The sequence below is a fragment of the Halichoeres trimaculatus genome, unplaced genomic scaffold (genome assembly GCF_033239565.1).
Source record: "Halichoeres trimaculatus isolate MK-OKI-2021-1 unplaced genomic scaffold, fHalTri1.1 fHalTri1_scaffold_7, whole genome shotgun sequence".
Classification (NCBI taxonomy): domain Eukaryota; kingdom Metazoa; phylum Chordata; class Actinopteri; order Labriformes; family Labridae; genus Halichoeres; species Halichoeres trimaculatus.
In genome coordinates, this window is record NW_027437185.1 from 949 (window position 1) to 73,037 (window position 72,089).

Sequence of the window (72,089 nt, forward strand, 5' to 3'; positions counted from 1 at the left end):
GCCTTTTAGCCAGAATGGCGGGTTTTGATAGAGACGGAGACTGGACCCGAGTGAGCTACCGCCGCGGCAGACAGCAGAGAAAGCCTCCGCAGCCGAGGTACGATCAGCCTGCCTCCTATCCGGGTAGAGATCGCCAGCCCACAAGACGCTCCTACGCTTCAGTGAGCAGAGGTGGGTTTAATCGGCAGGCTCAGCAGCCTCGGCAGCCCCGGCAGCAGTCCTGGAACCGCTCGGCTGACCGCTACAGGCCCCAGCAGCCGGTTAGCCGCCCGCAGCAGCCGCACGCCTCCAGCGGCTACAGGGACGACCGCTCAACGCGCCGCTGGTACAGCACCGGATCCGACGCCGAGCAGCGCTACAACCGGCGCCGCCCCCCCCGCGACGACTACGGGACTTACAGAGCCCCGGCTCCACTCCTTCCTGCCCGGCGCCCCCCTCCTCTGGATCACGGATCCCGCCGGGTGCGCCGCGACGGAGACGCGGCGCAGCGGGACCTTTACGCACGCGGCGGCTGGAAAGCTGCGCGCCCTCACCGAGTTCAACGCCCGGCTCCTCAGAATAGGATCGAGTCGCTGGACCCAGACTTCACAGACAAGGTCCGGGTCATCTTTAAAGTAATTAAAGCCATGCATCACCTCAAAAATGCCTCTGGGGAGGAGCCGCCTCCGACGATCAGAAAAACCACGCAGCACCTGGTGGATCTGATTAAACCAGCCTCTCCAAATCAGACCACAGAACTGCTGCTGGAGGGGAACGCCCGCAACTGGGAACACAACGCCATCATGATCCTGCGCCAACACTACGAAGACAACATAGACAGAGACCTGCAGGGGATGGCGGCTTTCCCCAGCCGGGCCTGGCAGGGCCCCTTCCAGATCGCGACACTCTGGGCCAAGAGAAACCTGGGCCGCAGGCTCAGGCAGGACACTTTAGATGAGGCTGAGGCACTCCTTAAAGCCAACTTGGACCCAGACCAGGCTCCGATCCCTGAGCCACAGGAGCAGAGAAGCCTCATCACCCCTCCTGTGACATCCTCCACACCTCCACCTGCTCCCCTCTCCACCTGCCCTCCTGCCAGCGTCACTACTGTCCGGGCTCAGGTACATGTCGGAGCGGCCCCGCCCACCCCGGCCCCGCTCATCTTACTCTCTCCATCCCCCAGACCCCTCAGGTCATCTGTGGCCACGATGACCGACCAGCGGGGGGGAGACTGGTCTCCCTTTGCAGACCCGGACCAACAGGACTCTCCCCCTCCTTCTCCTCCTCCCCCTGAGCCTCTCATCCCCCTCCCCTCTACCACCCCTCTCTCTTCTCTCCCTCTGGCTCCCATCTTTCTCCCTCGCCCTCCTCCACCAGCCACCTTTTCTTTCTCATCCTCCTCCCCTTTTGGAGCCTTACCTCAGAGGACCGCAGCACCCAGCCTCAAGAAGCAGAGCAAGACGGGACGCAAGAGGGTGTGCCTCGGGAGGGAGGGGTACAGCATCAGTCCCCCCACGGAAGTTCATCCACCTCCCTCTTCTTCTTCTTCTTCTCCTCCTCCTCCTCCTTCACGCCCTCTCCCCAACCCAGCAGTGTTCCAGGAGAACTCTCAATCCCTACAGCTCATCACTGAGGCAGAGACTGAGAGCATCCGAACCAGCGGAGGTCCAGGAACGGAGCCTCCCCTGCTCAGGCTCACCCCTTTCCCCAGGAAATCCACACCAGACACACCCCACACACAGACACAGACACCCCAGACGCCCCAGACGCCCCAGACACCCACACGCAGACCCACCAAACACATAAACACACTCAGAAAGCTCAAAGACTGGAGCCTGTGCATCAGAGAAAGAACCCTCATCATCGGTGACTCTAATGTTTCCAGAATCGCCCCCTTTCAGATCCAACACCTTCAAGTGGACAGTTACCCGGGGGCTAAGATCCACCACGCCGAGTCCCTCCTGAGGAATGCCACACACACGGTGGAGCCCGAGACTGTCATCCTCTCCTTTGGACTTAATAACAGACAGCAGCAGACCACCGCCACCACTGTAAAACAGCTGCTGAAGACTGTAAGAGTGGCCCAGGACAGATTCCCCGAGGCCATGGTCTTGGTCCCTGTCCTCAACTTTTCCCGTCACCTGCCAAAGGCCGAGCAGCAGGTCATTAAGGCCCTCAACCAGTTCATCTTGGAGCAGCTGGACTTCATCCCTGAACTCCCCAGCAGGTATTTTGGTACTGAAAGGGACAACATACACTGGTCCCACCGCACAGCCTGTAAAATGCTAGATCACTGGTTGAATCACATTGAAAAAACAAAAAACTGAGGAGCCCCGTAAGCCTGTTCTTTCAGGAGGGGTTCAAAAATGTCATGGTTCTAGCAAAGAAAACTAAACTCACAACTGGTCAATTAGCTCTGCTAAACAGAGGTCTTAACTTTATCCCAACTAGAGGCAGCAATAAAAACATCAGACCCCAGGCCAGACTCGACCTCCAAAAATATCACAGAACATTAAAGTTATGGGCTTACTATGAAGACAGGGGAGACTCCCCTGACACAAAAACGCCTTTTACCTCCAAATCCAGCTGGACTCCTCCAGAGCCCAGCCTGCCTCCCCACATAGGGGATTTAATCAAACTGGATCTCAGTTACTTTGATAACTCTTTTGAAGTCCTCAGAGTTCAGACTAATCTCACGCCTGAGGAGAATCTGGCCCTAAAAGAATTAAACGAAAACAAACAAATCATAATCAAACCTGCAGACAAGGGGAGTGTTGTTGTTGTGATGGACCTGGATCAGTATTTATGGGAGGGAAACAGACAACTTAATGATAAAAAATATTACTCCAAATTAAACAAACCCATCTATCCAGAAACGTTCACTCAGGTCACCCGAATCTTCCAAAAAATCTATGAGAAAAAATTAATTAATGCAAAACAACGAAATTACCTGATAGGTGACTCTGAACCCAGGCCGAGGAGGTTCTATTTGCTCCCCAAGATCCACAAAGACCCCGCTTCTTGGAGCAAGCCCTTTCAAATCCCTCCAGGGCGCCCCATAGTGTCCGATTGCAGCAGTGAGACCTACAGATCTGCTGAATTTATTGACCACTTCCTGAATCCTCTGGCCCAGAAGCACCAAAGTTATATCAAAGACACCTATGACTTCATTCAGAAGATCAAAGATCTCCACATCCCTGCAGGCTCCCTGCTGTTCACTATAGACGTGGACAGCTTGTATACAAATATAGAAACCAAAGAAGGGATTCAGGCCGTGAGGGAGGCCTTTTACAAATTTAAAGAAAAAAAGAGACCTGACAAGGAGTTACTAGAACTCTTGGAGATCAATCTGACCCGAAACGATTTTGAATTTAACGGGAATTACTTCCTGCAGATTAAAGGTACTGCCATGGGTAAAAAGTTCGCCCCTGCTTATGCAGATATTTTCATGGCTTCCTGGGAGACAGCGGCCCTCAAAAAGTGCAGCAAAAAACCCCTGCACTATTACAGATACCTAGATGATATCTGGGGCATTTGGGCCTACTCCCAAGAGGATTTCATTGTTTTCTTCAACATTTTGAATAATCACAATCCCTCTATAAAATTAAAATATACCATTGACCCTGATTCTGTGAACTTTCTGGATACCACAACCTTTAAAGGACCTAAATTCACCTCAAACAATCAATTAGACATCAAAGTGTACTTCAAAGACACAGACACACATGCATTATTGCACAAAAGCAGCCATCACCCCAGACACACTTTTGCTGGTTTAATTAAATCACAACTATTACGTTTCCACAAAATATGTACACAAACAGAGGACTTCAAGCAGGCCACTGGGGTGTTGTTTTCCGCTTTGTCCACCAGAGGGTACTCCAGGACCTTTCTCAGAAACTGCTTTAAATCCTTCCAGCAGAGCAGGCCCATGACAACCTCCACCGCTCTCCCATTTGTCACCACCTTCTCCCCATCCACGGTGAAGCTGGTCAAAAACATCAAAAACAATTTGGAACTAATTATGAGCACACAGCAATCACAGGGGACGATCAGAATTATTGCTGCCTTTAGGAAAAACAAAAACCTGAGGGATTACCTGGTGAGGGCGGCGATTAAGACAGACTCCCACCCTAAAGATAAACACAGGACAAACAGACATGATTTTTTCAAACAAAATAAATGGGTTTATGACTCTCATCATAGAAGTGTTTACCCTACAGCTGCATATGGTACTGTTTCCTCCAGGAATTGTGTCTATTTGATCACCTGCAGAATGTGTGGTTTGAGGTATGTTGGAGAGACACGTCTCCCACTACACACACGCTTTGTAGCACACAAACACAACATCTTGAGACACAAGAACACTGACCGTCACGTGGTCCGACACTTCATAGCCCATGGGTGGGAGTCTGTCCAGGCCTCTGTCCTGCAGTGCAACCCGCACTGGTCCACAGCCCAGAGGAGGAGGGCTGAAAGAGGCTGGATCAGTCAGCTGAATACTTTTTACCCCACAGGGCTTAATGAGAGGGTTTACTTCCGCCCCTAGCCTGAACCTAACCCTTAACCCCCTGAGTGTATAATCCCTCTCTGTTTTTCACTCCTAATTTTGCCCCCCCCTCTCTTTTTCTCCCCCCACTCCACCCCCCTCCCCCTACCCTAATCCTAACCCTAACCCTAACCCTAATCCTAACCCTAACCCTAACCCTAACCCTAACCCTAATCCTAACCCTAACCCTAACCCTAACCCTAACCCTCACCCTAATCCTAACCCTAACCCTAACCCTCACCCTAACCCTAACCCTAACCCTTACCCTAACCCTAACCCTAACCCTTACCCTAACCCTAACCCTAACCCTTCACCCCTAACCCTAACCCTTAACCCCTAACCCCTAACCCTAACCCTAATTTTCAGAACCCGCCCCAACCCCAACCTGGACCCGTGGTGACCTGGATGGCGTGTGCATGATCACGCCATCCTTCGGATGGCGTGATCCAAAATTTTCCCTCCCCTAACCCTAACCTAACCTAACCCTAACCCTAACCCTAACCTAACCCTAACCCTAACCTAACCCTAACCCTAACCCTAACCCTAACCCTAACCCTAACCCTAATCCTAACCCTAACCCTAACCCTAACCCTAACCCTAACCCTAACCCTAACCCTTCACCCCTAACCCTAACCCTTAACCCCTAACCCCTAACCCTAACCCTAATTTTCAGAACCCGCCCCAACCCCAACCTGGACCCGTGGTGACCTGGATGGCGTGTGCATGATCACGCCATCCTTCGGATGGCGTGATCCAAAATTTTCCCTCCCCTAACCCTAACCTAACCTAACCCTAACCCTAACCCTAACCTAACCCTAACCCTAACCTAACCCTAACCCTAACCCTAACCCTACCCTAACCCTAACCCTAACCCTAACCCCTAACCCTAACCCTAACCTAACCCTAACCCTAACCCTAACCCTAACCCCTAACCCTAACCCTAACCCTAACCCTAACCCCTAACCCTAACCCTAACCCTAACCCTAACCCTTACCCTAACCCATTTTTATGAAAACATAACCCTAACTCCTCCCTACACCCTAAACTGAATCATTTGAACTTGAGGCCTAAACCGAACCAGTCACACCAAGTTTATAACCTAACCCTAAAATAACCCATTTTTATGAGTATACAACCATTACCTGGTCCCAGACCCTAAAATTAACCATTTGAACTCGAGGCCTAAACCGAACAGGTCGCACCAAGTTCATAATCAATGCCGGAAAAACCTTAACCCAAAACTAACCCCTAAGCTTAACCAAATTTGGGATCTTTATGAAAATTGAACCGTAACCCAGCCCTTGACCCTAAACTGAACCATTTGAACTTGAGGCCTAAACCGAACCAGTCACACCTAGTTTATAATCTAACCCTAAAATAACCTTTTTTTATGAATATACAACCATTACCTAGTCCCAGACCCCAAACTTAACCATTTTATCTTGAGGCCCAAACCATACCCTAAACTCAACCATTTGAACTTGAAGCCTTTTGCACTTAAAAATATGAACCCAAAACATGAAAACCATATCACACCATCTGCCCCCCCCCCCCCCACCCCCCCCCACCCCACCCCCAACACCAACACCACATACATGTACACACAAAGACACACACATCTCTCGACACACGCTCCTTCATCTCCCTCCCTCTCACCTCTAACTGTTTCATTTCCAAAGAGGGTCAAGGTTATTGACAAGGAACCATGGATAGACAATACGCGCCCGTGCAAGCCCTTGACATTCCCATTCAACCGGCCAGTCGATTGATGAACCGGGGGGTGTCACTGTAAATTTCCCCTAACCTAACCCCTAACCCTAACCCTAACCTAACCTAACCCTAACCCTAACCCTAACCCTAACCCTTAACCCCTAACCCCAACCCTAATTTTCAGAACCCGCCCCAACCCCAACCTGGACCCGTGATGACCTGGATGGCGTGTGCATGATCACGCCATCCTTCGGATGGCGTGATCCAAAATTTACCCTCCCCTAACCCTCTACTCTAAACCTAACCTGTCTCTTTATTCAAAAGCTGACCTTAACCTAATTTCTAACCTTAACCCTATCTCTCTTTAAGCCTAAACCTAACCTAATTACTAACTCTAACCCTATATCTTTCTCTTCTAAGCCTAATCCTAGCTTTTTTTCTAACCCTATTCATATAATATTATTACATTAAGCCTAATTCACGGACCAAATCCCAAACCCAATTGTGTGTCTTAACTCCGCCCACCCACTATAAAAGCAACTGCGGAGACAAAGTGAAGTCAGAAGAGAGTATTGCAAGGAAGGAAAAGCTAGAGGAACAGATGAGAAGGCCAACAAGGCAGATGAACAAAGAAAAGACAAAGAAGAAGAGAGTAAAGATCAAGGGGGTGCCAAAGACAAAGAGATGAATAAACAAAAGTACACAGAAGAAGAGCAGCTAAAAGAAGCTAGCCTAAATAATAAAACGGCTCAAGATACGCCTGAGGAAGACACAAATAAAGTCGAAACGTTGCAACAAAATCTTGAAGCCAAAGAAAGAAAGCTGAGTAAAGCAAAAGAGAGAACAAAGAGGGAACGCGATAGAAAGAGAAGGTCAGAAAAGGAAAAGTCAAAAGCAAAGCAAAGGAAGAAAGAGGGAAAGACTTCAGAAAGAAAACACTTTGATCCACAGTTGCTGGACAATTTTTACGGCCCATCCAGAGATGGACCAAAACTAAAACAAAAAAGTTATACACACAAACAAATCACCCGTATGGCTGTCGGGCTCAGCCCAGGGGTATGTGCCCGTGCATGTCCGGGTCCTTACGCAGGACCCGGACCCACTTTTCTCACCCTAACCCTAACCCTTACCTAACCCTAACCCTAAAAGAAAGAAGGAAAGCTTAAGAAAGCAAAGCAAACAGATAAGAAAAGTAAAGCAAAAGAAGTTCAGAGCAAAGATCAAAGGGGGTGCCAAAAACTAAGATATAAGAAACAAAGAATAAAGAAAGAAGAGAAGCAGCCAAGAGGAGCTAGCAAAAATAAAAATAGGCTCAAGAATCGCCTGAAGAAGACAAAAGAAAGTCAAAACGTTGCGCAGCGCACAATTCTTGAAGCCACAGAAAGAGAAGCTGAGAAAAGCACAGGATGAAAACAAAGGGAAATTTGAAGAAAAGACAAAGACACGGAAGGGAACGTAAAAGGAAGAACAGAGAAAAGTCCGTACATCTAACACAGTCATGCCCTTTTCATACCCATTCACACACCACTGACGCAGCAGTGTGAGCAACTAGGGGTTAAGTGTCCTGCCCAAGGACACATCGCCATGTGTCGCCCAGAGCTGGGCTTGAACCTGCAACCTTCTGATCATTGACCAAGCGCATTCTCCAACTGCGCCACCGAATTGTCAGAGGTGCAACCACCTTTACACCCTGATTTCAAAGGGAATATGTTGGGAATCAACAGACTCCACCAGCTCTCTGATGGCAGTTGGTAAACAATGGTCACCATGGCAACATCTGGCTTCAGATGGGCCTCAGCCTACAGGCTTACATGGTTAAAAACTCACTCACAGGACACACAGGATTACATTTTAACAGTGTTTAAGATATCCGGCTTGCATTTTCCCTCAGTCGGGTCTTATTTCCATAAATGTTCTTTAAAATTTAATTCATTCCTTTAATTTTTGAATAGACTCAACCATTTCAACTTTAAATTCATTCATCCATTCCATTTATTTGTCCATTCATTTCCTTTCATCCAAGAGTTCATGGCAGGCTAATTCAGCATTCTGCATTAGCAGTTGAGCGCAAGCTTTTCAGGAGTTCTTAAAACAATTTTCAGACATATCTTCAGTCATTCATGTTCAGCATTCTACATTAGCAGCTGAGCAGAAGCTTTTCAAGACTTCATTCAACCATTTTCAGACACATCTTCAGTCATTCATGTTCAGCTTCTGCTTAGCATTTTAGCGCAAGTTATTTAAGACTTCATTCAACCATTTCAAGACAAATCTTCAGTCATTCATGTTCAGTACTCTGCATTAGCATTTCAGTGCAAGCCTTGCATGACTTCATTCAACCATTTTCAGACACATCTTCAGTCCTTCATGTTCAGCTTCTGCTTTAGCAGTTCAGTGCCTCCTTTAAGGACTTTTTTCAACCATTTTCAAAAATTACTTCAGTCATTCATGTTTAGCATTCTGCATCAGCAGTTCAGCGCAAGCTGCTTCAGCATTCTGCATTCACAGCGCAATTTCTTCAGAATTTTCTTTTCTAGTTTACCATGTGTTATTTTTTTTTCTCTACTATTTATTGTGTCTTTTACCTTCCAGCTGTTTCAAATTATTCTTATTAACAATTGTTTCAATTGATTGTGTTTTTATCCATTGTGTTTTTATTGATCTTGATTTTAAGCCTGTACAGTACTTTGGCCAATTGCAGTTGTTCTAAAATGTGCATATAGCACATTTTAATACAAATATTAATTAATATTTGTATATTAATACAAATACAAATAAAGTTTGACTTGACTTGACTTGACTTTGGTTGTTTAATAAACTCATTACTGCAAATTTTCTGGTCTGCTGTGTCTCTCTGTTGTCCTGCATTTGAGTCTCTGTGTCACAGTGTCAGGGAAGAACACTCTCTTTATTGTGCATTGTGCATTCAACATGAGTTTGAACTTACTCCACTACCACTAGATGCCATTGAATTTCGAAGCATGCCAATAGCGGAATGTCCATTGTGCAAAGTAAGTCCTCCTTTGCACAAAGTCTTTGTCTTCCTTCGTGTACAGGAGTGCACGGAGTCTCAGTCTGCAGCAGAAGATAATGTGGTAAATGTAGCTCGAGCTCTGGTATACTTGATTTTGCTCTGTGAATGTGACACTAATTTTATGTTCTAACCGTCCGTCAGTTTTGTTGTAACACATATTTGTGGGGCGTATTATAGACATGTCAAAGTGAGGTTAAGTTGGTTGTATAACTTTCGTATGTCTTACATGTTCATTTAAGTAACATTCACGTATCACATGCTGTATGCATGGGGTGGGCGGGGTTTTGCCTCCCTAATTAATCAATAGTTTCATTTTCATTACATTGACCTTCAGGACAGGGATGATGTGTCGGTGAGTGTGGTTTATAAGCCTTTATGAAGATAGGTGGATTTATTTGAGCTAAATTTGAGTTTTGTGTGTTTGTACATTCCAGGTTTACAACCTAGTTGTCTTTACCAGCCTGCGTTTATGTGCGTGTGAGATAAATAAACGAGGAAAAGAGAAGAAACGAGTTGTGTCCTCCGCCATTCCTGTTTTGAGGCCCTTCCAGAGGGAGTAGATTGAATTATACAACGTATAGTTCGATAATCTGGACAATGGTTCCTGCAGATGGACAGCCCCTCCTCTGCGGCATGACACAGAGACATTAATTGAAGAGTTACAGTACTTAAAGTTAATTACTATATGACCTTTTGAGATACCTGCATTGTTGAGGATGAGGGGCAGTATTTAACCCTCAGGATCCCAAGCAAGAAACGAAAATTGAATTTCTCTGATTTTAAAAAATTCTAGAAAGAAGTTGGGAGTATACACAACACACTTTTAGGTTCCCTCAAGCATAAAGAACACAGAAAAAAGTGATGTGACTCTACCCTTACAGAATCTACAAATCCTGAGACCTAAGAGAAGTTGATTGGAATGTTTAGGCTGTTTTTGCCTCTGTCACATTTTTACTCATGGACTCATTATTCACTGCAATAATAATTTATACACTTCTATGAATTTAGAAGAACCAGGGCTAAAGCCAGATGTAACTCAACAACCTCTCATTAATATAGCGTAACCAGAATGCAAGAAACTGTTCAATAAAGAAAAGCGGACATTGAAGTGTTCTGAATATTTACTTTAAATCAATGAAAACTGTGAATACCTATGTACAGAACACTTCATTCAAGTCTTGGCTCAAAGAAAAAACAAGTTGTTAAGTATCCACAAGCTCTGAACACACAAACTGTTGCTGATTGGTGCAGAGCAGCCCCAGCTGAAACATAACAACAAGCAGATGGAAGGCAGTTCTCAAGAATTATTTAGATGTAAATACAGGACATATATCGAGGGCTTGTACAGAGTGTAGAATTATTTGTTTTTGCACAGAATTGAGCTAGGGCAAATGGTTCATTTTCTGCAGATTTACAAAAAGGGCGTGTGAATAAACACTGCAAACAATGTCGATGGCAGTTTCACAAAATCATCGTTCTTTCCCGGCATTTCCTCAGCATGTTGCTGACATCGTGTGTAATGGTGCGGCCACACCAAACGCAAATTTGCGGTGCGATTACATACAAAGTCAATGCAAAGACGCGTTTAGCCGCCGATTCGCCTCGGGCGGCGCGATTCAGGCGTTTGGAGCGTTCACGCGTTTGGGCGGTAGACGCAAATTCGCTCGAGTTCAAAATATTCCCCCACGACGTCATTGTTTTGACGAAGTTGGGGGGCAACTGCCGCCTGCTCCGGCTCCAACTCCGCCGGAGGATGGAGGAGAAAACAATCTGTGTGGTGTGTCATCATCCAGAGTTATACGATACGACGTGTGTACTCTACAGAGACCGGAAAAACAGGAGCAGGCTTGGTTGAAAGTCTCTGAGGAGACAGGTGTTGAATGTAAGTTCTGAAAACAGTCGTTCCCAGCTGGATCTGCCTGCGCGGGCTATCACTGAGTCCGACTGTGTTTTCCTCAGCGGAGTTTTGAGCCTGATAGTGGGAGGAAAGAGCGGGGCAGGGGCAGAGCCAGGGAAAAGATGGAAGTTCTCTGTGCTCCTCTCTTTCCTCCACCCCTTCATTATCCCCAGGGAGACCTCCGGGAACATGGATCGGGGGGTTCGGGGGTACGGGGGTTCGGGTGGTCGGGGGTTCAGGGGGTCGGGGGTTCGGGGGATTGAGGATGAGATCGCAGTGAACAGCCAAGCAGGGCTGGTGGATTACCAGGGAGAGGCAGCAGGCATTGATTGTGATCTCCAAAGCTTTCACACACTCTCCTGTCATGCTTTGGAAACCACAGCTCATTGTTTTTCAGCTGCTCTTTAGGACTTTCGGTCTTTAAATGAATGAGCTCTCTACTCCGCATGCGCAGTACCGCGCATTCGCGTGTTCGCGCCTCAGCTTGTCAAAAAAGTCCAGCGGCGAGACTCGGGCGTTCACGCGGCGCGTGACAGGCCATTCGCGCGAGTAAATTCGCGTGTTCGCGTTTGGTGTGGCCGCGGCATTATACATCAAGGTACCCTCGGAAACTTGAGTATCTGAGGATAACGCCACTTTTTACAGCTTATGAATAGACAAACGGTTTGTACATGCCAGTCTGCCTGGGATCATCAGGGTTCATGTTTTATTCATCTCCATCAGAAGTTCCAATGCCATATCTGTTTCATCAAATTCACCCCAGAGTTCTTAAAACTTTACGCAAGCACGTGTGGGGAAAGGTAATAGATAATGTTATATAGTGAGATGCAATCACGGCCTACTACCACTAGAGGTTGCTAGTGAGTTGTTTATGCAGGGTTATAGCCAGAAGAAGAGTGTGAGCTGCTATGATAGAAAACCTGTTGTAAGTTCCCCCAAAATTAAAAGTCAAGTCGAATAATAAGTAAATGTGTGTTTCTCTTCATAAATATCTGAAGATATTACATATAATACGTGTGTGGGAGATTGATTATAAGAGACTGAACAAAATTCACATTTTCACTTTCACTGGTTGTGCTATAATTTGTAGACTGACCCCGTCATTGACAGAGAAAGGAGAAGAAGGTGCTGCAATAGCACCAAGACGAAAAACAAAAGTAGAAATATGAACATAGAACTGTTATTTTTGGGAAAACTGTTCATGTAGTGCTATGGGAATTACAGGGCAGTACAATCTTCCTACACCCTCTTATTTCCTGTTTGCTTGTCACAAATTCTCATCCACATTACAACAAAGATCTTCTCTTTCCACACAAAGTCTGAATGATTGAGGACACAGTTGTTCTCCCAGCTTTTGGCTACATCCTTCAACCAACCTGGGTCGTTGTAAGCTTATGATTGAGAGCATGGTCTACAGGTGTGACAGATCTTTATTTTCCTTTACAGGAAATTTGTTGCCACTGTCTGTACAGAGGAAAGTACACAAACATACCTGCGAGTTGATGGTTTATGAGATGAACCTTTGAGCTATTTCAGAAAACTGGTTGATCATTGGTTGATCTAACGCTTCACACATTTCCATTTGTTAGAGAAAGTCAAGATTGACCAGGGAGCAATTTACCAATCCAGACAGATTTAGAAAAAAAAAGTCTTATGGAATTGTGTGGAAAGCTGTTTGAATAATTATGAAAAGTAGTTCAACCCTATTGTATGTAAAGACTTATGTGATGAAGTAATGACTAACTGTCGTGGGGGATGAGACTATTCAACAGAGAACCATGATAATCCATTTTGACCAACATGACATAAGCAGCTCATAATGTAGGAAACAGCAGAGAATTGTACGTAATCATTTTCATGGGTGTCCCAAACCATCTGCAACTTGTGCTCATCAAAACAGCAGTTTCTCATTTCTTTGAACAAGTGACACAATGATGTGAAGATTGAACAAGTAGTTTTGAGAATTTCTATTCTGATCTGACAAATGAACCAAATCAACAGAGGAAAACTGGAACATAGACTAAGTTAAAAAAGACAATCATCTAATTACTTTCTCAATTCTTCTGTGTCTGTTGGAAAAATCTCTCCTAACTTTTGTTGTGGCTGTACTTCTGTTGTGTTGTAGCTTGTACAAATCGTCTGACACCCTAACCCTGTCAAAATAAAAATGCCCATACAAATGTTTAAGTACATCCAAACCTGTTCTTGAAGCCTAAAGACAGCATTTGATTTCATATATCTATTTATGTACCTATTACAACAGAGGATTGGGCCATGCTGAAGGAAAAAAGGACATTTATGAGATGATTCTGATAGATTTTTGAGAACAAAATCATTAAATTATGAGAATGAAGTCATTATCTCAGTCTGTAGCTACAGGCTATCTGAAGATGGAAGTTGTTCGAAAAACGATAGCTCGCTGTGTAGAATGATTTTGATGTGAAGCTATTTAAAATTTCTGTGTCGTATTTTATCGGTGCTGCAATTTGCAGATTTCAATGGAACAAGAGCCGCTCTGAGGACAATGCAAGTTCCTCAGTGCAGAAGGAAATTGTTTTGTAGCTCTCAGCCTGCCTTGCTGTGATGGCAGAGAGGCGTAGATTCTGTAAGAGCAATTATCCACTGATGAGTTATTCACAGATGAATCTGTGAATGTCTTTCTAACTTTACTGAAGTTCTTAACAAAGCTCCAGTTTCTGATGCGATCTTTTCACGGTCTTTAGACTAATAAAAGTTTGATGCTGATGTACCGAAGGAAAAGATGAAGTAATTCCTTATTTGCCACATTTCCTCATTTAAACCTATACTCAAGTATAAATTTACAAGATGCTCCACAGTTCTCATTTTTGCACAGGGTGCCCAAAAGAAGAACTTTATTCTCGTAAATGTATGATTTAACAATGAGATTAATCCCTTAAATTTACTCATTTTTTTAATCTGACCCTGATAATCCTACATAGCTGGACAGATTAATCAAATAATCAAAAAACCAACCAAGCGAGTCCATGGCGCCCTCTTGTGACCGGACCTGTTAGTGCACACAGCACACTTTTCCACCACCAATCTGGAAGGTAAAGAAATTGATGAAACTTGGCCAAATCAGAAAACCAAAAAATGCTACCCCCCCTCCAGAACTGCTGGTGGAAACAGGCGACCATCGCTTTACTTTCCAGAAAGCTAAGGAAAAACACCTCTGACAAGATTTTTTACATTTGTAATTTTTTTATAATACATATTTCAGTAAAATCTACTTCATTACATTGATAGTACAAGAAAAAATAGTATAATATACTTCAGACAGGAGCACACAGTTTAGTTCTGTTTTGTCGACGCAGACGTCCTTCTACTCCCTTTATGCCAACAATAGAAAAAAGACGGAGGGTGAGACAGTGCTATGGAGGGGGAGTCTGCAGACAGCTTGGACTGAGACTGACCCAAACAAAGAGAGAATGTGAAACAACGCCTGGACTCAAACACACGCAGAGTATCAAAAATGATTCCTTACATTTCTGTTTACAACAAAGTCTGTCAGCTTCTTATATTACATCTGATTACAAAAAGGGTTTGTTCATTTACAATCTAAGGCTGCTCACATCCTCTGAGCTCTGACCTGTGTGTGTGTGTGTGTGTGTGTGTGTGTGTGTGTGTGTGTGCGTGTGTGTGTGTGTGTGTGTGTGTGTGTGTGTGAGTGTGAGTGTGTGTGTGTGTGTGTGTGTGTGTGTGTGCGTGTGTGTGTGCGTGTGTGTGTGTGTGTGTGTGTGTGTGTGTGTGAGTGTGAGTGTGTGTGTGTGTGTGTGTGTGTGTGTGTGTGTGTGTGTGCGTGTGTGTGTGTGTGTGTGTGTGTGTGTGTGAGTGTGAGTGTGAGTGTGTGTGTGTGTGTGTGTGTGTGTCTACAACACTCCCTTAAATCCTTTGTGGGGAGGGAGCAGACATCTCCCTGGAGACAGTCTGAGCTGATCAGAGCTCCCTGTGGCTGATGGGGGGTCGGATGTGTCCCGCACTTCCTCAGCAGTGTCCACAGTCACTTCCTGTCCCCCATCGTCATCCTCAGGGCAGAACTCTCAGGACGACGTGGCATCTGGGGATGTTGCCTTTGGGCTTGAAGGGGGAGGAGCTTCAGCTGTGGCCTCTAACTGTGCTACCTCTTGACTGGAGGTCTGGGTCGGGGTTTTGGTTGGGGGTGGGAGTGGCTGGCTGACCTGGACTGAGACTTGTGGTAACGTCTGGGCCACCGCTGCTGGTTTAGCCAGGATGAGCTGTGGTGTAGGCCGACCCGTGGTGAGCTGGACCGTGGGGGCAGCTGCTGGTTTAGTGGCCACCTGTGCTAACGTGGTAGCGACGGGTTTGGCCTGGATGAGCTGTGTGATCTGGCCCGGCGGGTTCCCCTGCATGAGAGTGGCCAACTGGTTGGCTGGGATGGTGATGATGGTGATCTTCTCTCCTGCTTTGGAGCCAGCCGGCAGCATGGTGGGCAGTGCCTGGATGACCAGTTTGGGTGGAGCGACAGCAGAGGCGTTGGCTACTGTAACCGGGGTCCCTGTGGTGGTCGTAAGGAAGGAGGAGGAGTTTAACGTCACCTGACCCAGGGAGTTGGTCATGACCATGGGCATCGCTCTGATTGATCTGAGGGAGACAGAGAAAGTGAGCTGATCAAGCTGGCCTACAGTGGATCAGCTTCAGTCCGTGGCACACCAAATGATCCGATGTGTGGAGCAAGAGCAAGTCCTGGAGCAGTGACTCTTTCACCAAAGGTAAACGTGTAAGTGGGATTTACCTGGTAGCATTGCTGGGGATGACTGTGACGTAGGTTTGCTGGGGCTGGGTGGCAGCAGGGGAGGTGCCCAGGCCTGTGACCCCCTGCTGGTGAACAAGGTGCTGTGCAGACACCACAGCCTCGCTGTCTTCCACCTCCTCTCCGTCCTCTTCGTCCTCTATCACTCGGATGTTCTTGGGCATGTCTTTGAACTGGTAGGCCAGCCGCTGCCCCTCCACTTTAGCCAGGATGCCACGCTGGTAGTAATACCTACACACACACACACACACACACACACACACACACACACACACACACACACACACACACACACTCACACATTAAACTCTGGTTAGTGAACGAAGCCCACAGACTGTGTTCAGGACTTAGCTGTGAGTGTGGAGGCAGGCTGACCTCAGAGCTCGGCCCATGGTCTCGTAGTTCATGTCGGGCTTGTTCTTGTGTTTCCCCCAGAGTTTGGACACGGCCTTGGAGTCAACCAGTTTGAAGATGCCTTTATCCCTCTGCATCCACTTGATGTACCTGGGGCAGGTGTTTTTGTCCTGCAGCAGTTCCAGCAGAAACTCCCACAGGTAGGTGGTGTTACCTGCTGGACAAACATCATGCTCAATCATTTATCAGAATGAATCTGAGTATTTAAAAACACATCATGATTTAAAAGAACAATTTAACATTTGATAAGAAAGTTAAAGATTGGTAATGTATCATTTATAATGTTTAATTTCTATTTCTCTGCTTGTTGCTGACGGCTCTGATGTTTCCTGCTCATAGACAGTTTTGTTTCTGTGAGTTATTTGTTGTGTATAAATTGAGTCCAACTTGTTTGGTTAAACTGTGTTGTTGCTGTTATTTTCAACCTTTGTTCTAATTACCTGCCTTAGGACAATGGATGAACTTTAGTTACTGTGCTAATTCCAGCATATTCACATAGAGATGTACTGGGAGTGTGTGCGTGTGTGTGTGTGTGTGTGTGTGTGTGTGTGTGTGTGTGTGTGTGTGTATGTGTGTGTATGTGTGTGTGTGTGTGTGATTTTCTGCAAACTGAGTAATCGTCTTCCACAATCACAGCCTCCTTCACACATCACACATTAGCTACGCTGTACCTTTACACTGTAACCAAGTGTTACTTAAACAATTCCTCACATAGGTCCAGTAAATTAATTCAAAGCTTCGAGGTTTGTCAACACAGCCTTTACAGTGCACTGCATTCTGAAAACTGTGGACAGGAGTCTAGTTGTAAAGAAACCATTTCACATAACAATAGTAATAATAATAATAATAACAATAATAAAAAATAATAAGGGATGTTTAATACCACTACTTTTCAGACCGATACCAGTACAGTACTCCCTCTTGAGTACTCACTGGTACAGAGTACTGATACAAGTAGTACTTTATTTACATAAAATTTCATTTCACAGTGAGAGATCATTTTGAACAAAGACAGCACAGTCACTCTGGCAAGAAGTCCAAAAGGAAACACAAATATTCTCTCTGGGTTAAAAAATAAAACTAACAAGTGCCAGAGTTTAAGTTATCTTTTTAAATAAACTGAAGTGCAAAATAAAACAGTTTAACTGTTACCTCTCCCTGTAGAAGCCCATAACATAATAAATTTGGCCTTTTTAAAATGTAATAGGCCCATAACGTAATAACTGACCAATAATGTAATAAAAGTCCTGAACCTATAACGTAATAACTTTTGACCAATAACGCCACAACTTAGTACGTTACCGGTCAGTTTTTACGATACGGGCCTGATGCAAAAAAAAAAAAACTTTGAAAATGTAATAACTGGTCTTTAAGAGCTGTTTGCCAAAGACAAGTTGGTGTGTTTTCTTAATGTAGAAAATAATTTAAAATTGATTTTTTTTTAAATGTTTAAATGTAAGAAAAGGGAACAGTAATCCTCATTATTTTTGTGCTTAGGTTAAATATGTTCCGTTCTATTGTTCTATTCATCAGTTCAGGATGTTGAGACTAGAACTCACTTTTGTTATTTATTGTTTAATTTTACCTTGGAGAACAAAAGCCATAACAAATATAGTAGATTTAAGGAAAAACTGTTACAGAGTTCTAATAGATAAAGATTGCATTTTTCATGACAAAAATGAGTACTTTTTTGAGGCACCAACTGATATGCTATACGCTATTATGGTCAGTTATTATGTGTTTTGCCTATAACATTCTCAAAAAGGGCAAATGTATTACACTCTTGGCTGGTAATTGGGTTATCAGCTCAGTTATTACATTTTCAAAGTTGTTTTTTTTTGCATCAGGCCCATAACGTAAAAACCAGCCAGTAACGTACTAAGTTATTGCGTTATTGGTCAAAAGTTATTACATTATAGGTTCAGGACTTTTATTACATTATTGGTCAGTTATAACGTTATTGGCCTATTACATTTTAAAAAGGCCAAATTTATTACGTTATGGGTCATTATTACGTTATACACTCCCTGGTTCATTCATGTTGTCTGAACAGGACCTAACACATATTTGCCTTGGTGTTACACTGCAGCAAGTAGCAGCAACTACTGGCAAGTAGTGATGTGCGGATCGATACTTAAATATGGATACTTCCAATACCAGCTCTCTGTGCTCTAAAAATCGATTCTAAAACCATAATTTCGATACTTTTGATACTTCAGTCATTTGAGGTCCGGTAAATCATTAACAGGAACACAGTGAGTCACCAAACTGTTAAGAACGTATCTGAATGATACGCCGCTCTGTCGGAACTACTTTTCCTTCCGCCAGACTAAGTGTGTAATGCGTCAGTGCAGCTGCACGCTGCTCAGCCTGTCACTCACTTTTACACTGTCACAGGACAGAATGGTAAAGTGCAAAAGAAGTCATGTGTGGAGCTATTTTAGCTGTGTGGAGATATTTTAAGAAAAAACGTCAGGACTTGTGGCAACACAGCGATCCTTATTAAACAATTAGGTTAAATCACAACCAAGAATACGAGGCATTTATAATGAGGGGGACAGAGGAAGAGGAGAGCTCAGCGTCAGCTGCTGCTAGGGTGAGACACACATCTCTAAATCCTTCAGTGCTGCAAGCGGACACCATCTAGGTACAGAGGGAGAAAATGTGGGGCTTTAAGTGTTGCTAAGCACTGTTGCTATTGTTCCAATTAATAGATATGGCTATGACATAAGTAACAAAATAAATACATGCTTCAATAAATAACTGCATGAGTTCATTTAGAGTAATGATACATGAGTCAAGGAGATAATCTCACATGGGCAAAACAGCCTGGATTAATTCAGGTAAGGTTCCCTAAGGAATTGATTATTTGAAGTGGATTACAAACAACAGGTGTCATTAAATTACACAGAACAGTTGCAATAAAACAGTCATGTTAAGTTAAGAAAACTATCTTCTAGAAAACATAAATAAAAGATAACATTTAGTCTATAATATATACCCATTATAAATTTACAACCCATCTAATTTTCTTTAACTGTTGAATAAAAAATTCAAAATGTAGGTATTGACAAACTTGTGAAATCATTGGGGCATTTATTTATTTAATGATTTATTGTACTGGCAAATTCAAGTTAGTGGTATGATTTGAAATGCGTTAATTATTTTTTCTTTAGATTTACCAGACACATTACATGTATTTACACTAAGTATCGGTATTGGATCGGTATCGCCGATACCAGCCTGAATTTTACTCAGTATCGGATCGGAAAGGAAATCAGTGGTATCGCACATCACTACTGGCAAGGACCTACTCAACGTAAGATTGTTTTGCCTTGAGTATCGGCTGCTGGTATCGGCAGCCTTCATGACTAACAATACCTTGAAAAAAGGCTGGTATCGGCCTGATACCAATATCAGTACTCTCCCATCCCTAATAGTAATTATTTATATATCACTTTAAAAGACAGAATTTTACAAAGTGCTTTGACAGTCAGGACATAAAAATAAAATAATAACAATGGAGCTGAAAAAATGGTGAGTAGTTCCAAACTACGGCATAAAGGGAAGAGAAGAAGAGACTGTTGCTTATTTACCAGATGTAACAGACATGCAGGTTTTTAGGGCTGTGTAATCATCTCACTGCATTTCACTGGTTGCCATGACGCACAGCACATATCCCCAGAGTAGCTGAAAAAAGACACTTTTTCCCCCTCACTATTCCATGTTTATATCTATGTATTCAGTCGTCCCAAACTTTTATTAGTCTGTCACTCAGAGTGGAGTCAATCATCTTTACACTTCATTCAGCTCAGTCTCTGGGAAAGTGTAACACTGATCAGTGTCATGCTGTTACTCTCCAGCTGGCTGTTAATCCTCCTGCTGCTGCTACACCAGGAGCCACCGTTTCACTTTCTCATTCTAATATTACCCAAACACAGACATTTGAGTTATTAAAGAAACATTAATCATTGGATTACTTTTTATACTTATTTTAATGCTTTTGAATTGAGCAAAGACATACAGGAAGTGAGTCAAACCCTTCTGGAAAATCCAAACTTAATGATCCATCTTAAAGGACCAAAAAGAACGTCTATGGTCAGCTTGTGCTAAAGAATTCTGCTCTGGGGCTTCGTCTTAGGGATTATTTTCTGGGTTAATCTGCAGAAGATAAATCATTTACAAGTTTAACACAATGCTGAGCTGTTATTTTGGGCTTTTGGGAGGAGGTCCACCAGCATTCTAGGTGGAGGGGCTTTAAGTCTTATGATCTGTGCTTATGTGCTTCAATACTTGCTGAATGAGGTAAATATACACACGCTTTGACTCTACAGTCTTCAAAGAGCAATGCAGCCCTTACAAACCCCAACAAACATTCAAGCTTGTTGTTCAGTTTTTCTGACAAAACTTCCTCTGAAAAATGTGTCGTCATACTATCCTGCTCATTCAGCTGCTCAGCATTTTCAGAAACTGTGTGTGTTCATGTCACAAACCTTTGCCCTCCCTCTGTCTCTTCTTGATCCCCAGGTCAAAGGAACCGTTAGAAGCTGGCTGGTGTGTTTTGGGCTTCCGTCCACCTGAACAAGGCAGACAAAAACATTTCAGTTGAAATTGCTGCCCTTTGAATGTGAAAAACTACAATCATCCAGCAAATGACTGAGCTGAATATCCAGATCGATCAACTCCTCAGAGAAAATGTGGAGACAATGTTAAAAACAAAACGGAAAAAGACTACCGCAGCCCCTCACTGGCACTGCAAGGGGTTTCTGAGGCAGCTCAGGGCTGACCCTCAGGGAGATGTCAGAGCAGAGCTCCACAACAACAGTTTGCATTGGTTGCACTAATGCACCTAACTTTCTTTGTTGTTGGGTGCACCAGCAAGAACTTAAGGTGCACCAGAATGTTTCATTGCGTTGCCTTTGATGCCATTGGGTGAACTTTTTGTGGCTCTCCATAGCTTTCATATAATGTGAATGATTTTGAACAAGAATAAGAAATAGAGAATTACGTGTCTTTATCTGAAACACTTTTTGCGTATCAAAGATAAAGTGCTTAAAGTGCTTTACTGAGCTGAAACTGAAAATTCCATTTTAAAACATTAAGAAAAAAAAAATTTCCAAATCAAAGTGCTTCACTTAATTGAACTAACGTTTAATTCATTTAACTTCATAAGAAGAATTTCTTATTTAAATTTAGTGAAAACTAATTCCTCTTTGTATGCAATGTTATAAACAACATCAGTGTTTCCACTAAGTTTACAGCCTGGTAGGGCTGGGCAGGATGCCTGTTTTTGGTGTAATTTAAAGGTTGATCTTTTTGTCTGAGCTTTAAAACACACTCTAAATACAGTTGAAACTAGAACTTTACATATATATGATAGTAAACTATATATAAAGGCACATAACCTTTTTTGTCTCACCATCTAACATTAAATCAGATTAAACTTTTTCTGATTTTGGTCAATTAGGATTACCAAAATTATTTCTATTAGCTAAATGCCAGAATAATGAGATACTTTTTTAGACATTTTTTTTTACTTTCTTAAGAGTCAGGAGTTTACTTTGTTAGTATTTGGTAGAATTGCCTTTGACCTGTATGACTTGGGTCAAATGCTTTGGATGTGCGTCCATAAGCTGCAGGAATTTTGGCCCATTCCTCCTGACAGAACTGGTGCAACTGAACCAAGTTTGTAGGTCGCCTTGCTCTCACATGCCTTTCAGCTCTGCCCTTAAATTTTCAGTTGGCGTTGGCTTGAGATCAGAGCTTTGTGATGGCCACTCCAAAACGGTGAATTTGTCCCCCTTTAGCCACTTTGTTACCAGTTTGGCAGTAGGCTTAGGGTCACCATTTGTTCTTACTTTGTGAACTAATGTAGAAAAAAGTCTCTTGCGCGTCTCATCAGCCGCGGGTTGTGGGTTCTTGAGGCTTGTTTTCAGAAGTGTAGCTGCTTATTTGGGCTTTGCTGCCTGTATGATCCCTGCCTGGTTCTCTCCCAGCTCTCCACAACGAGGAAATGAACTTGACATGTTTCTTGAGTTTCAGTTTTGTTTCTCTTAACTGCTACTGAAAATTACTAACTACATTAAGTTCAGTTTTAAATACAAGGTTTGCTAAACTTCACCTGATTGTGATTCTCCCTTTTTTGCAAACGTTAAAAATCCAGCCGAAGGTTCTGCTTGAATCATTATTCTGATATCATTTTATGTATCAAAGGGTTGAATTGAACATTTATAAAGCGATTTGGATGAGAAATCAAAGTACCTAAATATACATTGTGTACGGTGATAAAGCCTAAAAATATTGAGATATTGGTTTTTGGCCATATCTGCCCAACTTACAGGCCTACAGGTGTGCCGTCTGTATGGTGGATTCTAGGGTTTGTGGTATCTCTGATGTGTTTGCTTTAGCTTCTTGTGATGTGAAAAATGTGTGCTCATCTCTGCAGGGACAGTTTTTCTGTTTGTGTTTCATTTATTATCTACATTTTTCATTTCACTGCCTCATTCATTTCTTGGTTCTATGGCTGTTTTTTAAAGTGTGTTTTAGTGTACATCTCTTTAAACTGCCATAAGCACAGTTCTGATAAATAAGAGTTTTCCCTAAGCCCTTCTGTGGTCACTGTTTAAATCTGAATGGAGCTGATGATGAGGTTTCCTCAGGCTGGTCCATGAATATAGCTGCTACTGTTAAAACCAGTGTTTCCAAAAACTCCTCTGCTGCACACTCTAGCGTAATGACGGGCTGAAATCCTTGTGTTTGAAATATATCTTTAGTAAACATAAACAATTGCAGAACTTTAACCCTGAGGATCAGGGGTGGTCAGTCTATTTAACAGTCAATACTTACTGTTTAAATTGGGATAGCTTGTTGCTACCCCTGCACATATCACGAGATGGACACCAATTAAATGACTACAAAAATATGCTGTAGGCTGGTAAGATATGCTGAACTGGACAGAAAAAAAATACTACAAGAAAACATCTTCAAAATAAACAGCATCTACAGATCCTCAGGCTGGAGGGAGCCATGTTGGAGTTTTTCAGGACACTGACCTCCTTTCTTCTTCTTGGCAACAGGTTCACACTCAGGAGGGATGGGGAAGGACTCCTCCTCTATGGGTCCACACTCTGTTGACACCTCCACCACTGTCTCCATCATCACATCCTCTGCTGAAATCAAAGAGAACATGATTTGCCTCTCTTCAATAGTTTCACAGCTTACAGCATTGAAAATGCAGTATCTATGATGTTTTTATCACTGGAACCTGCGACACATTCAATTTCAATCAAATCTGAGGAAATCAAAGGAAAAAGTGTCACGCCGTCTGTGAGGGAGCTGAAGCTTGGGTTTTGTTTGGAGCCTCCAACAGGACAATGATCCAAAGCAAACCTAGAAGTCCACAGAGGCTGGGTACTAGAAGGAGACTTTACTGGAGAGAATGGACTAAGGTTCCTGATGAACAAAGCCAGAAGCTCATTCTGACTGTGTGACACAGTTGCTGCAGGTCATTACAGCATAGATGATCTACTGGGGACTGAAGAAGCTTGTGATAAAGATGCTGAATGATTCTGGCACTCCTTAATCCTTATAGGTGGCATTTTGGGGGTGTCAGTTTGAGAAAACACATAAAAACATTAGTCAGTGTTTCCCCTACAATTATATAGGAGGGCAGACATGCTGGCTGTGTCATTCTGGGCCTTGCTTTTTCCAAAGCAACTTGCTGTGTGTGTGTGTGTGTGTGTGTGTGTGTGTGTGTGTGTGTGTGTGTGTGTGTGTGTTTCTCAAAGAATGCTGTGTCTCAAACTCAGCAGGGTGTACTGAGGGTAGGGGTGATAACGAGGAATTATGACATCATTCCTATCGGTCCGATATTACGGCAGCTAGCCCCGATAACGTGTATCTTTGTCAGCGCGGCGGTGCCCCACTGTCACTGTAAGACATGAACAGCCCGCAGTGAGTGATGCGTTCAAGTGGCATCGACATAAAAAAAACAACGCTTCCTGACTAGGAAAATGTAAGAGTTCCCCCTCATGTCGGAAAAGACTCATTAACTTGGTCATGATGTGGTAGTTACAGACTTGAATTGGCATCCACAGTATTTTTTTTCACATGTTACACATAAAAAATACAAATATAAACTCAAAAAGGCCGAAAGGAGGATTAGCAAATGTGGGAACCGTGATTTTCCGTCACCCCCTAAATGCATCACAACACAGCATGTTGACGCTTCAAAACAGAAAACATGGAGTCGACTTTGTGGGACTTCTTTAAAGTTTCTGAAGAAGACAGTTAATCCAGGAAAGTTCCATGAGGAGGAAAAAGGAGCAGCTTCAATACTTTTAACCTAATCAGTCACCTGAAACGTAACCATTGCTTCCACAGGGTTTTGAAAGCATGAGGACACCTGGATGCTAAAGACGCTAATTGCGTAAAGCCAACCACAACGAATCCACCGGGACTTACACACTTCTGAAAAATCCAAGAAATTTGCCAGACATGAGCCACAGGCTAAGGTAATTTAAGAATTGTTAAGAATACAGTGTCAGGTCAGAGCACGTGCTATCTTTCTAAGTAGTAAAGCTCGTAGCTTATCCTCTCCTTCTTTCTCTCTGTAGCTGTGTTTCCATTACATCTTTTCACAAAATAAAAGCGACATTGCTGAAGTTTCTATAAATTACAATTACGCCTTGCCAGTGTTTCCTTTATGACTACAATCACGCACAACTTGAGTAAAGTAAGGTGTAATGTCCAGACACTGCACTGATGATGATGACCATTCATGAACGTTGCTGTTTTTATTCACTAGTCAAACCGTGATCACACTAACTTAAAATAGGCACGAACAAAACACTAATTGAAAATCATCATCTCCTCTCACACTGAAGCTGGATTTCCACCAAGCAGTACGGGTCGGTTCAGTACGGTTTGGGACGGTTTGGGACAGTAAAGTCTCATCCCGTTTGTGTTTCCACAGCAAACTGTACCCTCTCATGGTGGGTGGCGTGTAAGCTGCATGCCGGAAGCCACAGCTGGTAAACAATAGCGCGACGCCGTAGCAGCTTACCCCGCGATTAAATCCAACAAAGAAGAAAACGTGACACAGTAAACAAAGAGCAGGATTGGAAGACATGCAGCATTTCATCCTCTCTGTGATTTTCATGTAACTCTCTGTTACAAAGTGCAATCAAGCTTCGTTTCAGAGAAGTCTGTGAGCCGCCAGGAGAAATGCAGCCGCTGTCAGGGTAAGTGACGATTCTTTTGACCAATCAACCGTCTGCAGTGTGTTGCTCCACCTCCCGAGAGCGGATCGGTTCAGTCTGGCACCCATACGAAAGGGTCCCAAAAAAGTGGGACGGCTCGTCTCGGTTTTTAGGGATCCGTCCCGGGATGAGTCTGTGGAAACGCCGCTAAAAGCGCACCGTACCGAGACGAACCGACCCCGCGGCTTGAGTGAGATCTTACACACACACCTCCGCCCCTCCCTCCTGCTGCTCTCTGACTCTGACCCGCTCACAGCCGTCATAATGCCTACATACCGACAGTCAAAAACACAAACATCTGCACTGAACACAGAACTAACAGCAGAGCTGTTACAGTATGAACACCAGAGTCGTTTGTGACACGTAAGCGGAGGTGAGGGAGGTGCGTTGTTATGAAGTCACATGTTTTTGCGATAATGGTGTTTCCATTGCATATTTTGTGATAAACTTCTCTGAAAATTTTTTGATAAAACAACAGTTTACTACTGAAAATGCTGTGATTATATGTTATTTTTAAAGGCATTATTGAACTGGCTCGAGTGGGCCAGTGGAGCGCACAGTCAGCTGACCCGGAGCCTTTCAGTTTCACTTTGATCCTGCGTTTGTTGTCGTCCGGTCTCTGGGGCTCTTTCTAATTGTCTGTTGTCATCCTCAGTGAGAATGAATGTTGTAATCATCCAGATAAATATCAAACATGTCTGAAAATTATCAGGGCGGCTCCAAGGAGTCTGTGAGACTGCCCCAGACGGGGCTGATTTTAGTCCCCGACCAGATTTCTTCCCTGATTGTGGGGAGGACCGAATCTGGGTTTAATCGGGGCGAGAATCCTGTAGTGTGAGCCAGGCTTTATAGAGACGGGGTCCAGTAGGAGCGCAGGCTGGTCTCACATGTGTTGAAATGTGTGTGACGCGTTGCTATGGTAACGTGCACAGCGGAGTGGTACAATAGTGATTTAACTTGCCGAACTAACTGTCAACTGGCGTGCATTAGACCAATCTAAAGCACGCCAGTTGACATTGGAATTCTCACTGACCATGGTATAATATATGTTAACCAAAAATGAATAACCCTTTCTGGGATCTTGACAGAAAAAAAAACAGAAAATAGATAATAACACTATGAATGAAATATATAACACTATTTTGAAATAAATAAATAAATAACCCTTTTCAGTTTTTTCACAGAAAAAAAGACCATGAAATATTAACTTTCTTGTAGACACCACTCTCTCTTATTAACTTCACTGTGAAAACCAGAAAGCAAGCAGGCTAAGAAACCGAACTATGTGATACAACACCTACCAGCACAATACATTTCACTACCATTATGGTTGTATAACAGGTATTTTTTTTCCAAAGGGAGGGGTTTCAGATAGGGCACAAACTGCCGCAGGGTTGAACAGAAAGTTACGTTCTATCCATGTGTAAGTCTCGATCATGTGGCCAGACTGAAAAAAAAAATCATAATGTGCCTCTGGTATTGTTCAGGGGGCTGGGTAAAGTGTGGAGGCGGGCCGTATCCAGCCCCCGGGCCATAGTTTGGGAACCACTGCTGTACACAGTAACTGCAATTGTAACAGTATTTTGGTTTTGATTATAGAATTCACGTCATGATCTTTGGTTAATATATAAATGTTTGAGAGTGTGTGTTATCGGCATCGGCCTGTAGAAGCTGAAAGTTATCAGTTATCGTTATCGGTTCAAGAAAAAAGTTATCATGTATCCCTAACTGAAGGTGTGTTTACCTGTATTGCGTTCATTGTGCAGACCTCCGGGAGACTCCATGTGCAGGAGCGCTTCAGCTGCCTCAAACGTTTTGTCGAAACACACCATGTCATGTGTTGTCATCTCCACTGAAGAGGAGAGCAGAGTGGAGGTCAGTACACAGTCCGCCAAGAACTGCCACAATACAAAAACATAAGTGCAACTAAAGTTCGACAAAACACACCACTACTTTAACATCTGTTAGCTGTTGCCTTCTGTATTTGGAGGTATGAGGTAGCTGTCTCTATCTCACTACCCCCATCTATGAAATATCTCTTTATCTCTTTAAGTGTGCAGGTATAGCAACTCAAAATCTATTAGCTCATTGACACTGATATGGAGAAAGCAGCCAGCTGGAGTGAGGTGAGTAGTCTACTGTTTCTCTGAAGGTTAGTGCTTGTGAAAACCACTCCTTCATGTGAAACAGAATCCATTCAGGGTGGGACAGTACCCCTCCTAAGTGAGTGCTCACTATGCATTATCTCTTTAATGTAAACCCTTACACTCACACCTCTCACGTCAGATCAAACAGAGAACTCACCTGTCTCAGCCACTTCCGTCACCACCTCCTGCTCCTCAGCAACGTCCTGCATCAGGTATGTCTCATCATCGTAGACGAGGACCTGAGCTGAGTAACACTCCTCCACCTGGGCGCTGGGCACCTCCTCCACGATCACTGCCGGACACCCCTCCTCCTGCAGCACCACACCTTCTTCCTCCTCTACAGCCTCCTCCACCTCCTCTCCTCCTTCCACAACCACTGCCTCAACTTCCTGCTGAACCACCTCTTCCTCATCCTCCTCCTCTTCAGCCGACTGATGCTCACACTGAGTAATTTAAAAACACATCAAGGTAAGATTTCAAACAATGATGCAGCGCAATAAACTGAGGGAAAATCATATTATGACTTTTGATTCTTTATTTTCCTCCTCCCACTGTGCCTCAGTAAACAGAAGGTGTTGGATTTAATCAGACGTCTGTGTTCAATGAATTCCAGCCATGATTTCCTGACTTTCTGTGCTATATCAAATTAAGAATCCCCAGGCTGGTTTCACTTTTTCAGAGGCCGTCTGTTCTAACACTACAGAGTCTGAGAACAGAGGCTCCACGTAGACGTGCACCGATTGATCAATGTCGATTTTCTTAATTTTGGGGAATTGGTGATCGGCCCATCCTTACATATGAAAATGAGCTCATATACCTCTGGGGAAAGTTCAACAGCCAGCCATTGTTGCTTTTTGCTCTGAGACCTAAAACTCAGGACTCTTTATGGGTTATTTCAGTTAAAACATAAAGATTTTATTGTTTCACAGGTATTGTTGGGTGATTTTCAATAAGATAAGATTGGAACATTGAAGGTACATGCTGTCAGTTATGAAAAGTGAAAATCAGTATTGGCAGGTCAGGTTTTTTAAAGAACGTTGATCGGACAGAAAATTGTGATCGGCGCAGCCCTAGATTCACGCTCTTCAGTTATTTACTCTTAATGAGAACATTTAGCCTGCGTTCAAGCCTGTAGCTTGTTTTTTAGTCTTCTTCTGCTCATCTGTCCTTTTTCTGTCTTAGGCTCCAGTGTCCACCATCACTACAAAATTAATCACAGAAATCGTTTTCAGCTAAGAAAAACACAGATCTCTCTTCTCACTACTAAACTTCATCAGCAGGTGTAGTGTTGTCATAGAAACTTAAACATGCCATAAACCAATCCAGTCCTGCTCGCCTCAAGGGTAGCTGGGAAAATAGCATTTAGGGATGGCTTCTATAGGTGCTGATAATCTCATTTTAAGTGTGGATTAGGATCAGGCATATATCTATAAGGGAGACTGTTTTGAGATCACTTTGAAACTCCTCACAGGGACTTTATTGAGTGAGTCCTGCTGAACTATCAAAATCATGCAGTTTTGCAATCAGCAGGTTTGTAAAACAGTTGAAAGTCATGCTCTGTCAGGCGTCTTTTCCAAGGTACAAACAAGAATGACTTAAAAAAAACTGACTGACTGACTGACTGACTGAATGAATGGAGGTTGAATGGATCATTCTTGATGGACTCCACCTGCTTGTGCTATAAGGACAGACTGTTCTGTGAGCACACACCAAAGCCTGAGAATGCTGGGTCGGTTATTACTTGACTCCAAATGAAACACAAACAGATACAACAACACATCCCCTGCTGATCATCCTGACCCCCTCCCTACTGTACAGGTTACTCATTTTCATAGGGTACAGAGATGACTAATGTCATTACCTGAAACCTGGGCTTCAGGCTTGGTAATGTCTTTGTTCTAAGATAGGGGTGTCAAACTCATTTTATTTAAAGGGCCACATACAGTGTACTTTGATCTCAAGAGGGTCAGACCAGCTGCGCGTGGTGGTGTTCCCACTCCACGTCGTGTCTTAGAACGGTCTAACGCACGCTTCCGAGTAGTCTAATCCACTTAAACCTTGGTCCCACAAGCTGTAAACTTCAAAAGAAATAATGAATAATTGCTGTAAACTTGCTAAATGTGCTCAAATATAGGAACTATTCCCAGTTTGAGTCTGCACTGATGCGTAAAACTCTCTTGGAATAGTGTTTAGTTCAGCAGCTGACAAATTCAACTCAGCATCTCTTCCTTTCCACATTAAATGTTCTCTTAAAATTGTAACAGATCATTTTGTAACTTTTTTTGTGTTCTCTTCATCTTTTTTGTTTTCAATCTTGTTGAGCTCTTCTGATGTTGCTTGCTTGTAACGTTGCCTAGCTTGTTCCTTGTTTCCTCTTCTTCCCATTCATCATATGTTTTCTTTGGTCCAAAAATGTTGAAATTGACTTCAAAATTCATATTTCAGCACTCTTGTGTTATCCTCACCCGTTGAAATGTGTGTGATGCGTTTCTATGGCAAAGCGCACAGAGGAGTGATACAATGGTGATTCAACTTGCCGAACTAACTGTCAACTGGCGTGCATTAGACCAATCTAAATCACGCCAGTTGACATGGAATTCTCACTGACCATGGTATAATATTGATTCATCAAGGCTACTGTTGTCAGGGGGCATCGCCGACGTAACAGTGGTAAGAACTGGTAAAAAGGAATTCTGGTAGGTGCTAACGTTAGCTCACAGGCTGGCCTGGGATTCTTCTCTTGTTTATTGTCAGAGCGATACAGCGCCCCCCAAAGCTCTGGCATGTGAACTGATCTCTGGAAACGGCTTTTGTGGATGGCAGACACGGCTTCGTCTTTACAGCACACTTTTTTTGAAAATGGCACGGAAAATAGTTGGATAGGAAAGTTTGACTGACTTCTCTGACTGTTTTGTTGACATCCCCTTCAGCCCAGCTCCATCTAGCGGATGCATAACGCAACCCCATCCACCACTGTAGCTTCTACTCTATGCGCCTTATAATGCGGTGCGCCCTATATATGAAAACAGTTTTCAAATAGGCCAGTCATTGCAGGTGCACCTTATACTCTGAAGTGCCTTGTAGTGCGAAAAATACGGTATGTTGGACTATGTGTGATTCACTTCTCTGGCTTAGGAAAGGGAAGGCTTACCTGCTGGGGCTCCTCCACCACAGTGACATACTCCACTATGTTCCCTCCTCCATCTGACACTACCACAGAGGTCATCACTCATTCCTATCAAAATAAAAGCACAGGGTATCAGAGTGCACAAGACATTAAAATGATGTGTCAATTCTATGAGTGTTGGTGTTCATCTCTCTGTGTCTGTGTGTGAGTTTGTCAGAGAACATATCATGTGAAAGCCCAAAGGCAGAAACTCTCCTCATGACTTGGTTCCAGCAATGGTGAGGCTTTTTTCTCAGTAAAAGAAGATCACCACTGAAACTGTTCCTCAATCTGAAATCTCTTGTGAACTTATGCTTACACAATGAAGCAGTGGTGACACTTATTTTGCACAACTGCAAATTTCTGAAAGTTATAAATCATGATGCATCATTATGACATCTCGGGTCCAACTCAGGGGTCTGTAAGTAACAAAACATCTAGCTTAATTTGTAAAGCACCTTTTGAAACTAAGTTACAAGCTGCTTCACAATAAAACAAAAGACAGTTGAGAACACACAGGTAAAAATGAAAACAATGCATAAAACAATGTAAAAGAAGTAAAAGGTTGATAAAAACAATACAATAAAAGACAGATATAGGAAGAGACTTTAAAGATGATACTGAGTTTGTCTGCCTGAGATCTCCAGCAGGGAGTTCCAAAGCTCAGGGGCCTGAACAGCAAAGGCTTCGCCCCCTTTTGACACCAGTCTGGATTTAGGAACCACTAGTAGGGCCCTGCCGGAGAATCTCAGGCAACAGTCAGGCTCATAAGGAGTAAGGAGGTCATAAATAGGAGTAGGGTTGCACGATGTACGGATACTGAGAAAGTATTAGTATTCCTGTTTTCAAAAAGTCAACAATACCTGTAAGTATCACTACTCCAAGGCAATGAGTGTCGATTACAGTGTGATAAGCAAACAACTTTAACACCGCCTGCATTTGATTCAGCACCTGAGCTGCATAAATACGACCCAGGTTTGGTTGATATATCGATTTTGTTTGCTGCTGTTCAACATTTAAACACCCATAGTTTAAATAAATATCAACCTCAGTAATTCCATATGTATACATTTTTGTCTTTTACTCAGAACATTATCAGTATTATCCCACAGAAGAGCATGCAGGTTATCATTTAACACTAGTATCAGATCAGTATCGGGTTCAGTCGATACCCAAAGCCCAGGTGTCAGTATTGGGACCAGAAAAGCTGGATCGGTGCATCCCTACTGTTGCCCACCTTTTGTGCCATGGCAAGCACTGACTCCACATGTGTACAGTGGACAGTAACAGTAAACTAATAAAACAATTGGAATGTCATAGTAATGTTCTTGTGCGTTTTTTGACACCCAGTAGGGCTGAACGATTTTGGAAAATAATCTCATCTGTGATTTTTTGGACCAATATTGCGATTGCGATTTAGCATGCGATATTTGGGGGAAGGGATGTTTATCTTTTACATTATTCACTAAAAAACGTTCTATAGGATAAGCAACACGACAAAGGATATTGTTAACATGTATACAAGTCTTTCCGCTAGGCTAGGCCAACATGTTATGATGAAATGAGATGAACTGATGCATTAATTGATAAGAATAACATATCTTGATTTAATTATTACAGTCACAGCAGAATATTGACTGATTGATTTAACTTCAAGCCTTGAAGCCATGTAATATAATTATCATTAATTACCTTAAATAAAATCAGAGAAAGAAACAAAGCACTGCAGAACAACAGGTCTGGTATGACCAATAGTATATATAAAAAATAAATATGAATCCACTCTTTTATGAATCTCACACAAAATAAAGTGCAGAAATATGCATAAGACCAAATTTCTGGCTCAACCATTGAAATATGCACCTATTTATAAAATGAAAACAGAAACACTGTGTGAACATATTAGGGCTGAAACAATTCCTCAAATGATTCGAGGTACTGGATTACAAAAATTACTCGAGTAATTTTCTCCGCCTCGAGGAATCGTTTAATTTTTAAAAAAGATCAAAGAGTTGTATTTCAAATAGAGCTGAGGCCATATTTAGAAAGTTTTCCGACCCCTCAAGCTACCTCTTATACAAAATAGCAACTAGCAACAAATCTAGCTTCTTTTCTGGAGTTTGGAGACTAATGGGTCATTCAATGAAACGGGTGCCATTTGGGTCCGCAACATTTGATGAGATGTACAAGGCACAAAAAATGTGTCAAAATATGTTTACAAATTTTGGAGCTACCAAAGCAAGTGCTCTTATTGACATGCTGTATCAGAAAATTCTATTTCTTAAGGGGAGAAATTTTCATTTGAAAAAGAACTGCTCTTTAACTAAACAAAAATGTATTTTATCCGATTACTCGATTAATCGATGGAATTTTCAGTAGAATACTTGAATACTAAAATATTTGATAGCTGCAGCCCTGGAACATATATATCAAATGTATAAAAATCTTACTGATCTCTCATCCATAACAAACCACAAACTTAAGTGCAGAAATATAAATAAAACAAATTTTGGGCTCAACCACTGGAATGTATAAATGCATGGATTGCACTTTTTAAATGCACTCCAAAACTTTTTTTTTAAATTGCAGTCTTTGTGATTTGAAAATTGCATTGTATTACATTGGGATGTCAGTTTAAATTCAATTAATTTTTCAGCCCTAACACCCAGCACCCTGTTTTCTATCTGTTACTTTTCAGGAGTTTGATGAAGATCTTTGACTGAAACATTTACGAAGCAGGGACCCTTTTAGGTTCACCTGAAGATTATTACTGATGTAACTGACACATGTAAAACCTGCTGCTCTTCAAAAGTAACACTCCCATCATTTTAGATTTAGATAGTGGAGAAATATACATTAGTTTTCCTTAGAACACCTCACTCTACCAAAGAAAATCCCTCTTTTTAGTGATATGGCTTAGGGCTGCACGATTATCGCAATCGCAATCGTAATCGCAATGTCAGCACATGCAATTATGTAATCGCAAAAGAGGATATCGCAATCCCAATCGCAATGTCAACACATGCAATTCAGATTTTTCTCCATGATAACCAAGCAAGTCTGTAGACTCATCATGACACAACTTTTTTTATTAAATCGCAAGCACAATCGCAATCGCAATATTGTCCACCTTATCGCAAATCGCACCTTTTCCCCAAATCGTGCAGCACTAATATGGCTGGATCTTGAATTGTGAAAATAGACTGTGGGGAGAGAGATGGGACGACAATGGGGGATTGACCAGAGCGGTGTGCTGCTTGGACAGACATGCTGGAGAAGGTGTTTGACTTTTACATGGGAAAAGCCGAGTCCTAGCTTTCTCTGTAACTCCCTCTATTCCACCAACTGAACCTTTTATTCAGTATTAATCCATCTGCTGATGAGCAGAGCAACAAAACCTGCCTGCACCAAGGTACGCTCTGACAAACAGGGACAGGTCAAGACATTTTAAACTGGGGTGCCCCGACCAGGGCACTGACTTATGCAGGGAGGCATGAATTTTGTGAGCCCGCACTCAAATAAATAGCATTTCTTTTTTCTTATTTGTTTATATCAAAATTACAGGATTAACAAGCAACTAAAAAATAAAACAAGCCTAAAACAAAGCATTTTTTTAAATAATTAAAAAGTAGAATAAAACTGAAAGGTGCAGTAGTGCACTGAAAACAGTACTGTACATGCCTTTTTAGCTGAATTTTTAAAATCAAAATGTATAAAATGGTGCAGCTTTCAATGTGAATTTAAACAGTCTGCCTCCTTTTAAACTATGAAGTGTAGTTTTTAAAACAGAAGAACACCAAACAGTTCAATTCCAGGAGGGAAACAGAGCTTATCTTGTTCAGTTTTTAAAAAAATAAAACAAAGCTGGTTTTGAGAGTGTTCTGTCATTTGCACCCATTGTTTTCTTTAACAGGTAGGGGAAAAAACTGTCAGAAATAGTAAATCAAATTTTGGTGGATAAAATTTGAGATTTTTTAATTAGGACCTATCACCCAGCCCTAATCACAACCAATATCAGATGAAGTGAGTCCCACTGTCTAATCATTTTTTTTTACTTCAATATTTGGTTTGTCAGCAGCAGCACATCCTTCACAGGCAAAGAGTCAGTATATTTCCTGACAACTTAACACTAATACTACTCCATGCTATCTGCAACCCTGTCCAAGGCTGTCCTTTGGATGTAAATACATTTCTCTAGTTTATTTGATGCAGCCTTTAGGAGCCTGTCAATCTTTAGCAGTGTTGCTATTTTATAAAGAAAATGACCCAAATCACCTTATGAGGGCTCTATTCTTGATTTTTAGAACATAATGGTGCCTTTGAAGATATTTCAGTGTTTTAATAATTTGGGGCAACATTTTACATTTAAATTGATTTTTCACAGTAAAATGAGCTGCAACAGCAAGGCAGGCGTCTTAAAACCCTATCTTCTTCTTTACAATTCCAATGACAGAGTATTCAAAAGTCTACAGTGGATTTGCGGTGCTGATGGTTCGTGCTAATGAGAGCGACTGGTAGCGCACATCAGACCAAACTCCTTACAAGCTGCTGTTTACTTTCTGAGCGGGTTAGCAGCTCTCTATTCTCTGTGAGCTGCAGACTCTACTGTTAGCCAACTTCATGCGTCTGCAGCTCATCAGCCAAGACTTTACGAACTTAGACACCAGTGCTTCACCTGGCATTAGGCGCTAATAACAGTAACTTCAGATGAGCGTTGACGTTAAATTGAGTAAATGAAACAAATCCTGAGTTCAGCACTTCATCTCAGATCGCCCTAAATTGACTGAGTATTGGCTGCTAGCACTACCGTTAAGTTGCTGAGCTACAAACATTTAGCAGAAAGCTAACAAACCCATTAATCTGTATCGCATTGTTAAGGGAGCGCACAGTTATGATTTAAACAGTAGAGCGATGACAGGCATGTTTGTGAGGACCAGTTGTGTGACATGCTGGTGCAGAAAGTTTCCAGCTCTTACCTTGTTTTGCTTTTGCTTCAGAAAAGTTAGCTCCTCGGCTAGCGTTATGTGGGCCCTGCGTAAGCCAAGCGGACAAGGCCAAAACGCTTACTTTGCTCACATAAACGAATCTTTGCAAGTCTTCTTTTCGTCAAAATACACTCAGTGTGCTCCTTTCGACGTACTGGGTTAAAGGCTGAAGACTGGAGGCGTATTTAGGCTCAGAAGTTGTGTTTTGATCGGTGCTGTTTTGTAGCTCTGCTGTAGATTTCCGGCGCGCCGCCTCTACGCTACGACAGATCCAGAGCGTGGTGACGTCAGTGAGACAAAGCCTATGGACAAAGCCCGTCAACAATAAACCATTTCTCGTTCTGGGCTATAATAAAACAAAAAGGTTTTATGATTTATAAAGTCCATGGGACAAAATGAACATAAATTAGTATTTATTTCTCTTCATCTAATATCTTTAAATTGTAACTTTATTTTAACTTTAATGTCGCAATCATATTTTTTTCATTTTAATTTTTTAATTAGTTTCTTTGTATTAACTATGTTCCAAACAGACCCAATCCAGAACATTTTTTTTTTGAAGAGAAACAGAAGTTGTTTTTAAAGTCTTCACCATTCTGACTACTTACTGACTACTTCTGCCTTGAACATCAGTAAATCAATCCAGTTTAATAGACAATCAGTGGCGTTTTCTCCCGGAGGCCAAGGGAAGCCATGCTTCCTCTCTTTTTTTAGACTGTAGCTGTGATTTAATGAAAATATTCCTTTTTAACAGTTTCGATACTTCTTCTGTGTTTTGTCACCGCCATCTCCTCCTTATTTCCCTCCTCTAGTTATTGAGAATTTTACAATGTGTAAAACAGCGCCCTCGTAAATGTTCTGTGGCGAATGCGTGGTGAAAATACGATACTGCACGTTGCTGTCCGCAAGGAAGCCAAGCAGAGTTGGCATCCCTTGGTGAAAAAAAACAAGAATGATTGACCAATCAGATGAGGCCGTGGTCACGACACTGCTCATCTGTGATTGACCAAGACTGTGCCAAGGGAAGCCACCCTGTCTTTGGCCTCAAACCAATCAAATCACAGTATCGTCATCCTCGAGCCACTGAATGAAATCAGAGAGATTAGCACATTAGCAGTGTTCATGAAGCGGCCGGTTGTGCGTCTAAGTGGGCGGTTGAATGAATTAATAAGATGTTTAAGCTAAGTCAAGAGGACAATGTACGTGTGTGAATGAGTGAGTGAGGGTGGGAGAGTGAAAGGGCGTGTGTCGGTGTTTGAAGTAAGTAAAACGAGCGCTCTCTGGGCGCTCTAACAGGTCCGTTACATGAAATAGCGATACAAACTGCAACAAAGCCTTTTATGTACCCCACTCCCTAAAAAAAAATACAGATAACAGGCTTTGTCTCACTTGGCTTCCTCAAAAAAAATCTCCACGCGACGCCACTGTAGACAATATTCACGTATAACCTGATCATCTGACAACACATTTGAAAGCCTGTTTCATATTCCTTCGCCACCTATCCTTTGTCCTCAACAGTTTCCATATAAAGTAAACACAAGAAGAGGCGGAGCTAGAAGGGTGGCTGGGATGTCACTGGCTACCTCTGGAATAAGATTGAACATCTCAGGTGCCCCCCTAGGAGCAACATTCAGTTTAGTACGGAAGTGCTAAAAGTTGCTGTTCACTGAGGATCCCCCTGAGACAGAAAAACCAGAAGTCACGTACACACCAGGTCCAAAAAAAAAAGACTTTTACGACATTAAAAACATATTTACAACCTGGTTCAAAAAAACAACTTGGGTCTGAAATGCGGATTTGACTATCCGCACACACTGTATGGTGGGTGAATTTTTTTCTAATACTGTTTAGAAGTTATTAGGATTGTTTGATTGTCCAATCAGAGACATAGCTCAGGTCACATGACTGACAGGTACCCTGTAGCTGCTCGAAAGGAAGCTCAAAGTTGGCATCATATCCAATCTGGCTGAGTCTGCGGATTGGCTTCATTTCACGGAACAGGGAACAGACAGATGATGACGTGGAGTCTATGTCCATGTTTTATACAGTCTATGGCAGGGCTATTCAATTAGAAATTTGGCAGGTCGGATTTTCAGACTAAGGACATGAGCTGGGCCACACATTTACAGCAGCAAAGTTCAGCTGCTGTGGCCTATTCTGGAGCTATGCAAGTCTGCTTCATAGTACTTCAGCTCTAGTTGTGAGACGCCATAAAACTCTAAATTTTAGTGGCCCCTCCTTAAGAGATCCCTCAGGAAAGTTTGTCCGAAACATGGCATGTTGTTCAGTTTGCTGTCTTTGGACATTTTAAAATTTCAGCACTGCATCACACTCATTGCAGAGCAAACATATTGGTTGGGTTTTTGAACTGGTTGGTGAAATAAAGAAATACTTCCCACTCCACGCAGGACAGAGACATGCTATTTCCACCTACGTAGGGCTGCTAATGCTCAGTGACACAATGCACTGGGTTATTTACCTATGAATATACCTTTTGTCGCTGTTTTTTTTTTTTTTTTTTTTTGGTTCTTTTTCTTTGTTTTTTGCATTCATCTAGGACAACCTGTTAAGACGCATGTATTTTAAAGTCAATAGACTTAAGTCCAATTCAAGTCCCAAGTCATTGATGTTGAAGTACAAAGTTGCAAGTCTTTAATGGTATCGTCAAGTTGAGTCCAAAGTCATCGAAATTGTGACTCAAGTCAGACTCGGGTCCAAGTCACATGACTCAATTTAGCACCTCTGCCTCGACCAATTGTTTAAGGGTAATCCAGTTGGATTTTTGTTTTTGGATTGAATACAATTCTGAAAGTAGGTTGTTCAAAAGGGAAGGAAGAATTTCAAAATGAGATCACTTAATCTAATCTTTCCAAATCAAACCTTCAATTTGTGTTGTTCAGAACTTTTAAGTAGGATTTGGATCACTTGGATCCAAAAAATTCATTTCATACAAAAACCTGAACAGTTACTTTTGTAGCTTTTGTAAGGATGCTGATATTTTGCATTACTAGCCTATGTGTAATGTCTGTTGAAAATACAGGGACAACAGGGGCTTAAGGCAGGGAGTCAGAGTGAGGGAGAAACAGGAGCAGACCAACAGGTAAGAAGGAGTAACATGCATATATTTATATTTATATATATATATATATATATATATATATATATATATATATATATATATATATATATATATATATATATATATGGTATTCAGAATTTTACATGTAGGCCTAATTAATGTTCTTGATTTGACAAATATACACTGCTCACAAAATAAAGAGAACACTAAAATAACACATCCTCGATCTAAATAAATGAAACATTCTTATTAAATGCTTTGTTCTTTGCATATTTAAATGTGCTGCCAACAAAATCACTCAACAAAAAAAAAAAACACTTTAAATTAAAGTGTTATGAGACTTTCAGGAACTGCAGTAACATGCATTCAAAAAATAGAAATAGGTGTCTTGCCAGTTTGCAGAGCAGGAAGTGCTCACTTGAAATTGAAATCACAATTATCATTGAAAAACAAATTTGTTAACCCATGGAGGTCCGGATTTGGAGTCACACTCAAAATTAAAGTGTAAAAACACACTATAGGCTGATCATACCTTGATGTAATGTCCGTAAACCAAGTCAAAATGAGGCTCAGTAGCGTGTGTGGCCTCCACGTGCCTGTATGACCTCCCTACAACGCCTGGGCGTGCTCCTGATGAGGTGGTGGATGATCTCCTGAGGGATCTCCTCCCAGACCTGGACTAAAGCACCCACCAACTTCTGGACAGTCTGTGGTGCAGCGTGGGGTTGGTGGATGGAGCGAGATATGATGTCCCAGATGTGCTCTGCTGGATTCAGGTCTGGGGAACGGGCAGGCCAGTCCATAACATCAACACCTTCGTCTTACAGGAACTGCTGACACACTCCAGCCATGTCAACTCTAGCATTGTCTTGCATTAGTAGGAACCCAGGGCCAACCACCTGCATATGGTCTCACAAGGGGTCTGAGGATCTCATCTCGGTACCTAATGGCAGTCAGGCTACCTCTGGAGAGCACATGGAGGGCTGTGTGGCCCCCCAAAGAAATGCCACCCCACACCATCACTGACCCACTGTCAGAGCCATCATGCTGGAGGATGTTGCAGGCAGCAGAACGTTCTCCACGGCGTCTTCAGACTCTGTCACGTCTGTCACATGTGCTCAGTGTAAACCTGCTTTCATCTGTGAAGAGCTCACGGTGCCAGTGGTGAATTTGCCAATCTTGGTGTTCTCTGGCAAATGCCAAACGTCCTGTACGGTGCTGGGCTGTGAGCATAACCCCCACCTGTGGACATCAGGCCTCACACCACCCTCAGGAGTCTGTTTCTGACTCTCTGAACAGACACATGCACATTTGTGTCCTGCTGGAGCTCATGTTGCAGGGCTCTGGTAGTGCTCCTCCTGTTCCTCCTTGCACACAGGAAGAGGTAGTGGTCCTGCTGCTGGGTCGTTGCCCTCCTACGGCCTCGTCTACATCTCTTGATGTACTGGTCTGTCTCCTGGTAGCGCCTCCATGCTCTGGACACCACGCTGACAGACACAGCAAACCTTCTTCCCACAGCTGGCATTGATGTACCATCCTGGATGAGCTGCACTACCTGAGCCACTTGTGTGGGTTGTAGACTCCGTCTCATGCTACCACTGGAGTGAAAGCACTGCCAGCATTCAAAAGTGACCCAAACATCATCCAGAAAGCTCAGGAACTGAGAAGTGGTCTGTGGTCTCCACCTGCAGAACCACTCCTGTATTGGGGGTGTCTTGTTAATTGCCCATAATTTCCACCTGTTGTCTGTTCTTTTTGCAGTACAACATGTGAATCATCCTGAATTTCTCTTTGGGATAAATAAAGTATTTTTCATTCATTCATTCATTTCATGTGAAATTGACTGTTAATCAGTGTTCCTTCCTAAGTGAACAGTTTGATTTCACAGAAGTGTGGTTGACTTTATTTTTTTGAGCAGTGTATATCCAATATGCATGAGTATAGCAGCAACACTTCATGCGGTGATGTTTCATCAAACTGAATAAAACAGTAGAAAAAAACATGCACAGAGGACATGTTTTTTTTTTTTAATAAAGGATAACAGTGATACAGGGGGAAGACACAAATGAGCTTGTACATAAATGAAGTAGTTATCTCATCATTTGGAATCACCTTTAATTTATCACCATGATCAGAACGGACCGCTGGTAAAAGGAAGGTATTTATATGGAAAATTGTGGCTGTTGTCACCTTTTATTTTTAAAAGGATAATTTCTGCCTTTATTCTGTCATGTGTTGACTGTACTTTGAGGGTGACAGAAGAAACAAAATCAGATATTTTCAAATAGTTACCGCTGGTGGGATCAAACCCACAGCAAAGTGAAAAACACAGCTTACTGCCACTCATTGCTCTGTTCTCTGACCACTCACCCACTAATGCCCCTACATTGTGGCTAAATAGTGTAGTGTCTGACATGTCTTGATTTATAATTATTCTGGTTTTGTTAAAAAGGTCTCAATTTCTGCTTCTGAACAAGATCATCATTCATTACAGTTCTAGATTAATTTAATGTGACACATACAGTTACGCAGCTTAGGTAAGGCTCAGGTAAGCCTGACGTTTAGCCTGCCCAGGACCAGGCTTGTTGCACTGGCTACTTTACCATGGTTACCAAGCCACGCGAGCCCTATGCCTTGTTTGTAGAACTGAACTCTCACTAAATTTAGCGAGGCTAACCAAAATAAGCCAGACTTTGAGCTAAGCCAGCTTCGCGGAAAACACCCCTAGAGAGAGAACTAATCCAAATACACAGGAGTACTTTAAACTGAGGACAGGATGAACCCAAAACACAGAAACTCTGACAAACATAAGACCCACATATGACAAGAATCAAACCAAAACTACAAGGTACAAGAACTACAGACAAACTAACATAACATCAACAACATAAAAACTAACACAGAAAACACACAGCAAAAATAACTCAGACTAACACGCACACACACAAAAAAAAACAAGAAATCCGAAACCCAGAAATACACATAACACAAAACCAAACCATCAGCACGTCTTGCAATGTAATGTACGTTATCACACACACTAATTTCCTCCTGCTGTACACTTTTCTCTTTACTTCTCACCACCTGGCCTCATATGACAGAGATCCTCACACACAGTACTCATGGTAGATTTAAAAGTGTATGAGTTTATTTTCTAACCACCAGAGGGCAGTGAAGCCTTTCTGTTGGCCTCTTTCTCAACTATAGGGACAGAGTACTTTGGGTGAGTCTCAAAGCTCCGAAGTTCCTTCCTTCCTCCACTTGCGTCCTAGTCCCTCCCACCAGAGATGCATGGGAGAGACACGAGGAAAGGAAGAGAGGAGAGGATGTAGGAGATTTGTTTTTAGAGCAATGGGACATCCTCTCCTTCGGAGCGTCACATGAAGCGACTTTTTTCATTGATGACAGCATCAGCTGATCACCTCTGGATCATCTGTCAGTCAGCTCTAACAGCTGTTTGTGCGTCTGCACATGTGCACTATGACAACTCTGTACAGTAGCAACAGTAACAGAGCTTTGTCTGTTCCTTTAACCTGTTAAACAAACATGTTACCATGAAGAAAACCTGCTCTGTTTATTCTGTGTGCTGTTAGAAGCTCACGGATCACTTTACCAGTAAAATGCGTAATTGTGAGATTATTTATTATCGATCATGAGCTTTATTTATTCTTTGATCATTTCCCTGGAAGTGCTGTACCCAGTTTTTTATTTATTTTATTGCATTGACCTGTGAGCTCATCACAGTGGTGCTTAAAGTCATCTGCAGTCTTTGATTAATCATAATTAGGGAGAGGAACAAACAAACATCACTTGTTATCAAACCATAATTGTTTTGGGGCCAGTCTTGGGAGAAGAGGATAATAGCAAGTGTGACCAAGATTTGAGAATAGTAAAAAAACATCATTGGATCTGTTAGCCTTAAACACACAAACAGAGGGCAGACAGCTGGAGAGAACTGGAGCAGTACAGAGTGTAGTCTCTGGCTTTGCATCATTGTTACGGCCGCCGCCGCATTATGAGTGGGCAGGGTTGCCATGTCTGCGAGATAGTGCTTTGTGTGTGTGTGTGTGTGTGGTGTGTGTGTCTCTCTCTCTCTGAGTGTGCTTGCGTGAGAGGGTGCTGCCCACAGGGTGCTGCGATTGGCGGATGGGCAGTTCGGCGAGACCAATCCACGTGGAGCAGTGGGCTCAAGAGACTGCAGACGCGGGCACTCAGGGGCAGACACTTTTGTTAGGCCTTTGATGATATGATGTTTGTTACGTGTGACGAGGGGAGTTTTGGTTGTGTTAGTTATTTTGTGTCTATCTCGCTCTAGGTTAGAGTTAATTTAAGTTGTAAATTTGTGTCTTTTAAGTAGCCACCTCCTCCCCATTCGTTTGTACACATCCCCTTTGATTAATTACACAGTTTTTTCGTTGAAGCAAATAAATAACTTTATTATTTACACCAGAACCGGGGTTTTATGTTGCTTCCCTTTCCCCTCACGAGTCGGGTTGTAACAATCATACACTCCTCCATAGATGATGTACAATTTCCTCTCTTTTGGGTCATTTTTCTTTGTTTCTGACATCAGTAATCCCATGATGTAGTTCCTTGGCTGGGACTCAACAGCTAATGAGATGCAGCAGGCACCAGACTTCTGAAATGTACCTGAGCCATCAGAGTTTCTCATGGAGTCATAATGTGGAATGATTTCTGAGTGCTGATGGGAGAAGAAGAATTACTGAGTTTGGTTGACCACCATTTGACCCTTAACTTGAGCCCTTTTTTTTTTTTTTTTTTTTTTTTTAGAAAAGCTTAAAAATCTGTCTTGAGACCAAGCTTATAATTATATTAATGACAACAATTTGATTTGGTTGCACACAGTCTGCACATTTTATTTTTTTTTATCCCTTTAATGGAATTTTTCCAATCCGAAAGATGAGGAAATACATTTGTCACAGGAAAACAATACTCATAAAAACTATTTAAAAATCTACTTGTAAAACTAAAAAAGTGCTTGTAAATCATTGTGGTGGTATACATTCAGATTATCTGTTCTTTTTTTGCATTCAGTGTGTGTTTTCAGGTCTTAAACATGTTCCCAGCTATTTTCCCAGGAATTTCATGTCAGGAGGATGCAGGTGACATGTCGATGAACTCCTGATGCCACATGTGCGTTTATACTGATTGACAGCTGACAAATGTAATGGTGAAAGCCCTCTTTCAGCTCTTGAATGGAAATCATGCTTTCAGAAAGGAGGCTGCCACACTCTGGAAAGCAGGAGTTGATTAAATGTGGAACATCGTCTCAATTTGCAGGATGTGGGAAACATGATTAAAATACTGTGCTGTCCCGTACAAAGCAGGATTCCAGGGGGGTATTCCACGAAGCTGGCTTAGCTCAAAGCCTGGCTTATTTGGGTTAGCCTCGCTAACTTTAGCGAGAGTTGGGTTCCAAAAACGAGGCTTAGGGCTAGCGTGGCTTGGTAACCATGGTAAATTAGCCAGTGCGACAAGCCTGGTCCCAGTCAGGCTAAACGTCAGGCTTACCTTAGCTGCGTCTCAGAGAAGGTCTGACAAGCTTCTGAAAGACGCCTTGTGAACTGCAGGTGTCACATTAAATTAATCTATAACTGTAATATTTGATGTTCTTGTTCAGAAACATAAGCTGAGACCTTTTGGTAGTCAGTGGCTGAGAGGTTAGAGAGTAGGACACAGATGCTCAGTGCTCTATGCTTTACTTGCGGCGTGGGTTCGATCCCACTAGTGGTAACTATTTAAAATGATCTGATTTTCTTTCTTCTGTCACCCTCAAAGTACAGTCAACATATAACAGAATAAAGGCACAAATTGTCTTATGATATAAAAGGTGACAACAGCCACAATTTTCCATAGAAATACCTTCCTTCACCGGAGGTGGGTTCTGATCATGATGATAATGTAAAGGTGATTCCACATGGTGACATAACTTAATGTAGTGTATTTAGATAAAGGGCACTGTATCACTGACACATCTCATCTGACAGCTGAATCATCTCTAATAAAAAAAAATGACATCTCATCTACATGTCTTTTTCTGTTGTTTTAGTCAGTGTTTGATGAAACATCACCCCATGAAGTATACAGGCCTATATATATGAACAGCTTTAATTTAATCAAGACCAATCTCCTCTGGGCCACAGCAGTGTGAGGAGCTGCAGAGTGAGAAGAAAAAGGTCATCAAACTCAGCAGAAACAGTCAGTGTTGATTTGACACAAAAGCATGATATTCTTGAACCAGCAGCGTCTCTGGCTTTATTAATTGCCACCGTATCACCCTTTTATGTAATTTTCACTTTGTAGTCATCATACGACTCCATGAGGAGTTTTTTCTCCGCTGAGGGAAGCGTCTCCGCTCTCGGTTTTGACATGATTTGGTCATTTCGACAATCGACACGTCGGGGCTTTTTATCTACCGCGGACGCGCGCTTAGCCGCAGCTTAGATCAGCCTGGCTTGAATAAGCGTCTCTGAAAATCAGCTGAGCCTCATTAGTGGAACGACTTGCAGCTAAGATTGAAGTGGCAGCTTATTCAAGCCACGCTTACCGGCGATAGCCCAGCCTTCTTTAGCCAGCTTCGTGGAATACCCCCCAGGTCACTCTAATTGTGAGACATAGTCACAGCTGACTTAATGAAAAAAGCTGAGTATTGGTCCAACCATGATCTGAAACTTTAAAAGAGTTATCCACTAGCTTCAGATTCATTCAGGGACAGAGACGTCTGGAACAAGGCAGTGTTTGAATACTTACTTTTGTGTCTAATTAATGATGATGATAATAATAATAATAATAATAGTAATAATAATAATAATACATTTTATCTATAGAGCGCTTCAAAAACTCAAAGTCGCTTTAGATTACAATGTTAAAAGTGCAGGTAAAAACAAGTGTACAATAGAAAACAGATAAAAGCAAAAAGGTGACAGTGTAAGGTAAAAACATAGTGCATCGAACGAGGGACTGAAACAAGACAGGATTATGGGTTGAAAGCAGAAATGGACAGCATTAGGACCTTATCCAGTGGTGTGTCCACTGGAGGTCCAGTCCTGGGTATGGGGCTCCCCTTTAGTTGTGGCCACTCATGCTCCCTCATGCCCCACATGCTACTCCATGTGGGGCACAGGCTCCGGGCATGGCCCCCTGTCTTCTTGCTGAACAACCACAGATCTGGCATTTTTAGTCTGCACTTTGCAGATGCTAATGGGAGGAGTGATTCTCCTGCTGTAAGTGGTAAATGGTAAATGTACTTGAGCTTATATAGCGCTTTTCTACTCATGGACCACTCAAAGCTGCTTTACACCACAGGCAACACTTACCCATCCACACCCATTGGCCCTTACATTCATTCACTGATGGACCACAGTGTTACTATCAGTATGTCCATCAGTATGTCTAAGACAGTCACACCTTTCATGCCCATTCACACACCACTGACGCAGCAGTGGGAGCAACTTGGGGTTAAGTGTCTTGCCCAAGGACACATCGCCATGCAACCTTCCGCTCACCGACCAAGCCCAGTGCTGTGGGATGGGACTTGTAGTTCACTGCTGGCTGGTAATTCAGGACCTCTCCAGCTTCTGTCTTCAGTCTCTTTGTGGGCATGTTAGCTAGTCTGACACGGTGAGATTAAATTTGAGGGAACAATAATCTGTCCATGCAGTGTGTGCAGGCATCAATAGAAACTAGCCTTGAGAGGTAACTTCAGATTTGTACAAAAGTGGTCTGTGAAGTTCCTCAGGTGGCCCCACAATGCTCCTTTCACATACCTGTCAACACGTCGTTTCTTTCCTCTTTGGTGGGTCTGAGTTAAAATGTAATCTCTCCTATCATCTCCCATTCCTCTCCTCTGCACCCTAAGAGAACAGAATGATGAAAACCATAGTTCCACATGTGAGAAACTGAAACAATTAGTGTGTCCCAAATACTGTGTACTCAAATTTTCAAATTGAGTGTACTAAGCATACTACATACTCACAGGCTTAGTGCGCAAATTTTGAGGGTGTAGTGCTGTCCCAAATCGCATACTGCCGAGTGCCATACTTACCGGGAATGATGACATGATGTCGCCCTCTTCTTCTACATCTAATTGTGACAGGCTTCCAGCGCACTTCCGCCAAACACCGCCACTATTTGCCTGCAAATTTTCAAAACCTTTTCAGTAGTATATTAAACACAGCTAATAACACGATCAGCGGTGTAGAGTTTATTAATGGGGGTCGGTGCAGCTGACTGAAGCTACCAAGAGAGCTACCGGGGCGCTGTGGCAGTTAAAATACATCCACAAATTAAACGTCTGAGTGGTGCTTCTGGTCATGTATTCACTGTGCAGGGTCTAACCCGCTTGTTATTATATTTGCCTGGTTCACCGGGTAATGCTAGGGCCCTGGTAACTGTTAGCCCAATGAGCTTTAGCATTCGAGATAGCTGTTAGCTCAACTAGCATTAGCATAGCCCAGTGTTTCTCAATCCTGGTCCTGGGGACCCCCTGCCCTGCATGTTTTAGATGTTACCTCACTCCAGCACACCTGATTCAAATGAATGGCTCGTTATCAGGCTCCAGCAGAGCTTGATGACGAGCTGGCAGGATGAGAGATAACAGGGTGTTGACATGAACGTGCTGTCTACTTCCTGGGTCACATCAGGAGACCTGGGCCCTGTTCTACGAAGCAGGATTACTCAGCGAGGCGAGTCTCCATGGCAACGTACGCTGAACGGCTAACCTGCTCCGGGGCAGGTTAGGTTCCAGATTGAACTCGCAGACTATTAAAACCCCGCCCACTGACCAATGAGCCCACACGAAAAAATGGCTCGTCCGTTCTTAGAGGATCCCGTGGACATCGGAGCCCGACCCACTCTCTTTTTCTGATGACCACCATTATGAAAGTTACCGGTTTTCCAGGGTGGGGTTGGTAGTACATGACACTTTCTACAGGTAGTTAAAAGGAATGAAGAACTCTCATTGCCGTAATAAGATCTTCAATGCCAACACTTCTGTTCCATGACAATATTTTATTGCCCGCATTAAAATTGTGACAGGAATTCATGTAGGGCTCATGTGGGCTACATATCACACAAAAAATATAAACACGATAGGAATGAACAAATGAATAATTTCATCTAAGAAATAAACTAGGTATGCTGCATGTTACAGTAAAAGTGCATGGTGAACAGTGCTGTTTCAGGATGATAATGGCACAAAATGTTTTATTTGCACTACACCACTACACTTACGCATTTAGACTGTCAGCAATTTTCTGCCAGCACTCCTTCCGTGCTTTAGCAGCGGCGACGTTGCTGCTTTTAACGTTAATTACATGTTTCACCTCGTCATACTTCCTCATGATCACCTCCTGCTCCTCCTGTGTGAAGTGTGATCCTTCTCTCTCCGGCCTGCTCTGACGCTCCAGACTGCTCCATGTTCGCGATTGGTCAGATGCAGCCGGCTCTGCCTTATATGTGTGCACGCGCTCATTGCCTAGCTGGATCCACTTATGAGGTTGATAACCAGCGTCGTAAAACCGTTTAAGAGACCGGCTACCGCGCTCAGTTCAGCGAGGTAGCTCCAAGGCTATCTCGCTAGACTGAACTTGCTTCGTAGAACAGGGCCCTGGTGGATGCGTGCTGTTATGTTGCTGTGAGTGATCTGACCAGCGTGGTGGAAAGGTGTGCTGAGTGACACACTTAGTGGGGTGTATTTTGTGTGTATGTGTGTATGCCAGTTTTCCACGTAGAATTCAGCATTTTCCTGGAGTAAAACAGCTCATGTTTTTTTTTGTCTGCACTGCAGCCTTCTGATTATCTGAAAGTATTTCAAGTCATAAATACATGATCCAGTCTTTTTTTAGCAACAACTTTAAAACCTAGCACACAGTCACCATCAAAAGTTAAAATCTTTTTTTTTCTACACACTGTTTTTTTTGTGGCCATTGACAGTTTGATCCTTTTCTACTTTAAATTGTACTGGCACCCAACAGTGTTATTCAAAGGTAGGGGGATTAAAACAGCAGTTCATGAACCTCTCAACCTTACATCCACACCTGTCTCTTCTCTTACAGTGGGCGCTCCTGACTGAGCTGGTGATGAGGAGGGAAAGCAAAATGAAAAATCTTACATCGAGAAGTCTTTTGTTTTGGTGTTGTTGAAGTTTTTCTTGTTAAATGTAAATGAAAGTTCACTTACTCCCCCTTTTTACCTAAACAGAGGAGAGTGCATTTCTCCTACCTTTCTCCTGGGGGATACAGGTACGGTGCAGGAGATGAAGTGTGAATCTCATGACCCCACTTCCCTGCCAGTGAACTCTGCAGTGTCAATGTGTGACTGTAGTGTTTCATGTGATTGGTTGAATAAAAGTTTGAAAATATTTTGCTGTACTGTTGCAGTGATCGGATGTCAGGGGATTTTCCTCCTCTCTCCTGATGAACCTGAGATAGGATCGTTCTGCTCTTTGAACATCAGGAATATGGTCCTTTTTTTGTAGATTTGTTTAAAGGGCTAACAAGTTTCATTCTTTGGTTCTGCACAGATGAAGCTGTAATGTAAACACATTAAAATATCAGTGTAATCAAGTCTTTTTTCCACATCAACACAAATGTATTTCAGAGTCTCCACAATATTGAGCTCAGTGAATAAGCTGAGGAGACTCCATAAGAATAGAATAGAATAGAATAGAATAGAATAGAATAGAATAGAATAGAATAGAATAGAATAGAAAATACTTTATTTATCCCCAAGGAGAAATTCAGGAGTCACAGCATCAATCAAGAAAACAAAAGTAAGAAAGTGTATAGAAAGTGCAAAAAGGTCCACAAGAAAATAGATGACGACATCCCGTCCACCACTCTCCAGCCCAGCCAGTCTCCACCTCCACAGGGTCCAGGACTGAGCCTCCCCAGCAGTCTGTTCAGTCTCTGTCTCCTGGATCCTGTCTAACCCTCCAAATACAAAGATGACGAAAAAGACACGAAAAAAATTACAAGAATCGGACAAAGAAGAGAGAGCTGCTGCAACAGACAGCTACTTGGACAGCGCCTAGCAACCAAAAAAAAAAAAAAAAAAGATAACAAAATAAGAGCAGCAAAAACACTGGAAGAGAAAGAAGCTGACAACAGCTTCCTGATCTCATCAGCAAACCTGATCAGTCACTCGCCTGCAGCTTCACTGGACTTCTCTGTTTGGCAAGGAAGCACTTCTCACTGTTGGTCATAGATACCTGGCAGCTAAATGCTAGAAAATCACAGTGTTTTTGCCAAGCCTGCAAGGTATTTAGGAAGATGTAGGAAAAACGTCCAATTTGTCATTACTGACTGACCAGAATAAAGACTGAAACAAGAGTAAGGGAGAACAGAAGCAACACAGAACTCACAAATAATGATAATAGAAATAGACAACCTAAGCTAACTAATGGTGATTAATGAGTGTTTACACAGTTTTTATTTTTTTTGATACCTTATGGTTAATAAAACAGCCAGTTCACACAGATAGAAATCAAACATCACCTCTTTGATCTGCATCCTGTATATGGCTGTTTTGAACAAAATTATGTCAAGTTAAAAGATCTGTATTTTATTCATTTGCATTTGGAGACGCATCTTTATAGCATTTGGTGATATTGCTCATGGGAAATGCAGGCATCGTCCTGGAAAAAAAAGGCCATCAGATTCAACACATCATAAAAACTACGTACACTGCCAACAAGCTTAAAGTCTCTTGTAATAAGCAGACTTGGCAACTGTGGTGACAGCATCAAATGTTGAGTGTGGCCCTGTGGGCACCTGTTGATCGGACAGGTAGCATCTTGTCAGCCTACTAAAATAATGGCCGAAGTCATTGTTTGAGGAAAATGAGTTTTTGGCTGAAATCATCTCTTGATGATGCTGGCCATCTCTGGTAAAGTTGCTTAAATCTTTAGCTCAAAGGATTGCGCTCTTTATGACCTACAGGACAACAGCCCATGTCAAGAGGGTGACTTAGGCCATTTTATTTCTAGCCCAAATCAAAATTTTAGATTTTTTAGGATAAAATGTGTGACTTGGGCAATTTAGTGCAGAAGAAGCTGTAAACATGATTCTTGAATCAGTTTCTCGTGGTGAGTGATGAGGTTCACTATCATAAAGGCTAGGGAAGAATGCTGTGTAGTAATGTAGACTAAATTTCACAAGGTATGGTTTAACTACAAATTTAGCTACTTCTTGCTAGCTGCCACTTCCTGGCTAGCCCACTTATTTCTGCACCCAAACATAAATTATCACAAGGCAATAATACCCCTCAAAATTTTCTACAGTTCCACAGTTTCATTTAGCAGACGCTTTTGTCCAAAGCAATGTACAACACAAGCAAGAATTCAGACAGAAGAAAAACCTAGCTAGTGTGACCACAGTGCTACTAGTTATTTGGCTGCAGGTGCTGCCATCAAGTGCAAGAAGATTCTTTTATTTTTATTTTGTAGAATAATGTAGCCAACTAACCACAATTAGTTGCTGTAACAATATACTTCAACTGGTTCTGAGACCTTCTGACCGATTCTACCCCTGAGGACAAAGAGGAGAAGGCTCAGATTAAGGGCCTAAGTGTTCCTTGAACAGATGAGTCTTCAGACATCTCTTAAAGTAGAAAGTGACTCTGCGGATCGTATAGAGTTAGGTAATTCATTCACCATTTGGGAACAACAGAGGAGAAAAGTCTGGCTAGTGATTTGGAGCCGTGCTGGGCTGGGAGCACCAGGCGTCTTTCACAAGCAGAGCGTAGAGGACCAGAAGGAGTGTAGACCTGGATGAGGGACCCCAGGTAGGCATGAGCCATTCTTGTCAATGCTTTGTAAGCCAGAAAAAGAGCTTTGAATTTGAGCTGCTACTGGAAGCCAGTGAATAGAGATTAACAGCTGGGTGACATGTGCTGTGCAGTTTTAAACTTAAAGAATTGTTTTTGCTTTTTGGAAGGAGATGTATGAGTATGCCTACTCAGCGTATGATGACCTCAATTCAGGTAGACAGTTCAATTTAGGTTGGGGTTATTCATTTTTTGAGTTTGCTTTATGGAATTAAAGGACAGTAAATGGTCAGGTTTCAAAAAGTTGTCAAAACTTGATGTTGGAAATGGGTTAAGTTCAATAAAAAAAACAACAAAGAAGACCTGGAGAAGTAAGGACAGGGACTGCCTCCTGACCAATTTGATTTACCTGACATTTGTTGAATTTAACTCAGGGTAATTTCAGATCCAAGTTTGGGCTATGGAATGAAAGGGTAGTTTAAGCCAGGTTTAAAGTTGCCTGAATCAGACTAGAATGTTAGAAAAATTGGCCCAAGTCACTTCATTCTTTACTGTTACATGATTGACACAGAATGTTCTCTGCACGTCACCAGTCATCCACTGTGAAGGCCTTTTTGATTGAAATGATTAAATATAATGTGCTCTGTATATTCTGTAGTTTTTTTTCCCAAAAACTTGGGAAAAAAAGACTTGGGCCATTATTTTAATAGGGTGACAACATTTTAATTTCCAAAAATAGCCTGACCAATCAGAGGGCCCCTTCACATGTGGGGCCCCCCAGCTGCAGCCTAGGTGAGCTTGTGCAGTAGCCTGCGCCTGTTTATATGGTGTTCTGTTTTAAAACATATAACTTTTCATATGCTGTCCATCATCTGTCAGAATGGGAATCTTTCCAAGGATGTAAAAAAAAAAAGAATTACTTCAAGGTAACATCTGAACAAACCATGAGCAGTGAGATGTTAGACACATGGCTGCCATATCACATGCTGTGCTCATGAACACTGCATGTGAAAAACCTTCAGATAACATCTGTGTAAAACTGTGAATATCTTATTCATATTTATGGCATGTTGTGACCTCCTGCTCTGGAACTTCCCTCAGCTGGATGAAGAATTCAAAAGGGAAATCCTGAGACTTCACACCTGCTCACCACAGCACACAGAGGAGTTTGCTGTGGTTGCACCAAAACACTGACACAGAGACCAGTTGTGAGATAAGCAGCGGCATCACACGCTAACCCCAAGCTTCAGAAGTTTCAGATAACATTCAGGAGAAAAGCTGAGTCAATCTGAATGAAACCAGCTCCAGTTCACAAATACTAAAGCTTCATTTAAGGGAAGACAAAATCTATACAACGCCTCCTGCAACACTGTATAACCTTTTTATAGGTTCAGGTAGGAACAACTCAAGAAAGTCCCTGATATCAGAAAAACAGAGAAGAGAAGCACAGAGAGAGAAAGAGATAGAACAGCCAACTGAGACTGATCAACAGTTTGATGGGCCAGTTGTTTTTGTGCCCTACAGAGAAGAGATAAACCTGCTGAATTGCACGCTCTATCTCAGCCGACTAATCACACATGGAACTCATAAACCTTTGTATAAGTCAGAACTGTTCTCAGTTTTAGAGAGACAGTTTCACCCTCAGCTGTCAGTGGTGGACAGTCACTGATTTTATCTTCTTAAATCCATTTTAAGTTCCTGAACCTTCCTTCAGTGTGAGCTTTAGGAAAAAAAACTTCACTGTGTTAAGGTTAGGTTTAGGGTCCCCCGTGCAGAGGAACCTTCTTACTCTGAGACATTTCTATGAATGTAGCAGGAGGAAGGAGAGATCAGAGCTACTGGGTGCACTGGTCAGATGAGAAACCAGTGGACCTTGTGTTGGGCTGAGATGAGAAAGAAGAACCAGGCTTCTCTCTCTATACCTGAGTTTATTTTGGCCCAGAAACAGACAGAAGCTCCGGTACAGTCACAGAATTTGTGTCTGGAGCAGGGGCGTATTTGGTTGTTTGTGGGCCCAAGGCAAACCCAGTCAATGGGGCCCTCCATGTCCTTGTAACTCATCTTCCTCAGAGCTAGACTGGCCTTCCCTGGGTCCACTGTCTCTTTCTGAGAATCAAGGCATGAGACAGAGCTAATCTTGTTCATGGTAACTTAACACAACTAAATGCATTTTCTCAAGTTCTGTACTTTAGTTTGATTTAGAAAAAAGTGAATCCATCATTTAGTCCACTTTGTCCTGGATTTGAAATCTTTTATGGTCCATTGACAGCTTATTTGTCCCACAGTGGGGAATTTACAAAGTAACAGGAACAAACAAGAAAGGATGAAGTGAAAAACATTACAATAGGTAAATATTGAAAAAATAATTTACTAAAGAAAAAATATGTAAATATCAAGTACAACATCAAACTGGAAAAAAATCTACTGAAAGAGGTGATATTTACAGTTACCATACTTTTTGGTACTATTATTTTAAAGTGAATGTATTTTTATTTGACCCCCTGTCCAGTGAGTTATGTTTCCAAAAAAGAGATTTTATACAATAATGTTTATCACCAACTCAAAAAGTTTGATTTAGAGAAAATGATCCTGTTTCCTGGGCTAGATAAAGTCCTTAAAATCCTAAAGTCTGATATGTTTATCTCAGATCTCAGAGCAACATTGGGTTTATTTCACACTTGGTTGAAAATGAGAAAAAAATGTGAAAAAGTGTTTTTCACCACTTTCTTCCTGAATCAAATTTTCAGATGTGTTGTAACATGGAATAGCCCATTGAATAAGAAGGGAGGGGGAGGACCCAAAACCATCATTACAGATTAAGACTTTGATGGATTTTGAAGCATGTGAAGTAAGATTTAGAAAAAAAGAAATGCTTTCAGTTGAAGAGAACTTCATAAATCAGCTTTTAAGAGATGCTTTGGGGGCCCCTGGGAATCTAGGGGCCCCAGGCAACTGCCTGTGTTTGCCTAATTGTAGCTAAGTAGTAGCTAGTAGCTAAGCCCCTGGTCTGGAGTACAGCTGAACCCAGAAAGCAGACTTTAGACAAGTCTTGAGGATATAGCTAGTGGGGTGTGAGGGTGCTTGGGACAGGTAGGTGTGCAAGGACACTGGTTGAGCTGGATGCTGATGGAAAAACAGGTGTCAGGTGGGTTGAAAGCAAAATGAAAAAAACTGTCGAAAATGGATGCCAAATTTATCTTAAAGTGATCCTCCAGGATGGAACAAGTTGGGTCCTATCACAAGTTTTAGGGCAGAAATTACCCCTACAGCAGTGTTTTTGTGCAGCAGAAGCCCAGAGCGCTCGCACCAAACACCTCCTCCCTGCTCCTCTGCTGGTTTCCTCTGCACTCAGACGGGGCCATATTTTACTTGACCAAAAACACAAATAAACGGACTCCCACCGAAAAAATCTGATATCTGTCTGCATTCACGCTTTATTTAGAAAATTTTCAGCACGTTACTTTCACACAAAAACACCACTAAATAAGGCTCTAGTTCTCATCGTGTCTCTTCGTCCTGGCAGACTACCTGCGTTTGTTTATATCTGGCACGGTGCGGGCGCGGACTGATAAACTAAGCGGCGAGCGCCTCGTTGCCAGCTGTGGCTCTGCAGCGGAGGTATCACCGTTTTACAACACGATGAACTTATTTGTATAAGTTTATGCCTGTCGTCCACACAAAACCGTAGTTTTATGTCACCGAAAATGATATTTTTTAAAAACTCCGGCCAAAGTGAAGATTTTGGAAAACTCTGTTTTCATGGTTTCGTGTAGACGCCAGTAAACAGAGTTTTCAGTTTTTAAACGTCACAGCTGAATGACGGGGCTCATTCTGGTTGGCTGACACGGGTTTTACGTCTGGAAAACACTGCCCATTATAGTTTTGGCATGCCTCGAGCCACGCTCACTGGCTGATTAACCCGCTGTGTGTGGACGGAAGTATTTCTAAAAACAAACGAGGGGGGATATTTGTTTTTGAAAATACCTGGCTACGTGTTGACATGGCCTGGACGTACAGAGCAGAGGTTTGTAGAAAGTGGGGATTGGCTGATGGACAGCAGACGTGCTAACTGCAAATCCAGTTCAGGTGTGCAGAGAGTGAAGGAGGCAGAGATAACACTTAAGCTGCGTTTCCACCAAGCAGTCTGGGTCGGTTCAGTACGGTTTGGGATGGTTTGGTACAGTTAAGCCTGATCCAGAGCAAACTGTGCCCTCTCATGGTAGGTGGCGTGTAAGCTGGATACCAAAAGCAGCAGCTGTTAAACTATAGCGTGAAGCCATAGCAGCTTACCCCGCTGTAAAATCCAACTAAGAAGAAAACACGACACAGTAAACAAAGAGCAACGATGTAGACATGCTGCATTTCATCCTCTCTGTGACTGGCATGTAGCTCTTTGATACAAAGAACAATCAAGCTTTGTTTCAGAGAAGTCTGTGTAGCTCCAGGAGAAATACAGCTGCTGCTGTTGGGGTAAGTGACGATTCTTTTCACCAATCAACGGTCTGCAATGTTGTAGCTCCACCTTCCGAGAGCGGATCGGTTCAGTCTGGCACCCATACGAAAGGGTCCCAAAAAAGTAGGTCCGCTCGTCTCGGTTTTTAGGGATCTGTCTCAGGATGAGTCAGTGGAAACGCCACAAAAAGCGTGCTGTACCGAGACGAACCGAACCGGTCTGCTTGGTGGAAACGTGGCTTTAGGAGCAGGGGTCAAATCTCTTTGATTGTCAGTGTCTTGCATAGTGATATAAAAACAGTAACTGTGATGATGTCGTTGTTCTTATCAGTCCATCCCCTACCTCAAGATTCAAGATTCAAGATTAACTTTATTGTCTCACAAAGTGAGAAATTCATTTTGGGCCAAACACCCATGCTGCAGTCACATCAGACAGCACGTCATACAACACATCACATACACAGAATACCTAACATGGTGCCAGGCGCGAACACATAACGCCACAACAGTATAAGTAGTGAATACAGTAGTGAATACATAATAGCAAATAAATACAAACGATTAAAAAAGATTAATAAATAGCAGGGGAGCTAACTGTGCAAAAGAGCTAACTGTGCAAAAGAGCTAACTGTGCAAAAGAGCTAACTGTGCAAAAGAGCAAACTGTGCAAAAGAGCTAACTGTGCAAAAGAGCTAACTGTTCAAAGAGCTAACTGTGCAAAAGAGCTAACTGTGCAAAAGAGCTAACTGTGCAAAAGAGCTAACTGTGCAAAAGAGCAAACTGTGCAAAAGAGCTAACTGTGCAAAAGTGCTACTGTGCAAAACATGCAAAAATCAGAGCACTGGTCTCAACTGTTCTGGTTGACCATTTTAATAGACACAGGGATAAATGAATTTTTGAATCTGTTTAGCCTACAGTGAGGAACTCTAAATCTTCTTCCGGATGGTAGCAGCTCAAACTCACTATGTAGAATGTGTGATGGATCATTGATTATTTTATATGCCTTTTGCAGAGTGGCCTGATCATAGATAGTCTGACTGGAAACCTGTCTACAGGTGTGTTCATGCTCCACCAGCAGTTCAAAGAGTGGTGGTGAGTGGTAGGGGTCAGTTACACCATATGTGAGTTAACACAAACACTGGTCTGATCACTACTACAGCAGATTTACAGGAACTGAAAGCTCAATACAAGTTCTAATAAACTAGAAAAAAAAACTTTCATGACTGACCAAACTACATCAACCCATTCTTCAAATATGTTTTTATCAAACTGTCAATAAGCAGCAAAAAAAAACAAAAAAAACCTGAATACTTCACTAACATTGAAAACACACAAACCTTCAGTCTAAATTATAGAGGACAACCATAAATAACTGAAACTTAGATGTTTCTTCACTGGAAATAAACAGCTATCAATCTCCACACACTACATCTACAGTACCATACAACTTATTCCTGCTTCTTTTTAAATCAGTGCATCTAAAATTGAGCATCAAACTCAAAGTAATACCAGCCTATATCAGTGAAGCTATAAATCCTGACAGTAATATCTCACCAGACAAATCTTAACAGAGTCATATCAGTGTGAAAAATGTGAGCATGAGTGTGTCAGCGTGTCACCTGTCTGTCCGTTCTGACTGTCACAGCATGATGCAGCAGGCAGACAGGACAGACTGTCTGCCAACACATTTCTCCACGGGGACAATAAAGTTCTATTCTATTCTATTCTATTCTATTCTATTCTATTCTATTCTATTCTGTCTCACCAGCAGCATCATTTCTAACAGACATGTTAATAAAATCAATTTACTAACTGTCAGATAAATATATTGACAACCTTTATAGGGGCTGTGAGGAATTTCAAAGTGATCTTGAAAGTCTCCCTTTATATGCTTCATCGTGATTAACAATTTAAAACAAGATTATCATCATCAGTATTGCTGGTTAAAGGTTATTTTAAATAGCTACCTCTTAGCTTCCAGGTTTGGCCAACCATGACCGCTTTGATTTATGGCACATCTGGGTCTCTATGACAACCCCACGCCGGCTGATGAAGTTTAGTAGAGAGAAGAGAGATCTGTGTTTTTCTCTGCTGAAAACGATTTCTGTGATTGATAGTGATGGTGGACACTGAGGCTGAAGGCTAACACAGGGGCTAAACTGTTTGTGCTAACGTTGATTCCAACCCACAGTCAGCAGTTATTCTGCAGTGGTCTGTTCAAACTTGAGAGTCTATCAATAAAATGAAGAGTGAGGGTTAGCTCTGATTGGTAGATGACTGTCTGGCAACAGGATTCACTAACGTTACACATTACAGACATGTCTTAAAGCACCAGGCTGCCAGCTGAGCTAAATATAGACAACTACTAAACTACAAACAAACTGACAGTGTTTACTTGTCATGTGAGTCTACAGATATGTTGCTTGATGTCATGTTTCAAACTGTAGCGCTCTGTAACTGTACTGATAAATACCTTACCTTGTCATGTTGTATGCGGTGAAAAGTTGTCTTGAAGAAAATTTGTTTAGATCTGATCTTCATTTGATTCCAAAAAAAGACCACACACCTTGCTAAAAGTAGTTTACAATAGTGTGTGTGAAACTCTGTGCCAGAAGGAAACTGCCCGAAATCTGGGTGTCATGATTGATGACCAGCTGACCTTCAAGGTTCATGTGGCCTCAATTACACGGTCTTGTCAATATGTCCTCTACAACATCAGGAGGATCAGACCCTACCTGACACAACAGGCCACACAGCTTATGGTTCAGGCCCTTGTGATATCACGCATCGGCTACTGCAATTCTCCTAGCAAACCTCCCTGCGTGTACATTCAAACCTCTGCAAATTACCCAGAATGCAGCTGCACAGCTGGTCTTTAACCAGCCCAAAACAGCACATCTGTTACAACTCAGGAGGAAGTAGTCTCTGGACCCAATAGCAGACGAGAGGCAATTGTGCAAATCAACAGGTTTTATTTGATAAGGCTAACAGTGATCCAAAATCCAGAGATAAATAAGGTAAGTGAGCTTGGCAGAGTGAACAAGGCGGCGGTGCAGGAAGCAGGGAAGGCACAACGTGGTATCTGCAATACTCTGGCACTGGAAGCAGGTCTGAGCAGTCCTTATATGCAGTCCCTGATGAATCCAACGAGCGCCAGCTGTGCAGGTGAGTGAGGGTGAGAGTGATCACAGAGCACCGCCCATGCTCTGCAGGAGGGAGAGGTAGAACTCTACCAGGATCACCACAACATCACCCTGCTGTTACTCTCTCTTCACTGGCTTCCTGTCGCAGCTCCAATCAAATTCAAAGCTCTTCTTCTTACAAGAGGCTCCTGCCTACCTGGGGTCCCTCATCCAGGTCTACACTCCTTCTGGTCCTCTGCGCTCTGCTTGTGTGAGACGCCTGGTGTTCCCAGCCTAGCGTGGCTCTGAATCTCAAGCTTCTACTTTAAGAGATGTCTGAAGAATCATCTGCTCTGGGAATCCTCAGGCCCTTAATCTGAGCCCTCTGCTCTATGTCCTCAGGGGTAGAATTAGTCAGAAGGTCTAAGACTCAGCTTTTATTGATTTTAGCACTATTACTGAATGTTGTTGAAGATTGAAGGATAGTATTGCAGACATTAATTGTAGTTTGTTGGCTAGATTATTCCACACTACCTTAAAAAAATTACATATACATATACAGATACACTTAATGGCAGCACCTGCAGACGAATAACTTGTAGCACTGTTGTCACACTAACTGGGTTTTTCTTCTGTTGAGATTCATGCCTGTGTTGTACTTCGCTTTGGACAAAAGCGTCTGATAAAAATAAAACTGCAGAACTTCAAGAGGTGGCGAGTGAGTGAAATTACAAAAGATCCTCTTCACAGCATCTTTGAAGTAAAAATCATAGGACTGAAATGAATGAATATGATAACTTAAGGAGAGGGCAGAGCAAACATCAAAAATCACAAAAGGAGAAAGCATGGTATTCTGCATGGCTCAGACACGGGATGAATCTGATTTCCTGAAATTATGAAGATAAAAGAATGCCTGGAAGAATTGGCATTCCCTTGACGAGCAGGGAGCAGGTCTCCGTGGAAACCTTTGATCTCATGCAGCTGTTTATAGTAACTCATCAAAACATCCAGGAACAAAGACAAGCATGTGTGTGTTAATTTATCATTGATCACCAATGTAAAATCTGGCTTCAGATAAGCCTCAGCAGACAGGTTTACATGATTGAACACACACACACACACACACACACACACACACACACACACACACACACACACACACACACACACACACACACACACACACACACACACACACACACACAAAGGGCAGAAAGTATCACACTTTAACAGCATTTGACTTCCATTTCCCTGAGTCAGCTCCTTATTTTCCTGGATTTTTTTCTTTAAATTTAAATTCCTTCCTTTAATTCCTGAATTGATTCAGCCAGTCAAACTTTTAAATCCAATTTACGATTAGACTGATTCATGCTTCATCATCATTCTTTTTGTCAGAATTGCAAGCACCTTTACACCCTGATTTCAAAGGGAATGTGTTGGGAATCAACAGACTCCACCAGGGGGGTATTCCACGAAGCTGGCTAAAGAAGGCTGGGCTATCGCCGGTAAGCGTGGCTTGAATAAGCTGCCACTTCAATCTTAGCTGCAAGTCGTTCCACTAACGAGGCTCAGCTGATTTTCAGAGATGCTTATTCAGGCCAGGCTGATCCAAGCTGCGGCTAAGCGCGCGTCCGCGGTAGATAAAAAGCCCCGACGTGTCGATTGTCGAAATGACCAAATCATGTCAAAACCGAGAGCGGAGACGTTTCCCTCAGCGGAGAAAAAACTCCTCATGGAGTCGTATGATGACTTCAAGGTGAAAATCACATAAAAGGGTGACACGGTGGCAATAATCAAAGCCAGAGACGCTGCTGGTTCAAGAATATCATGCTTATGTGTCAAATCAACACTGACTGTTTCTGCTGAGTTTGATTACCTTTTTCTTCTCACTCTGAAGCTCCTCACACTGCTGTGGCCCAGAGGAGATTGATCTTGATTAAATTAAAGCTGTTCATAAATACAGGCCTATATACTTCATGGGGTGATGTTTCATCAAACACTGACTAAAACAGCAGAAAAAGACATGTAGATGAGATGTCACTTTTTTCATTAGAGATGATTCAGCTGTCAGATGAGATGTGTCAGTGATACAGTGCCCTTTATCTAAATAAGGAGGAAGACACAAAGTTCACCATGTGGAATCACCTTTACATTATCATCATGATCAGAACGGACCGCCGGTAAAGGAGGGTATTTCTATGGAAAATTGTGGCTGTTGTCACCTTTTATATCATAAGACAATTTGTGCCTTTATTCTGTTATATGTTGACTGTACTTTGAGGGAGACAGAAGAAAGAAAATCAATTATTTTCAAATAGTTACCACAAGTGGGATCGAACTCACGCCGCAAATAAAACATGGATCACCGTGCGTCTGTGCCCTACTCTCTAACCTCTCAGCCACCAACTTTCTTCCAATGTGGACGGACAGTCTACTATCTGACATGTCTTGACTCATGGTTATTCCAGTCTAGTATAACTGGGGCGGTTCACCTGTCAAAGGATCACGCAGGTGTCCTAAAGCGAGCTCAGGGAGGACGGAAACCTCCCATGGAGCTGGAGGACAAAAGCTTGCTTGATCTTGATTTTCAGTATGAATACGGACCGTGAAAGCGGAGCCTCACGATCCTCCTGACTTTTTGGGTTTTAAGCAGGTGTCAGAAAAGTTACCAAAAGGTCTCAGCTTATGTTTCTGAACAAAAACATCATCTATTACAGGTATAGATTAATTTAATGTGACACCTGCAGTTCACAAGGCGTCTTTTAGAAGCCGGTCTGACCTTCTCTGAGACGCAGCTAAGGTAAGCCTGACGTTTAGCCTGACCGGGACCAGGCTAGTCGCACTGGCTAATTTACCATGGTTACCAAGCCACGCTAGCCTTAAGCCTCGTTTGTGGAACCCAACTCTCGCTAAAGTTAGCGCGGCTAACCCAAATAAGCCAGGCTTTGAGCTAAGCCAGCTTCGTGGAATACCCCCCAGCTCTCTGATGGCAGTTGGTAAACAATGATCACCATGGCAACATCTGGCTTCAGATGGGCCTCAGCCTACAGGCTTACATGGTTAAAAACTCACACACAGGACACACAGGATTACATTATAACAGCGTTTAAGATAGCTGACTTACATTTACCCTCAGTCAGGTCATTATTTCCATAAATTTTCTTTAAAATTTAATTAATTCCTTTAATTTTTGAATATACTCAACCATATAAACTTTAAATTCATTCATCCATTCCATTTATTCGTCCATTCATTTCTTTTCATCCAAGAGTTCATGGCAGGCTAATTCAGCATTCTGCATTAGCAGTTGAGCGCAAGCTTTTCAGGAGTTCTTCTAACAATTTTCAGACATATCCTCAGTCATTCATGTTCAGCATTCTGCATTAGCAGCTGAGCAGAAGCTTTTCAAGACTTCATTCAACCATTTTAAGACAAATCTTCAGTCATTCATGTTCAGCGTTCTGCATTAGCATTTCAGTGCAAGCCTTGCATGACTTCATTCAACCTTTTTCAGACACATCTTCAGTCATTCATGTTCAGCTTCTGCTTTAGCAGTTCAGCGCGAGTTATTTTCAGACTTCATTCAGCCATTTTCAGACATATCTTCAGTCATCCATGTTCAGCATTCTGCATTAGCAGTTCAGCGCAAGCTGCTTCAGCATTCTGCATTCACAGCGCAATTTCTTCAGAAATTGCTTTTCTAGTTGTTAAATGTAAACCTCGTTTTTAACCTCTTCTAACTACTGAAAACAAAACCCTTTAAAAAAAATAGGACTGATTACAAGGCAGCCAAATGATAACAATGATGGCAACAATCGAACGTGAGGAACATTTCTACCAGGTGTATTAATTATTTAATGTTTGATCACAGCCCATCTGGAATGAATAGAGAGACAGAATTTTTTGACCTATATGCAGCCAGCCACCAGGGGGAGCAGTTTTTGTGGCGACCTCACTCAGAGCCAAGCAAGATGACGCCTGTTTTTTGTTACAGTCTGTGCTCCAGACCACTTCAAACTTTAGCTGATGGTCTCTCAGGTTGAACTGGAGTCATGGTGAAAGTCCCTCACTGAACCTTCAAAAAGTTCCTCCTTTGATATCTCCAGACACGGGCTGTGTCCCAAATGGCATACTAACGTACTACTCATACTAAGTATGACGTCAAAAATAGTTTGTAGTGCGTTCACATTAAATAGTATGAAAAGATTGTGTGCGCGAGAAATACCCGGATGTATACTATATCGGTAAAAATTCTAAGTATGGGAGGTGGGCATACTAGTCGCACTGACACGCCCCATAATGCATTGCGAGCCCCGTATTTATAAACGTAAATACAGAATGACATGACAAGATGAGAAGCAACTAAAATGGGCTTAGCTCTACAGGGAAACCTAAACGTAAGTACAAAGAAATAAAGTGCCTAAGGCGACGGACGGATCGTCTTCAGTGTCTGCGAGCAGTTAACATTTTTTAATTTTTTGAAGAGAGATGAATTTGTCTTGAGACCGGTGTTAGCTAAAAATCATCCACTAGCGAACTTCCCGTTTTCAAAATAAAAGCACCCGTTTATCTCCTTTAAGTTCTTTAACGCTTTTGTAAATTGGGCTCTTGTTCTGGAGCGGACCAGAAGTTTCTTCGATAGCATATTGGCGCTCTTAACAGAATGTCTGAAATGTCGAAATTAAATTTGTATCCGTACGTTTTGTGGCCCAAATGACCACATTTTGGTTTTCTACGTGATGACTTTCTCGCCTAAAATGTTCTTAAAACTATCAGGACCACCAGTTTGTAAAGTTTCTTTTGTTACCTTTTCGCTCATTTTCCACTTCCTGTTTCATTTTGTTAACTTGTGTCTCTTTCTTTTTCAGTTCCTGTCAAGCTTCTCCCCCACTGCTGATCACCAGGCCCCTCCCTAATGTGTTTCACCTGTGTCTTATTTTCTGGGCACTCCCTGTGGGTATTTTACCCTGGTCTCCCTTTCACTCCCTGCCAGATTGTCACAAGTAGTACTTTGATTTTCCAGCATCCCTTCGTATTTGATCTCTCGTGTTCTGACCCTATTCTAGCTTTCTCGTTGACCCTCTGCCTGCCGATTTTGTACCTCTGCCTGTGTTTGGATATCTCGTGTACCGACCTATTTTCTGGATTAAAGACCTGTGTTTGAACTCTGACTCCTGCGCCTCGAGTCCTCCTGTCTGTGCCCTTGACAAAAACTTTCAAATATGGCGAATCAACAGAGATATTTGATAGCCTGGTGTGCTTCCATAGACTTATGTGTGCTCCCAATTTTTGTCGTCGGAGGTTTTGAAATGCATCATGGGAAACCGAGTAGTATACTACAGTGTAAACGGTTGGCACTCTAATCATACTTATAGTATGTAGTATACAGTATATACACAACGACCATGTAGTATGTAGTATGTAGTATGTTAGTATGCCATTTGGGACACAGCCCATGTCATTCTCACAGGTCATAAAATAAATAAATAAATAATCAATCTTACTGAGTGTTTTTTTTTTTTGTTTTGTTTTGTTTTTTTGTTTATGTAATGAACATTGGCACGTACTACACATGAAGCTATGTTTAACTCTTGTTGCATTTGTAAAGTGTTCCGGTTTATGTCATTGCCTTCAATGAAAATGTCCAGAAGTCAAAACATGTTTTTGTTAACAGAAACAAATTAAGAGGCCAGGTTTTCAAAAATCAAGAAAATGACTGCAGGAAGATATCACCACCAGCAAACCATGCCACCATTCTATGTCAATCAAGAAACTGGGGGTTAAAACTGAACTGAGCTGAAAGAAAGGGTGGAGACTGTAAATTAGAGAGGAATAAACTGTTATCACCCTGAAGTGGGTGGAGGACTCAGGCCTGGCACAGCTTCACTCTGACTCAGGACTGCTGCCAGCTGCTGCTGCTTTGTTGTTAAGGTCTTTATTTTCTTCTTTAGTCCCTGTCCCCCTTTCCCCAGGAGGCTTTGCTCCTTTTGCCAGGCAGCCACTGTAATGAAGACATTGTTCGTAATGACTCTCAACAAAAGCTCAATTAAAGGTTGAATGCAAAAAATGGAAATAATGCTGGCTTTGGTGGCGACGCTAACGTTGCACACATCATCACAGTTAGAATTATGAAGTGCTCTGCCTCAGCAGAGATGGAGCTCCTGATGGTGTGATAAACTGTGGACCTGCCTGCCACAAACAGACGGTCCTCTTTAAGATCCAGCTCTGCTCTCAGAGCTGTGAGGGACCAAGCCAAGGACACTCAGGAGACACAGCGGACAATGCAGGCTGTTAAAACCTGATGTGACCAAGCAGCGTGAGCCAAAAATAGATGAGTACAGAGAAAGAGACATTTTCTACTCAGACACTTAAAAATGCGGACAAATGTGTGTGTTTTTTTTTTTACCTTTCTTGAAATCATTTTATGTCATAAGTTTACATTAAGACACAATTCAGTCACAGATGTTTTACAAAGATATATGAAGCAGATTAATAATTTGTTTGTGGACACAGCTGAAAAGTATGTATGTGACAAGATATGTTAAATGGACTCGCTTCAAGACCTTTGAACGGGTTTTAAAATAGTCAGAAATTAAAAGTAAAGTCATCTTTTGGTCTGAAGAAGCAGTCTGGACCCACCGTGACAGAATAATGTGTTTTCAGACTGTGGTGTCAGTGACAGCTGCAGAATCTAAAGAGTGGTGATGATGAATACTGTAAAACTTGAATCAGTGACCTGGGCTTTACATTCTCCAACACCCTCTGCCTCTTTGGGACAGGCACCCAGCAGACACAGATTATTTCTCAGCAGAGACAGGGCTTCCATTATTATTCATCTGAAAACGCTAAAATGCAACAAAAACATAGTGAAAAAAATCTGCATTCACAGAGAAGCGCTACTGATACCGCTGTAGTAAGCATGTCAGGCCTGTCGTAGATCTCCACCGAAGTAGAGTTAAGCTGATCATTCGGTGTATTGGTGAATACTAAGTGCAAAAGTGGAGAAACAGATGCACATTTTTTTTGAGAGTCAGTCAGCAGATACAGTAGATTGGTCTGCAGACAGGCCTTTATTAGTTACACTCAGGAGCTTCAGACAACATCTGCAGCTGCATGATTTGGCAACACTCTGCAATTGCAACTATGATGAATAATGAGTCTACATGTTTTGTTTTAAAGGAATATGCAGATATTATTGGTAGTTGTATAATATGTACTCTATGATTAAAAAAAAAAAAAAAAAAAAAAAAAAACAGAAAAAATATTGTACATTTTGAATTTTAAAATACAACCAAAGTAAGCTTTTACTGTACTATTTTTGGTGCACTACAGCACTGTTCAGTTAAATTTTAGATTAGATTTTTTTTTTTTTAATGCTTTGTTTTAGTCTAGTTTGGTTTTTATCAGTTTCTTTTTTTTTGTTAAAGCTGTAGTCTGTTGATCCTTTATTTTTAATACAGTAAGCAAAAATAAATGCTATTTGAGAGTCTGCTAGCATAATCCTGAATCCTTGAATTTCACTATCTCTCCACCTTCTGACCTAAAGTCTCTCGCATAAATTACTTTTAGCAAGGCGTGTGTTTGTTTTGGATTTAAATGGAGATTGGATAAAAAATGATTTTATTTGTTCATAACAACTTTTTACTGGATACATCACGGTTTGAAAAGTAACATCAAGCAAACGTTGTAGCAGCTGGCCATATGTAGTGCTATCGTCAGCCCAGTGCTCGGACGTATCTTTAGACTAATGTGACAACAAGTAAACACTGTCAGTTTGTTTGTAGTTTAGTAACTGTCTATACTTATTACAGATGGCAGCCCGGTGCCTGAGACATGTCTGTAATGTGTAAAGTTAGTGAATCCTGGTTATTTCCTGCCAGTCATCTACCAAGCAGAGCTAACGTAACCTCACTCTTCATTTTATTGATAAACTCTCAAGTTTGAACAGACCACTGCAGAATAACTGCTGACTGTGGGTTGGAGTCAAAATTAGCACAAACAGATTAGCCCCTGTGTTAGCCTTTAGCTCGTGTGTTAGCCTTTAGCTTGTGTGTTAGCCTTTAGCTTGTGCTCTATCTCCTGTTTCTCTTTCTTCTGCTCTTCTGTCCTTTTTCTGTCTGACAGTTAGGCTCCAGTGTCCACCATCACTACAAAATTAATCACAGTTTCCAGCAGAGAAAAACACAGATCTCTATGTTTTATCTCTTGTCACTACTTAACTTCATCGGCCGGCGAGATGTTGTCATAGAGACCTAGACATTGGAAATGGGGTGAGGTGTACAACATACATCTAAGTGTCAGTGCTACTGTTTTCTCACACTTCAACATCTGTTTGAAGGAACACGGTACAATGCAACTGTAAACTCGGCTATTCTTCCCGCACTGCCTTGCAGGGTACCTTGTAACTGTGCGCTCAGTCATTTTCCTACACTGCTATCCTGACAGGGTACTCTTCACTATAGGTTCAGCCATTTTCCCCACGCTGCTGCCTTGCAAACATGAAGGCTACTTTACAGATACAGTTTGTCACTCAAATAATGTCTTACTTCTAAATTTCCCGAATACTTTAATTACCTATTTTTGAAATGTGGTGCTATCTGTCTAACTTGTGAATCTAACTACATCATCTTCTCACCTCTTTCCACGTAGTTCGTTGATGTGGAAAGAAGAATCAGGAGGTGTCCAGGTTCAGTTGAACACTAATTCATCAACAATATGTCACAAATACAGTTTAACAGAGATCTCTGGGTTCAGATTTACACAGCCCTCTCTACCACATCTGGTGAGGGGGTCCTTTCAAATCGGAGCCCCAGCAATATTGGTGCTGAGAATCTCATTTAAAAGTGTGGATTACAAACAGGCGTATATCTAGAAGGGGGACTTTCTCAAGATCACTTTCAAACTCCTCACAGAGGCTTTTACTGTGGATTTAAGCTGAACAGAGGGCTCAGCTCAAGGAATCGAGGAAGTAACAGTGAAAAACAGGACCCACCTTTCCCCCCCAAAAAAGTCAAACAACTTCTCAAGTTATTTTGTCTGCAGAGCGCTGATCTCTCTCTGATTGATTCCTGATTGTTTCAGCAAGTTGGCAGCACAGGGTTTACAAGGAACCTTCATACTGTCATCTTTAGCTGACACAAACTCAAAACAGTGACTGTGTTTCCAGCTAGAAAACGTGCATCTCTCTCCTTCCTTCTAGTGTTTACGGCTGCGTTTACACGACATTTCATCTGAAAACACTAAAAGGCAGTGAAAAAATTTCTGTGTTCACACGGAAACACAGATTTTACACAGAAATGCAGAGGGAATGAAAACACTGTAGTAAGCATGCCAGGCCTATAGTTGGCGCTATAACCGTCTTGTCCAGAAGCAGCTTTAGGTATTTCAGAAAAATCCCACTCTGGAGGCAATTTATTAAAAAGTTTGCATTTTAGGTCGACTGAAACACTGTTTCCGCATAAACGTGAGGCTGAAACGCAACAAAACATTAGCATTTCACCCTAAAACTGTTGATATGTAAACGGCCCCTAAGTTTGTGTCGCTGGCTGCGCTTGAGTTGTCCTCATCCTGAAAACGTGACTTGTCGACTACACGACTCCCGTCACTACCTGAGATGCAAGAAAAAAGCAAACATTTTTTAACTAAGAAATTGAAATAAAAAGAATTGTAACGTACAGTGACTTGGACAAGTAACTTTAATCTGATTACTGGTTAGAAAAAGTAACACGTTAGATTAGTCATGTCACATCTACTGTGTTCCCTCCTCACTCACGGTTCCTTAAGTAATGAAAAAAGAGCTGACGTGTGACAGACTTTGGAGAACTAACCAAGAGACCCTGAAAATGTGTTTTCTTTCTACACACTCTCCAGAAACTTCTCTCTTCTGCTTCACTGTGTTCACTCAGGAACACCAGTCTAGTTCACTCAGATGACCTTAGTTTGAAAGCTCCTGAAGGAAAAAAAGAGCCCATACTGGCATTCTATGAGTTCAGCCAACAGAGCTGGAACCTTTCAGAGCTTCAGCCAAACCTTCCACAAAAAGAGCCGCTTGGTAACTTGAACTAAAACCGATTCAACGAAGAATACAGAAGTTTAGAACAATCCGTTAAAATGTTTATTTGTATTTTTAACTGCACTGACACCTTTAAGGAGTCACTCAGGGTCTTGCTCAGCACTTGTGCGGTTGATGTTTGTAAACGCCTCCTGCTCAGGTGGTCTGAAGAGGAACACAACAGGCTTTATTTAGAGCTCCACACAGCAGAGGAGCTGGGAGTCAAGCACAGACACGTCTGTGTGTGACAGCTCAGTGAGGACACCACTTTCTTACCAGAGGAGCCAGCTCAGTTGGACAGCGTGGATGGGATGTGCTTTTTCTTTGTGAGCTCACTCCCAAGAAGGTCTCTGTTAAACTGTGCTCCTTGTTTTTGATTCCATTTTCTTGAAGGGTCACAGCAGCCCAAGGCTTATGAGACATACTCAGAGAGGTCAGGTATCCTTTGGAGCTCTAACAAAAGGTACCGCTACTTTCCTCAAGACAACAAAGACAGTAAGGACACTGGAAACATTTAAGTCTTGTACCTCATCTCATGGACCACAGAATAACTGATTCAGCCAACCCTCACCAGATCATAGAAAAAAAGCCTAGTCGAGGAGGAAGGGATCATGGGTCTCTGCACAAGCAAGTCCACGGTCACCCTGGATCCCAGCGCTTGTACCCTGAGTGCAGACCAAGTCAGCCGAGCAGCAAAGCTGGGGGTCAGTCCTGAGGGGACCCCCGATGTGGACGAGGGCATCCTGATGGTCCAGCCCATCAAAGGCAAAGCTGACGGAGGAGGAGGAGGGGGCTGGATGAAGACAGGCGGGACAGTCAACCACACGGCCAAGGGCTACCTGGAGCTGGGAGGGAAGGGAGGAGAGGTGGAGGCGCAGACTTCCCGTGAGGCTGAAGAGGAAGAGGAAGAGGAGGGTGATGAGGTAGAGGAGTTGATTAACTTCTCAGACAGTGAGGGCAGTGTGAGGAGTAGCGAGGAGTTCCTGGAGTAGAGCAGGAACACAGCAGGATGTGATGTGTTGTTACTGAACAAATACAAATAAATTTCACTTTGACTGATGGACGTGAAGTGACTGATGTTTGGCTTTTTCTTCTGCTCCTCATGATGCTTCATCCATAAACTCTGGGACAGTGATGAGAAAGTGGTGGGATGGGAATTCTCCTGTGATCAGGCTGCAGGTTAGCAGGCTGAAACATTCGCATGTGGACACTAAAGCCGCGTTTCCACCAAGCAGTGCTGTTCAGTTCAGTACAGTTTGGCACGGTTTGGTACAGTTAAGCCTGATCCCGTTTGTGTTTCCACAGCAAACTGTGCCCTCTCTTGGAAGGCAGCGTGTAAGCCGGATACCGAAAGCAGCAGCTGTTAAACAACAGCGTGACACCATAGCAGCGCGACACAGTTTACCCCGCTAATAAATCCAACGAAGAAGAAAAACGCAACACAGTAAACAAAGAGCATAGATAAAAGACATCCAGCATTTCGTCCTCTCTGTGATTGGCATGTAGCTCTTTGATACAAAGAACAATCAAACTTTGTTTCAGAGAAGTCTGTGTAGCTCCAGGAGAAATGCAGCTGCTGTCACACTGTGAGTGACCATTCTTTTGACCAATCAACGGTGTGCAGTGTTGTAGCTCCACCTTCTGAGAGCAGATTGGTTTGGTCTGATACCCACGCAAAAGGGTCCTAAAAAGTGTGACGGCTCGTCTCGGCTATTTGGGGATCTGTCCCAGGATAAGTCAGTGGAAATGCCACAAAATGCACTCCGTACCGAGACGAACCGGTCTGCTTGGTGGAAACGCGGCTTCAAGGTCATTCTTTCCCATAACTCATCTAAAACACAGACTACAGATCAATCATGACACTGAAGCTGAGCTTTGGCTGTGTTTCAGACACATTTGAATATCAACGACTTTTGATTCTGTTTTTTGTGTGTGTTTGAAGTGCCCTGTGTGTGTGTGTGTGTGTCTGTGTGTCTGTGTGTGTGTGTTTGCTGTTTGTGACCCTCTCTCCTCCTCTCCCATTGGGCCTCATTCACTAATAACTGCATAGAAATGTTCTTACTTTGTGCACAAGTTCAGTATTTAGGCCAAGTCACCGTTGGATTTATGACACATGAGCTCCAGCCAGTGTTCAGTGTTGTGCCTATGTTAGTGAATCAGAAGCATTCTAAACTGACGGGCGTGTGCCCGCAACCTGCAATCAGCATACTACCACACCCCAATTCCCATAGACCTCAACATCCTCATCACCAGCGTCAGACACACAGCCCACCCCTCCCTCACCAAGAATCTTTAGGAGGGGATCAATCAGCTGGCTCTGAACAAGTAGTTATTTAATGTCTTCACTCAGTTCGTGTTTTGAAACCTGCTTTATAACTGACCTCCTTTGGAGACGCTGCATTTACCATAATGAACCATTTAATTAACATCAAAACTGTGACGTTTTAAAATCTACATCCTGACATTTTAAAATGTTAAACTAAGTATTCAATTTAAGATTCAATATTATGTGTACGATAAGGGTGAATATGCAACAATTTCAATGTTATTTAATACATTTAGCCAATTCACAGTTTTTATGATTGAACTTTAAGAATTTTTTCTTTCACTGACAGTAGTCTATGTCATGCATATGTGTTAACCAGTGGCGGCTGCTGGTCAGTCAA

The 72,089-nt window shown here is 42.4% G+C and overlaps 1 protein-coding gene across 4 annotated transcripts; it reads right to left on the reverse strand.

Moving 5' to 3' along the window:
* Positions 1 to 14,367: 14,367 nt before the first annotated feature.
* On the reverse strand, positions 14,368 to 36,220 carry elf2a (E74-like factor 2a (ets domain transcription factor)). 4 transcript variants are annotated; one of them, XM_074674609.1, is made up of 9 exons: positions 35,925 to 36,220; positions 30,934 to 31,017; positions 27,940 to 28,225; positions 27,380 to 27,487; positions 23,428 to 23,541; positions 20,869 to 20,952; positions 16,337 to 16,529; positions 15,944 to 16,192; positions 14,368 to 15,792 (listed from the first exon to the last, which is right to left on the reverse strand). In XM_074674609.1, exons 2-9 carry the CDS (start codon positions 31,006 to 31,008, stop codon positions 15,231 to 15,233), a joined length of 1,671 nt encoding a protein of 556 aa, XP_074530710.1. In that variant the 5' UTR covers positions 31,009 to 31,017; positions 35,925 to 36,220; the 3' UTR covers positions 14,368 to 15,230. The 4 variants fall into 4 exon arrangements, with proteins under 4 accessions (XP_074530710.1, XP_074530709.1, XP_074530708.1 ...); XM_074674608.1 differs by having other exon boundaries at positions 16,337 to 16,532; XM_074674607.1 differs by having other exon boundaries at positions 23,428 to 23,544.
* Positions 36,221 to 72,089: the final 35,869 nt, after the last annotated feature.

Excerpts from the sequence above, each read along its gene's own strand:
- elf2a (XM_074674605.1), bottom strand. The coding sequence starts at position 31,008 with ATGACCTCTGTGGTAGTGTCAGATGGAGGAGGGAACATAGTGGAGTAT. Across the intron at positions 28,226-30,933 it reads TGGTGGAGGAGCCCCAGCAG|TGTGAGCATCAGTCGGCTGA; the intron begins GTAAGCCTTCCC and ends TAAATTACTCAG. Across the intron at positions 16,533-20,868 it reads GAGACAGAGGGAGGGCAAAG|CAGGTAACACCACCTACCTG; the intron begins GTTTGTGACATG and ends ATGTTTGTCCAG.